The sequence below is a fragment of the Pseudoliparis swirei genome, chromosome 22 (genome assembly GCF_029220125.1).
Source record: "Pseudoliparis swirei isolate HS2019 ecotype Mariana Trench chromosome 22, NWPU_hadal_v1, whole genome shotgun sequence".
In the NCBI taxonomy this organism is placed as follows: Eukaryota; Metazoa; Chordata; class Actinopteri; order Perciformes; family Liparidae; genus Pseudoliparis; species Pseudoliparis swirei.
This window is the reverse complement of record NC_079409.1, coordinates 847471-902470: the sequence shown is the minus strand read 5'-3', so window position 1 is coordinate 902470 and position 55000 is coordinate 847471. Positions and strand designations below refer to the sequence as shown.

Sequence of the window (55000 nt, the reverse complement as noted above, 5' to 3'; positions counted from 1 at the left end):
AATGCATCATTACGACACCTGAACGCATTATTACGACACCTGAATGCATCATTACAACACCTGAATGCATCATTATGACACCTGAACGCATCATTATGACACCTGAATGCATCATTATGACACCTGAACGCATCATTATGACACCTGAACGCATCATTACGACACCTGAATGCATCATTATGACACCTAAACGCATCATTATGACACCTGAACGCATCATTTTGACACCTGAACGCATCATTACGACACATGAACGCATCATTACGACACCTGAACGCATCATTACGACACCTGAACGCATCATTATGACACCTGAAGACGACATCTAGAGACATTTAATGACATTTAAAGACATCGAGACATTTAAAGACATCTAAAGACATCGAGACATTTAAAGACATCTAAAGACATCTAGAGATGACGTAAATATTGATTTGATCTTCGTAGTGATCGGAACACAAACACAATGGATAAAAATAAAAAATAAAAGTGTGTGTGTATTTTATTTATTTTTAAATGTATTTATATATAAATAAATAATAAAAGGTGACAAACTTGATGGACAGTAGGACCCTGGGGACACCGGGACGCTTCCTGGTGCTTTGCTTCCGATTGGTTCAGAGTGAAGCTGCCTCACCTGCGCACAGAGCAGGTGAGTGTCGGCCAATCGGATGGGAGGACTCTGCTGGGAAATGCAGCCAAACCTGTCGGGGGGGAAAGAGAGAGAGAGACGGAGAGAAAGAGACACAGAGAGAGACGGAGAGAAAGAGACACAGAGAGAGAGAGGAAGGAAGAGAGAGAGACACAGAGAGACGGAGAGAAAGAGACACAGAGAGGAAGGAAGAGAGAGACACACAGAGAGAGAGGGTGAGGGGCGAGACACATTGAGTCTGAGAGGGAACTCCCCCAGAGAGAGAGAGGACGACGGAGACGCTGGTCAGCACGCCGTGACATCACTGTGACATCACCGTGACATCATGAGCTCCCCCAGAGCCCACACACACGGGTAGGTCCAGAGAGAGAGAGAGAGAGCGTCTGTGTATGTGTGTGACTTTGTGTGTGTGTGTGTGTGTGTGTTTCCTGTTCCTGTAGAAAGAGGAAGTTGAGTTTCAGTTTGGTGTGTGTTTTTGTTTTGGAGCCGGCGGTCGCGTTCAGAACCAACACTACCACTTTAGTCCACAGGGGGCGTCAGAACCAACACTACCACTTTAGTCCACAGGGGGCGTCAGAACCAACACTACCACTTTAGTCCACAGGGGGCGTCAGAACCAACACTACCACTTTAGTCCACAGGGGGCGTCAGAACCAACACTACCACTTTAGTCCACAGGGGGCAGAACCAACACTACCACTTTAGTCCACAGGGGGCACCAGAACCAACACTACCACTTTAGTCCACAGGGGGCGTCAGAACCAACACTACCACTTTAGTCCACAGGGGGCACCAGAACCAACACTACCACTTTAGTCCACAGGGGGCCAGAACCAACACTACCACTTTAGTCCACAGGGGGCAGAACCAACACTACCACTTTAGTCCACAGGGGGCACCAGAACCAACACTACCACTTTAGTCCACAGGGGGCCAGAACCAACACTACCACTTTAGTCCACAGGGGGCAGCAGAACCAACACTACCACTTTAGTCCACAGGGGGCAGCAGAACCAACACTACCACTTTAGTCCACAGGGGGGCACCAGAACCAACACTACCATTTTAGTCCACATGGGGCGCCAGAACCAACACTACCACTTTAGTCCACAGGGGCAGAACCAACACTACCACTTTAGTCCACATGGGGCAGAACCAACACTACCACTTTAGTCCACAGGGGCAGAACCAACACTACCACTTTAGTCCACAGGGGCAGAACCAACACTACCACTTTAGTCCACAGGGAGCACCAGAACCAACACTACCACTTTAGTCCACAGGGAGCACCAGAACCAACACTACCACTTTAGTCCACAGGGGGCAGCAGAACCAACACTACCACTTTAGTCCACAGGGGGCAGAACCAACACTACCACTTTAGTCCACAGGGGGCAGAACCAACACTACCACTTTAGACCACAGGCGACACCAGAACCAACACTACCACTTTAGTCCACAGGGGGCATCAGAACCAACACTACCACTTTAGTCCACAGGGGGCAGAACCAACACTACCACTTTAGTCCACAGGGGGCACCAGAACCAACACTACCACTTTAGTCCACAGGGGGCACCAGAACCAACACTACCACTTTAGTCCACAGGGGGCAGAACCAACACTACCACTTTAGTCCACAGAGGGCATCAGAACCACCACTACCACTTTAGTCCACAGGGGGCACCAGAACCAACACTACCACTTTAGTCCACAGGGGGCAGCAGAACCAACACTACCACTTTAGTCCACAGGGGGCAGAACCAACACTACCACTTTAGTCCACAGGGGGCAGAACCAACACTACCACTTTAGTCCACAGGGGGTACCAGAACCAACACTACCACTTTAGTCCACAGGGGGCAGAACCAACACTACCACTTTAGTCCACAGGGGGCAGAACCAACACTACCACTTTAGTCCACAGGGGGCAGCAGAACCAAACTACCACTTTAGTCCACAGGGGGAACCAGAACCAACATTACCACTTTAGTCCACAGGGGGCAGAACCAACACTACCACTTTAGTCCACAGGGGGCACCAGAACCACCACCACATGAAACAGCTAGTCATCGTTCCCTGTGACCTGAGCAAACATCGCCGTGGTTACCTGCAGGTGGGCGTGTCAGGAACAGTGGAACAACAAACAAATGGGCCACAGACGCACCCCTGCACAGGTGTGTCTACTGACACAACCTGATCAGAAACCGTCGGGCGGTTCTGACCACATGAAACAGCTCACCACCACCTGAAAGACCTGAGCAAATCGCGCTGGTTACCTGCGGGCGCCGTGTTTGGAGCAACAAACAGAGGAACAATAGAGCCACGCCCAGACCCCTGCCCTACCTGCTCAGTGTATTCAACTGAATCAGAGCCGTCGGGCCGGTTCTGATTCAGGTTGTAACGGCTGCTCCCTGAAGTCACCTGACCACAGGTAATTCAATTCAGTTTATTTGTATAGCCCAATTTCACAAATTACAAATTTGTCTCGGAGTGCTTTACAATCTGTACACATAGACATCCCTGCCCCAAAACCTCACATCGGACCAGGAAAAACTCCCAAATAACCCTTCAGGGGGAAAAAAAAGGGAAGAAACCTGCAGGAGAGAACAGAGGAGGATCCCTCTCCAGGATGGACAGAACAATAGATGTCATGTGTACAGAAGGACAGATTTAGAGTTAAAATACATTCAATGAATATGACAGAGTGGATGAATAGTTCATAGTAGGCATATTCCACGATGGAGACCTCCACGATCCATCAGGCAGATGGCGGTGGGGAGGAGTGGGCGGAGTGCGGAGTCTCAACAGTGGGCGGAGTCTCAACAGGACAGTGGCGTAGTTGGTGGCAGGAATTCCACGACCCAGACCTCGATGATCCATCAGGCAGATAGGATCTATGCCGTCTCATAGGGTCCGATGACCCCATGAGACGTGAAGTCACAAGGACCCGGGAGAAAGCAGAGTTAGTAACGTGTGATTGAGAGATGAAAATTCATCCTTAAGGAGAGAAAAAGAGGAGATAGGTACTAGTGCATCCTAACGTCCCGGCAGCTATAAGCCTATAGCAGCATATCAAGGGGCTGGACCAGGTGAACCTGATTCAGCCTAACTATAAGCTCTGTCAAGAGGAAGGTCTTAAGTCTACTCTTAAACGAGGTGACTGTGTCTGCCTCCCGGACTGAAGGTGGAAGCTGGTTCCATAAAGAGGAGCTTGATAACTAAAGGCTCTGGCTCCCATTCTACTTTTTAAGACTCTAGGAACTACAAGTAGTCCCGCATTTAGTAGCGTAGCTCTCTAGTGGGCAATATGGTACGACAAGCTCCTTGAGATATGATGGAGCATCACCAATCAAGGCTTTGTAGGTTAAGAGAATAATTTAAAAGTGATTCTTGATTTTACTGGAGCCAGTGCAGAGCAGCTAGTGCAGGAGTGATGTGATCTCTTTTCTTAGTTTTAGTGAGAACACGAGCTGCAGCATTCTGGATCAACTGGAGGGACCTAAGAGATTTATTAGAGCAGCCTGCTAATAAGGAGTTGCAGTAATCCAGTCTCAAATTTTTCTGCATCTTTTGAGACAAGATGTGCCTGATTTTGAAATATTACGTAGATGAAAGAATGCAGTCCTTGAGATTTGCTTTACGTGGGAGTTAAAGGACAAGTCCCGATCAAAGATAACGCCAAGATTCTTTACAAGATTCAAGATTCAAGATTCAAGATGTTTTATTTGTCACATACACACACAGGGTGTGCAGTGAAATGAAAGTGGCAATGCTCAGCAGGAATGTAAGGGCAACAAGTACACACTATTTACAATAAAAACAACACAATATTTACAGTAAGTGTGTGTGTGTGTGTGTGTGTGTGTGTGTGTGTGTGGTTCACAGTCCTGATGGCCTGCGGAATGAAACTCCGTCTCAGGCTCTCTGGTCTTGCAGCGTGACTACGGGCGCCTGCCTGACCGCAGCTGAAACAGTCTGTTGCTGGGGTGGTGTGGATCATTCATGTTCCTGCCGTCTCCGGCTCTGCACCTCCTGGTGTACAAGTCCTGCAGGGTGGGAGCCTTCCTGTCCTGAGCGGAGCAGTTGCCAAACCAGGCTGTGATGCTTCCTGTCAGGCTCTACAGCTCCAGAGTAGAAGGACTGAAGGATCCTCTGGGAAACTTTAAATTTCCTCAGCTGCCTGAGGTGGTGCCTTTCTCACCAGAGTGTCTGTGTTTGTTGACCATGTCAGATCCTCGTGATGTGGACTTTATACCTCACCCTCTCCACAGTAGTCCAGTGGTGAGTCGTCCTCTGTTGTTGTACCTCCTAAAGTCCACAATCAGCTCCTTAGTTTTGGTGACATTCATGATGAGGCTGTTGTCCTGGCACCAGAGTGACAGATCAGCAACTTCCTCCAGGTAGGCCTTCTCGGAGATCAGGCCCACCACCACTGTGTCATCCGCAAACTTGATGATGGTGTTGAGCTGAACCTGGCCACACAGTCATGTGTGTACAGGGAGTACAGTAGGGGCTGAGGACGCAACCCTGGGGGATCCTGTGTTCAGGGTGAGGATTTGGAGGAGTGTCTGCCCACCCTGACCACCTGTGGCCTGGCGGTCAGGAAGTCCAGGATCCAAGCACACAGGCGGGTGTTCAGTCCCAGCTCAATCAGCCTGCCCGCCAGTCTGGAGGGACGCTGAACTATAATCAATGAACAGCAGTCTCACATAGCCCCCTCTGGCTATCCAGATGAGAGGTGCAGTACCTGGGAGACAGCATCATCTGTGGATCTGTTTGGGCGATAAGCAAACTGCAGCGGGTCCATGGAGGAAGGGAGGAAGGCGCAGATGTAGTCCTTTATCAGCCTCTCAAAGCATTTCATGACCACCGAGGTGAGGGGTAGTCATTCATACATGCTGGAGAAGCATTCTTGGGCACAGGGACAATAGTGGATCTCTTGAAGCAGGCGGGGACCACGGACTCAGCCAGGAGAGGTTGAATATTGTGGTGAACACTGGAGCTAGCTGGTTAGCACAGGTCTTCAGTACTCGCCCAGATATGCCATCTGGACCTGCAGCTTTCCTGGTGTTCACCCTCAACAGAGCCCTCCTCACACTGTGCTCGGTCACAGAGTGTGTGTGTTCATCCAGCGGTAGAACTCACCTTTCACGCTTAACGGTGTTGTTGTTAGCGAAGCTAGCTGTTGTTGCTAGCCTCAAACCGTGCATAAATGAGTTCAGGTCGTCCGCGCACTCACCATTGGTCTGCTCTGGTAGTCTGTGATAGTCCGTAGCCCCTGCCATAGGCGCCTGGTGTCGCGCTGCTCCATCTGTGATTCCACTCTGTCTGCGCACTCCTCTTGGCCTTCTTCACCTCCTCAGTCCATAGACCGCTGCCTTGTACCGTCCATGTTGCGGATACAAGACCGGAGTTATAGGCAGCACACAGCTTCACGGATGGATCTATCAACCCACGGCTTTTGGTTAGGAAAGACCCTAACTTTACCGTGGGGCGATGGTGTCCGTTTTGCTATGAGGCTCATTGCTACTTCCATCTTCGCTGACGTCACTGGAACTGGATTGGATCATGTCCCAGTCGACGACACGCAGAGCGTCCTGTAGCTCAGCCTCTGATTGGTCAGACCACCGCGCTCGTCACTACCGCTTCGCGATCTTTGGTACTCGGAAGCAGAAAAACGCGGCATGGTCCGATCGGAGGGAGAGACAGCCTTGTAGCCTCTCTTGAATGGCGTATAGCAGTGGTCCAACGTTCTTTCCTCTGGTAGCACAATGTGCTGGTGAAAGTTCGGCATGACTTTTTAGGTTAGCCTATTAAAGTCCCCAGCCACCACCACAGCCGTCGGGATACTTGTTCTGATGCCGACATAACACATCATGTAGGTCCGATATTACGTCGGTGTCCGCTTGTGGTGGTATGTAGACGGCTGTGGTGATGACCGAGCTGAACTCCCGGGGAAGGTAGAATGGACGGCATGAGATCGTCAGATGTTCCAGGTTCGGCAGGAGCGAGAAAGAGTCTTAATGTTCTTGGGGTCGCACCACATGTTGTTTGTCATGAAGCAGACCCCTCCACCCTTAGATTTACCAGACTCTTCCGTTCTGTCTGCACGGAAAACAGAGAAGGACTCGGTTGGGCATATGACTCGATCCGGCACCAGCGGGTCAGCCATGCAGACAAAAGATATTACAGTCCCTCATGTCCCGTTGAATCTGATCCTTGCCTAACATCATCCATCTTATTTTCCAGAGACTGGACGTTAGGGCTGGACCAGGGCAAACCTGATTCAGCCCTAACTATAAGTCTGTAGCTCCCATTCTACTTTAAGACTCGAACTACAAGTAGTCCCGCATTTAGTGAGCGAGCTCCAGTCAATATGGTACTACAAGCTCCTTAAGATATGATGGAGCATCACCAATCAAGGCTTTGTAGGTTAAGAGAAGAATTTTAAAAGTGATTCTTGATTTTACTGGGAGCCAGTGCAGAGCAGCTAGTGCAGGAGTGATGTGATCTCTTTCTTAGTTTTAGTGAGAACACGAGCTGCAGCATTCTGGATCAACTGGAGGGACCTAAGAGATTTATTAGAGCAGCCTGCTAATAAGGAGTTGCAGTAATCCAGTCTCGAAGTAACGAACGTGAACCAATTTTCTGCATCTTTTGAGACAAGATGTGCCTGATTTTTGAAATATTACGTAGATGAAAGAATGCAGTCCTTGAGATTTGCTTTACGTGGAGTTAAAGGACAAGTCCCGATCAAAGATAACGCCAAGATTCTTTACAGTGGTGTTGGATGCTAGAGCAATGCCTCTACAGAAACCACATCACCAGATAACTGATCTCTGAGGTGCTCAGGGCCGATTAAAATTACTTCGGTTTTGTCTGAGTTTAACATCAAGAAGTTGCAGGTCATCCATGTTTTATGTCTTTAAGACATGCTTGAATTTTACCGAGTTGGTTGCTCCTCTGGTTTTATCAATAAATATAGTTGAGTGTCATCTGCATAACAATGAAAGTTTATGGAGTGTTTCCTGATAATATTGCCCAAAGGAAGCATGTATAAGGTAAATAAAATTGGTCCAAGCACAGAACCTTGTGGAACTCCGTGATTAACGTTGGTGGTTATCGAGGCGTCATCGTTTACAAATACAAACTGAGATCGATCTGATAAATAGGATTTAAACCAAATTAGTGCCGTGCCTGAAATGCCAATCGACTGCTCCAGTCTCTGTAACAGGATGTCATGGTCAATGGTGTCGAATGCAGCACTAAGGTCTAACAAGACCAGGACAGAGAGGAGTCCTTTATCTGCTGCCATTAAGAGGTCATTTGTAATTTTCACCAGTGCCGTCTCGGTGCTGTGGTGTTTTCTAAATCCTGATTGAAATTTCTCAAATAAACTATTATGATGTAGAAAGTCGCACAACTGGGGTCACGTTGTGTTTACCTGCTTGTTTACCTGCTTGTTTACCTGCTTGTACCGTTTACGAGGCGTTGACCGTAGACCTGGTTCTGGTCCTGCAGGTCTCCTGTCGGGGCCTCGGTTCCCCCAAACATCCAGGACATGGAGCTGAGGGAGGAGTGGCAGGACGACGGCTTCCCCCGGTCAGAACACGCATACATTCATATTATTCATATATGTGTGTATCTGTAGCGTGACCTTTGACCTCTGGTCCAGGCCCCTCCCAGAGGACTGTGGGAGTCCCGAGGAATCCGGAGACGAGCAGCCAGGTGACCAGTTGAGACATGAAGAGGAAACGGGCACCAGGACACGTGCATATTTACAGGCCGCTTTGCCCCGCCCCTTCCTCTCCCCTCAGCTCCGCCCACCAGCCTCGCCCTATCGGCGGCCATTGAGGGCGGGGCTAAGAAGCGCCTGGTGGCCCCGTCCCTCAGCCTCACTCTGAGCCGCAGAGACTCTCACGACGGCTTCTCGGCCGCCGCGCTGTCGGAGACGCCGTCGCTGGACATCAACCTGGAGGCCCTGGAGACGCCGTCGGGCAGCGAGACCGGCACGCTGCCCGACGGCGTGCACGAGCTGGAGTGGTACGGTGAGACGCCACCTGACCTCTCGCTGACCTCTCCTTCATAGAAGACCTCCCCCTGACCCTTGACCTCTCATTAATAGAAGACCTCCCCCTGACCCCTGACCTCTCCTTCATAGAAGACCTCCCCCTGACCTCTCCTTCATAGAAGACCTGACCCTTGACCTCTCCCTGAACAGACGACCTCCCCCGGATGGCGGGGGCCGGTTCTGGGCCCGTGCCCCGGAGCCCGTTGGAGCAGAATGAGGGCCTGATGGACCTGGACCAGGTGGACACCAGGGGGCGCCGCTGGAGGAGGTTCTCCTTCTCTGGACACGAGTACCACGTCAACATGAGCGTCCTGGAGCCGTACCTGCAGGTCCTGTCCCACGGAGGTCAGAGGTCACACACCCGTACGCATCTGGCTCTGTAACATCCCATGTGACTCCTCCCTCTGTGTCCGATTGGCTGTCAGGTTACTATGGAGACGAGATGAACGCTGTGGTCCTGTTCACCGCCTGCTACCTGCCGCCCAACACGGTGGAGAACTACGAGTACGTCATGGACCACCTGTTCAGGTGAGACATCGCGTCACATGACCCGCCGCGTCAACAGGAAGCCGGATAACGAGGGTGTGTGTGTGTGTGTGTGTGTGTGTGTGTGTGTGTGTGTGTGTGTGTGTGTGTGTGTGTGTGTGTGTGTGTGTGTGTGTGTGTGTGTGTGTGTGTGTGTGTGTGTGTGTGTGTGTGTGTGTGTGTGTGTGTGTGTGTGTGTGTGTGTGTGTGTGTGTCAGGTACATCGTGGGGACCCTGGACCTGATGGTCTCAGAGAACTACCTGCTGGTCTGCCTCTGTGCCGTGGCCCCCAGGAACAAGCTGCCCTCCATGAAGTGGCTCCACCAGTGCTACGCCTCCATCGACAGGAGGTACGCTGGGTTCCCCCTCTGGGGCAGCCCTGAGGGGTGGAGCTTAACACCTCTGTACTCCTCCTTCAATGCCTGGAGGGGGTCTCAGGGCTTCTGTGTTGTGTGTGCAGGCTGAAGAAGGACCTGAAGGGGCTGCTGGTGGTCCACCCGGCCTGGTCCATCAGAGCCCTGCTCACTGTGATCAAGCCCTTCATTAGGTCTGGAGCAGCATCGATAACATCAACATCATCAATAACATCAATAACAACCTCATCAATAACATCAATAATAACATCAGCAATAACAACATCAATAACATCATCAATAACATCAATAATAACCTCATCAATAACATCAACAATAACAACATCAATAACATCATCAATAACATCAATAATAACATCAACCATAACATCATCCATAACATCAATAATAACATCAATAATAATATCAATAACATCAATAATATAATTAATAACATCAATAACATCATCAATAACATCAATAATAACATCATCAATAACATCATCAATAACATCAATAATAACATCATCAATAACAACATCAATAATAACATCAATAACATCAACAATAACATCATCAATAATAATATCATCAATAACATCAATAATATAATTAATAACAAAAATAATAACATCATCAATAACAACATCAATAACATCAACAATAACATAATCAATAATAATATCATCAATAACATCAATAATATCATCAATAACATCATCAATAACTTCATCAATAACATAAATAATAACATCAACAACATCATCAATAACATCAATAATAATATAATCAATAACATCAATAATAACATCATCAATAACATCAATAATAATATAATCAATAACATCAATAATAACAAATAATAATATAATAAATAACATCAATAATAATATAATCAATATCAATAATAACATCAATAATAACAAATAATAATATAATCAATAACATCAATAATAATATAATTAATAACATCAATAATAATATAATCAATAACATCAATAATAACATCATCAATAACATCAATAATAATATAATCAATAACATCAATAATAATATAATCAATAACATCAATAATAACATCAATAATATCAATAATAACATAAATAACATCAATAATAATATCATCAATAATAACATCAACAATAACAATAATAACATCAATAATAATATCATCAATAACATCAATAACAACATAAATAATAACATTAATAACATCAATAATAACATCATCATATCCTAATCAATACCCCCCCCCCCCCCAGTGAGAAGTTCAGCACTAAGATCCGGTTCGTGAGGAGTCTCCATGAGTTGTCTCAGATCATCCCCACGGCAACGCTGCAGGTCCCTGACGTCATCCGGCAGTAAGGACTCTATTGTAGTTCTGTTACTCTATTGTAGTTCTGTTACTCTATTGTAGTTCTGGTGTTACTCTATTGTAGTTCTGTTACTCTATTGTAGTTCTGGTGTTACTCTATTGTAGTTATGTTACTCTATTGTAGTTCTGTTGTTACTCTATTGTAGTTCTGGTGTTACTCTATTGTAGTTCTGTTACTCTATTGTAGTTCTGTTACTCTATTGTAGTTCTGGTGTTACTCTATTGTAGTTCTGTTACTCTATTGTAGTTCTGTTGTTACTCTATTGTAGTTCTGTTACTCTATTGTAGTTCTGTTACTCTATTGTAGTTCTGTTGTTACTCTAGTGTAGTTCTGTTGTTACTCTAGTGTAGTTCTGGTGTTACTCTAGTGTAGTTCTGTTGTTACTCCATTGCAGTTCTGTTGTTACTCTAGTGTAGTTCTGTTGTTACTCTATTGTAGTTCTGTTGTTACTCTATTGTAGTTCTGTTGTTACTCTATTGTAGTTCTGTTGTTACTCTATTGTAGTTCTGTTACTCTATTGTAGTTCTGTTGTTACTCTAGTGTAGTTCTGTTGTTACTCTAGTGTAGTTCTGTTGTTACTCTATTGTAGTTCTGTTACTCTAGTGTAGTTCTGTTGTTACTCTAGTGTAGTTCTGTTGTTACTCTATTGTAGTTCTGTTACTCTAGTGTAGTTCTGTTGTTACTCTAGTGTAGTTCTGGTGTTACTCCATTGCAGTTCTGTTGTTACTCTATTGTAGTTCTGGTGTTACTCTGTTGTAGTTCTGTTGTTACTCCATTGTAGTTCTGTTGTTACTCCATTGCAGTTCTGTTGTTACTCTATTGTAGTTCTGTTACTCTATTGTAGTTCTGGTGTTACTCTATTGTAGTTCTGGTGTTACTCTATTGTAGTTCTGTTACTCTATTGTAGTTCTGTTGTTACTCTAGTGTAGTTCTGTTGTTACTCTAGTGTAGTTCTGGTGTTACTCTATTGTAGTTCTGGTGTTACTCTGTTGTAGTTCTGTTGTTACTCCATTGTAGTTCTGTTGTTACTCCATTGCAGTTCTGTTGTTACTCTATTGTAGTTCTGTTACTCTATTGTAGTTCTGGTGTTACTCTATTGTAGTTCTGGTGTTACTCTATTGTAGTTCTGTTACTCTATTGTAGTTCTGTTGTTACTCTAGTGTAGTTCTGGTGTTACTCCATTGCAGTTCTGTTGTTACTCTATTGTAGTTCTGGTGTTACTCCGTTGTAGTTCTGTTGTTACTCCATTGTAGTTCTGGTGTTACTCCATTGCAGTTCTGTTGTTACTCTATTGTAGTTCTGTTACTCTATTGTAGTTCTGGTGTTACTCTATTGTAGTTCTGTTACTCTATTGTAGTTCTGGTGTTACTCTATTGTAGTTCTGTTACTCTATTGTAGTTCTGTTGTTACTCTAGTGTAGTTCTGTTGTTACTCTATTGTAGTTCTGTTGTTACTCTAGTGTAGTTCTGTTGTTACTCTAGTGTAGTTCTGTTGTTGCTCTATTGTAGTTCTGTTACTCTAGTGTAGTTCTGTTGTTACTCCATTGCAGTTCTGTTGTTACTCTAGTGTAGTTCTGGTGTTACTCTATTGTAGTTCTGTTGTTACTCTATTGTAGTTCTGTTGTTACTCTATTGTAGTTCTGTTACTCTATTGTAGTTCTGGTGTTACTCTATTGTAGTTCTGTTGTTACTCTATTGTAGTTCTGTTACTCTATTGTAGTTCTGTTACTCTATTGTAGTTCTGGTGTTACTCTATTGTAGTTCTGGTGTTACTCTATTGTAGTTCTGTTGTTACTCTAGTGTAGTTCTGTTGTTACTCTATTGTAGTTCTGTTACTCTAGTGTAGTTCTGTTGTTACTCTAGTGTAGTTCTGTTGTTACTCTATTGTAGTTCTGTTACTCTAGTGTAGTTCTGTTGTTACTCTAGTGTAGTTCTGTTGTTACTCTAGTGTAGTTCTGGTGTTACTCCATTGCAGTTCTGTTGTTACTCTATTGTAGTTCTGGTGTTACTCTGTTGTAGTTCTGTTGTTACTCCATTGTAGTTCTGTTGTTACTCCATTGCATTTCTGTTGTTACTCCATTGTAGTTCTGTTGTTACTCCATTGTAGTTCTGTTGTTACTCCATTGCAGTTCTGTTGTTACTCTAGTGTAGTTCTGTTGTTACTCCATTGTAGTTCTGTTGTTACTCTAGTGTAGTTCTTTTGTTACTCTAGTGTAGTTCTGTTGTTGCTCTATTGTAGTTCTGTTGTTACTCGTGTAGTTCAGTTGTAGTTCTGTTGTTGCTCTATTGTAGTTCTGTTGTTACCCTATTGTAGTTCAGTTGTTGCTCTATTGTAGTTCTAATGGCTCTATTGTGGTTCTGCTGACTGAAGATCTGTCTTTCTTCCTGCAGGTTTGATAAGAAGTTGAACAGATGACACAGCGGTGGACAGACCGGATGGTTCCTCAGAGGTCAAAGGTCATCTCATCCCAGTGACCTTTGACCTCCTGCCTGTTCAGAGCCGACTGGGTTCATTGATGGTGACCCGGAGGTAACCAATCACGGATCAATAGAATGCTGCAGGAGAACAAAAGAACGGAGTTTGTATTTGTGGACTTGAATACTGAAGACCCCTGAGGACCCCTGAAGCACCCTCAAGACCCCTGAAGCACCTTCAAGACCCCTGAAGACCCTGAAACACCCTGAGGACCCCTGAAGACCCTGAGGACCCCTGAAGACCCCTCAAGACCCCTGAAGACCCTGAGGACCCCTGAAGACCCCTGAAACACCCCTGAAGAACGTTAGCGCTGCAGACGGACTGGAGGTCAAAGGTCACAGCATGCTTTTAACCAGTGTCAGTGAACACACCACCAACCAAACAAAGGCATTGTAGTTTGTTTTAAGCCCAATTCTCCGACAGGAAGTAGATTTCCAAACTTAAGTGTAAATGTAGATTGAAGCCGTCAGCAGGAAGTGACTGAAGAGGAAACGGCTTTAATGAAGCTGTGTATATATATATATATTAGGGCTGTCAGCGTTAACGCGTTAATCTATGCGATTAATTTGGCCGCGTTAACGCACTAAAATATTTTAACGCAATTAACGCAACTTTGTTTACTTCCAGTGTTCGTTGAAGTTTTTACACTCAAACCGAGTGTCAAACCGCGGCAGTACGGTTTGACACTGTTTCCGTTTTTAAAACAATTATTTCTCCACGAAAATAAGGAGCATAAATGAGTTTAACTCGTGGATGAATCAGTCGGGTTTCCTCCTGCTCCTCCTTCCTCCCGTCTCCCCCTCTGATACACAGAGGAACCGAGGGGCGACGTGTCGGGGGACGCGGCGCGGAAAGAACTCGTCACACGAAACCTTCACCGTGATTGGTCAATCCGTTTGTCTGTCAACATTTTGGGTAAGAAACAACCAATGAACACTCAGTAAATCACAAAGGACCTCCCACCTCACAGGTGAGGCTCATTAACAGCCTGACAGTCAGAGAGCAGAGAACACGGCACCAGGACAACTGAGCCTCATTGAATAGAGCTGAGATTGTTCTGGAATGTTTGATGTATAACACGTGGGGGTGTGTCACATGCAAAAGACTTTAAACAGTGAATTTTTGTTGTTGTTGTAAAATGTATAAAATGCCCCCAGCCTCCAGAGGTTGAACAGGACATATGTGAATGTCAGTCAGTTACCAAGGCCACTGGTTCTGCTGTTCAGTGGTAAAGATGACAGGACCAATGGGGTCTCAATATACTTTTTTTTTTTTACTAATCTGATGTTTCACTGAAGAAACAATTTATCATCCACAATATTAAATACCTCGCTGGCCCTTTATAGGTAGGAGCCTCTTTGAAAACAGCTCTGTGGGAAGTTTGGTCTTTAAAAAGAAGAAAACATTTTTTTTAATCGCGATTAATTAGCTAATTTTTTGTAATCGATTGACAGCCCTAATATATATACATATATGTTTATATATATGTATATATATGTGTATATATGTATGTATACACTACCGTTCAAAAGTTTGGGATCACTTAGAAATGTCTTTATTTTTCAAAGAAAAGCATTGTTTTTTCAATGAAGATAACATTAAATCAATCATAAATACCCTCTCTACATTGTTAATGTGGTAAATGACTCTTCTAGGTGGAACGTCTGGTTTCTAATGACATATCTCCAGAGGTGTATAGAGGCCCATTTCATCATCACTCCAGTGTTCTAATGGTACATTGTGTTATCGCCTTAGAAGACTAATGGATGATTAGAAAACCCTTGAAAACCCTTGTGCAATTATGTTAGCATAGCTGAAAACTGTTTTGCTGATGAGAGAAGCTATAAAACTTAATAAATGTGCAAAAAACAGTTTTCACTTTGTCATTATGGGTTTTTGTGTGTAGAATGTTGAGGAAAATAATGAATTTAATCCATTTTGGAATAAGGCTGTAACATAACAACATGTGGGAAAAGTGAAGCGCTGTGAATACTTTCCAGATGCACTGTATATATATACATATATATCTATAAATAAATTATAAAATAAACACTTTGATATATAACATGAACTCGTCAGTTTATTTTAACACATAAAACATTGATATAAAATCTTTAAAAACTTTTCAATTAACTCTAAAACTTGAGTCGTTATTGATCCGTCTGTTTATAAAACTGTTGACGTTCACCTGTAGAGACGCAACGCTGCTGATGACAGTGTGTGTGTGTTCAGTATGTGTGTGTTTGTGTTTCAGTATATAGCCTCGTCCGGGTTCTCGTCGCTGTCTCCTCCGAACTCCTCTCCGTTGTCAAAGTAGGACATGATGTAATCCGTCTCCTGCAGACACAGGGAGACACGAGACTTAAGGTGGACGCCTGAGATGATGCAGACTTGTTAAGGTGGACGCCTGAGATGATGAAGACTTGTTAAGGTGGACGCCTGAGATGATGAAGACTTGTTAAGGTGGATGCCTGAGATGATGAAGACGTGTTAAGGGGGGCGCCTGAGATGATGAAGACTTGTTAAGGTGGACGCCTGAGATGATGCAGACTTGTTAAGGTGGACACCTGAGATGATGACTTGTTAAGGTGGACGCCTGAGATGATGAAGACTTGTTAAGGTGGACGCCTGAGATGATGAAGATGTGTTAAGGGGGATGCCTGAGATGATGAAGACTTGTTAAGGTGGACGCCTGAGATGATGCACTTGTTAAAGTGGACACCTGAGATGATGAAGATGTGTTAAGGGGGACGCCTGAGATGATGCTGACTTGTTAAGGTGGACGCCTGAGATGATGAAGACTTGTTAAGGTGGACACCTGAGATGATGAAGACGTGTTAAGGGGGACGCCTGAGATGATACAGACTTGTTAAGGTGGACTGCGTAGCTTCATGAAATGTCTCACCTCCTCAAACTCTTCCTCGTCGTACTCCTCCTCTCCGTCAGCCTCCTCTTCTTCCTGCTTCTTCTTCTTCTCCTCCTCTCCCTCTGCCTCCTCCTCTGAGCTCTGCTGCTCCTCCTTCTTCTGCAGAGTCTAACACAGAACAGAGGGTTAGTGCCGAGTTCTGGTTGGTTGTTGAGCTCTGCTCTCTGATTGGAGGATAAGTCACCTCCAGCTTGAGGAGCACCTCCTCTTTCTCCTTCTTCTTCTGCCCCGACTGCAGTTTGTCAGAGCGGCAGGCAGCTGAGACACCTGAAGACGAGGAGCAGGGCAAAGACTAATTACTGTGTGTACTGTGTGTACTTTGTACTGTGTGTACTACTACTTACCATCTCTAGGAGGTTTTTTCACTCTGAGTTCTTTGGGGAATATTTTCCAGTCTGAAACAAAATATTTTATTTCATATTTTATATTGATAGATTGTGATCATATAGATGCTGGTTATTGATGAGGGGTCTGACCTGGACTCCAGTCCGTCAGTCCGTCCGTCTGCTCACTGTTGTGATATTTATCAGAGTATCTCTCCACATCTGGACAGGAAACACAGGATGAAGACCTTCACAATAAAGCTCACATTCAGCTAAAGATGTGTTGAGCTTATAGTTAGGGCTGAATCAGGTTTGCCCTGGTCCAGCCCCTTGATATGCTGCTATAGGCTTATAGCTGCCGGGGGACGTTTTAGGATGCACTGAGTACCTATCTCCTCTTTTTTCTCTCCTTAAGGATGAATTTTCATCTCTCAATCACACGTTACTAACTCTGCTTTCTCCCCGGAAGTCCTTTTGACTTTACGTCTCATGGGGTCATCGGACCCTATGAGACGGCATAGATCCTATCTGCCTGATGGATCGTCTGGGTCGTGGAATTCCTGCTCATGACTACGCCACTGTCCTGTTGAGACTCCGCCCACTCCTCCTCCCCACCGCCATCTGCCTGATGGATCGTGGAGGTCTCCATCGTGGAATATGCCTACTATGAACTATTCATACACTCTGTCATATTCATTGAATGTATTTTAACTCTAAATCTGTCCTTCTGTACACATTACATCTATTGCATCTGTCCATCCTAGGAGAGGGATCCTCCTCTGTTGCTCTCCTGCAGGTTTCTTCCCTTTTTTTCCCCCCTGAAGGGTTATTTGGGAGTTTTTCCTGGTCCGATGTGAGGTTTTGGGGCAGGGATGTCTATGTGTACAGATTGTAAAGCACTCCGAGACAAATTTGTAATTTGTGAAATTGGGCTATACAAATAAACTGAATTGAATTGAATTGAATTGAGCTGATCCAGGACCTGCTGTGTGCGTGACCTCTGACCTCTGTGTGACCTCTGACCTCTTTGTGTGTGACCTCTCGGTGTGTGACCTCTGACATCTGTGTGTGTGACCTCTGACCTCTCTTTGCAGCAGCTGGCTGGATGAAGAAGGGCAGAGTCTTCATGGCTCCTCTGAACTCCTGTTTGAGAGCCAACAGATACTCCGCCTCCTCTCCACCCATCAGGGGGAGGGGCTTCTGCTCCATCACCTGAACACACACACAGAGGTCAGATGTCACACACACAGTCAGGTGATGGAAGTGACTGATCTGTTCATGTGATGAAGAGGTCTGAGGGCTCTGTGTGTGTGTGTGTGTGGTCTCACAGGGAACAGGTCTGAGGGCTGGTGGGTACTTGGGGGTAAACTTTCTCCTCTGTTGATGCCGACGGCCTCGACGCTGAAGCTCATCATCCTGCGCCCACGCCCCCCCCCTCCACCCGCCATCACGGGACCAGGTTCACGGGGTCGGACCGGGTCTAGTGGACCAGCAGCCGGTTGGAGGTGATCTGGTTCCTGAAAAAACGGAACAGGTGACATCAGTTCATTTAAATGAAACAAGAAAACTCTTTAAACAAATTAACATTTAATCTCCATAAAGCACTGATCTTCATCAGGTGAGTTCACACCAGGACCAAGGCCAGGGCCTGGACCTGGACCAAGGCCTGGACCTGGACCAAGGCCAGGGCCTAATGTCCAGACTTCCTGTGCGATCACTTTTGACATTTGATGACATCACATCTTCATTACCGGGTTCGATCTCCATCGTAAGCTACATGTTGAAGTGCCCTTGAGCAAGGCGCTGAACCCCCAGTTGCTCCTGAATAACGGGATGGTCCATGAGTTCCCCACTGTGGGCTCAACGTGTGGTTGTTATTATTCTCATAACCGCAGCGGACTGCAGGCTCCTCCCTCTTCCTCTTGAGTTTATCGTGATGATGAAACTCAGAATACAAACACAATTAAAGCTGCAAGCAGCGATGAACGGGTCCTCTTCCTGCTTCGCACGTCGGGGGTGCCGGCCGGACGCCGGCCCCCCCCTCGGCCGAGCGCATGCACGGCGTTCGGGCGTTTGACCGTTCGTCACGCGACACTGATTTTACTTTGCTAGTCGGTGGCGCTTTGACTGAGTGAAAAAAGGCTTGTTGATATCCTCAGGCCGTGAATTCTACGAAGCATGAGAAGTTTGGAGCAGATTTGAGCGCCCAGGGTTGCCAGCAGGGGCGCTGTGACAATTTGAACACATACATGCATCATGTGTATCCATGTGAAGTCTAGACCTTGTCATGTAAATTACATGTGAATGTGATTCAACGTGGCGCTACGAGCTCCACAGGGAAGCATCATCAAGGTCTTTGGTCTATTCTGGTATATTTTGAGAGGATCTGAATAATCTGAGGAGCAGTGTATAAAAGTAAAAAACATGTAACTTCCTAGTGCCACTAGTTGGTGCTAAGACCAGAATCAAAAATTAGCATATGGATGTCTTCAGGGTCAGTATGTCATGAGGTATGAGAAATATGGAGCAGATTCCATAATGTATGGCGAGTTACAACAACGTCAATTTTCATGGCGAATGGCGTTTTTGCGGTCCGGCAAACGCACATAGTTTAATATTTTTGAAATCTTTCAAAGATTTTTCAAGACAAAGGTCTCAAGACAATACTGGCCAAATTTGGAATGAATCGGGTTTAAGCTCTAGGAGGAGTTAACTGTTTTATAACCCCTAAAAACATGAAAAAAGCATATTTTGAGGGATTGATTGTAGCGCCCCCTAATGTTCAAATATTATGAAAAAATCTAGGTAGGTTAAGGGTGTCTTTGTGGACATAGGCTACAAATTTGGTGAGGATAGTCCAAGTGATTTGGAAGTTAGGTGTCTTTACATATTAGGCCACACCCCTTGGATGTTCATTGGTCCATATCTTCTGAAAACAATGACATATCAACAATCTTTCAAACATGATTTCTGATGGCATTGAACCAATAATGAACCACAACAAGTTGTGTATGATTCGGACGAAGCGTTTAGGAGGAGTTAAACAAAAAGTGTTTAAACAAAATTCAAAATGGCGGAAAATCTAAGTTGCCGTAGCTTATGGTCATAATAATATTTTTTGTAGAGCAGGTCCAACCGGAGATGTATGCTGAATTACGAGTCAATTCGTCATTGGAGGCAAATAACTTGGGCTTTTGAACGAAAATTCATTCTAGGGGGCGCTATCGAGCCATATTGTCAATCCGAAGGATTCAAATCATATCAGGTAACTACATATTTGACTCTAAATGTGTGTGCCAAGTTTAGTCACGTTTCGAGCATATTACATTGTTTATTTGTTCACAGCGAAGGATCAAAGTTTGCTGATGCTACGACTCGCCACACTTCAACGTGTCATTACGACCTTCACAGGGAAGCATTATCAAGGTCTTACATCTATTCTGGTATATTTTGAGAGGGATCTGAATAATCTGTGAGGAGCAGTGTATAAAAGTAGAAAACATGTAACTTCCTGTTGCCATTAGGTGGCGCTAAGACCATAGTTAAAAATTAGCATATGGATGTGTTAAGGCTCAGTATGTCATGATATATGAGAAATATGGAGCACATTACATAATGTATGGGCGAGTTCCATCAACTTGGATTTTTATGGCGAATGGTGTTTTTTGATGTTCGACCCACCGCACAAAGTTTAATATTTTTTAAATCTTTCAAAGATTTTTCACGGCAAATGTCTCAAGATCATACTGGGCAAGTTTGGAATGAATCGGGTGTAAGCTCTAGGAGGAGTTAACAGTTTTACAACTGCCCAAAACATGAAAAAAGGCTAAAAAAAGGGTAAAAATGCAGATATTGAGGGATTTATTGCAGCGCCCCCTAATGTTCAAATATTCTGAAAAAAATCAAGTAGTTTAAGGGATGCGATATGGACATAGGCTAGCAATTTGGTGAGGATAGGCCAAATAATGTAGAAGTTGTGTGACTTCAAATATCAGGCCACACCCCTTGAATGTTCATTGGTCTATATTCTCTGAATGCAATACAATATCAACAAGATTTTCAGTACTTATGATGACATTGAACCAATAATGGACCCCAGAAATTTTCGGATGAATCGGACAAAGCGTTTTGGAAAAAAGTGAAAAAAATATTTTTTTACAAAATTCAAAATGGCGGAAAATCTAAGTAGGCGCATTTGATGGCCACCATTAACTTATTTGTAGAGCAGGTCCAGGTGAACCTGTATACCAAATTTCAAGTCAATCGGTCATTGTTGAAAAAAAGTATAAGCTTTCTACCTCAAGGGAGCGCTAGAGAGAGTTTTTTATAAACAAATACGAAAACTAAAAAATCATAAATTTTTCACGAGTTCTGATATGCGTGTGAAATTTCACTTGGGTGCGGTCTGAGGTGTGCGGCCAGTCGAGGTTTCCGTGGAGAGAAAAATAATAACTCTTAGAAAAACAATAGGTTCCTCTACGACGAAGTCTAAGAGGACCCTAATAAACCGCGTAATGTTTGACCGATGTCATAAAACCAGTAACTTCAAGATTCATAGCAGCAGAGAACCTGTGATCCGGACTCTCTAAACCCAGACCTGGACCTGGTCTTTGAAACGGACCAGGATCCGGGTCCGATCCGCAAACCCTGAAATGTCCGTGCACGTTTAAACCGACATTCAAACAGCCACACCGGAAGCGAAGGAGGTGAAGTTAGCATAGAGATCCACGTGATACAACATCCGGTCGTCAAAATAAGATGTCGACCAATATTATGGAAATTACATCAAATAAATGATATTCACATTAAGTATAAAACATGCTTCTCGTGATGAAAATACAACTAAAGATAATACGTGTAATATCATCTGAATGACTATACAAGTATACGCTTTGTCGACATCTTATTTTGAAGACCGGATGTTGTGTCACGTGTGTCCGCTAACTTCACCTCCCTCGCGCGCTCCCGGTGTGGGGTTTGAATGCGTTTACCGTGAATGTCGGTATAAAGGTGCAGGAACATTTCAGGGTCTACAGTCGGACTCTGGAGAAACCTGGTCCCCGAGCCTACGGGTCCGGTACAAACAGACCTTCAGTCTTTATATTCCGGAAGTGAACGCTGTTTCTTGTTCTTCTTCTTCGTGTTGGACTCCGCAGAATTCAAACGGCTCATTCTGACGGGCCGACATCTTTGTTTACATCCAGCAGCGCGCCATTTCCTCCTCCTCCTCCTTCTTCTTCTGCTAATTCTGCTTCTTCTTCTGTGGTGTTTGGTTTCGGCGCCTCATCGCCACCTGTCGTCCGACGTGTGTTACACAGGGTGGACAAAAAAACAAGAACAGCCCAACAGCAAAACAGATTAGATATCAGTTCATGACGTCATGTTCTTTACTGCTTTCTGATTCCGATGAAGTACGAGGTACTTGTACACGTTAAAGTACTACTTATAATGTATTACATCTACTGTACTAACTCTCAGAGGTACAGTATATATATACAGAGCTGCCAACTTTTCAAAAAACCTTGGAGTGAGATTTTGTCGGGGGTGACCAAAATGTTGCCGCTCACTCAGCCACACACGCTGGTGGCTATAATATCAGGAAATTTGAATAAATGTGGCGTTGTACCCATGTTGTACTCGGCATTCTGGCCTGGCAAAGGTCTTTTACGAGACATCTTTGCTACCTTAAAGAATTAAAATGTTTTTTAATAACTCTACTCTCATTTACAAAAACATGCCTAATTCTATTGCACAAATGTCCTGTCTTTATGTTAAATTCTTTATAATACATCTTACTTGTTCAAAGTGCTGTTTGGAATTTTTTTGAGAGGTTCCTTTTCCTAGGCCTGTAAATAAAGAGATAAAACACTTAAACAAACAATGCTCTGATGTGTTGAGCATGCAGGATACCAAGAGGTTATACCAAGAGGTTATACCAAGAGGTTAACAAGGTGCTCTCCTGCTGCTCCTTATGACAGCTGACTTTACATCACCACACAAAATCACACGCACAAACACAACACATTATTTCAAGATTTAAAGTTTAAGAGAGTGAGTACTTAATTGAATCATTAACAGGGCTCTTAAGTTTTGAAGACAGGCAAGAGTGACATATCTATCCAGGATGCTTTATTTTCATTGGTTGCTGGATTAAATCTTACCCAGATACGGGTTGTTTTCTGATTGGCTATTGTGTAGCCCATTTCTTCTTTTTGATTGGCTGATAAGTGGCTCACAGCAGAACTCCAGGGGAGCGCTTGATTCCTCCACGGTGAGGGCAGCGCGGCTCATGTTTGCGTGCTGCGGCACATTCAAACATTAAATAGCCGAGTTTTTTCAGCGTGAGAAATACGATGTGTGGCGGGAGTGCGTGACTTAAGACCGAAATGCGTGAGTGTCACGCTCAATGCGTGACACTTGAGAGCCCTGCATTCACACACCGTAGTCTCTGCTCGTTGTGTCTGTTTGAAAATCTTCTTCTGTTGCTGACTTCGGGACTCTTTGGGGTGAATAGGATGTCTATGCAGCGAACAGGTTTATAGATGCGCTCCTTAGCGCCATCTATCGTCGCAGAGTTTGAAAAGAAACCAACGCGCCTCGGCCCAAAATCAGAATTTCTTTTGCCGTGAGAAATTGGGTGTGTGGCGTGAGAGCGTGAAAACATGCAAAAGCGTGTGTCACACGGCGAAACCGTGAGAGTTGGTAGCTCTGTATATATATCTCCATCATCTCATTGGGATTCAGCAGCTCCTCAGCTGTGGCCCCTCCCCCATCACGTGACCTAAGGGTCAATTCCGCCTATCTCTCTGACCCCTCCCGCTGGCCCCTCCCCTCGCACATCCCAAGGAGGTCAGTTTGAATCAGACCTTCAGGACTTCAGGTCCTCCAGGAGTTCTTCTTCTTCGATTGAAATACGAGCAGAAGCAGCAGAAGAAGAGTTTTGTTTTCATGTTTCTGTTGAAGCTGCTCATGTTTCTGATGATTTGGATTTAACCTGATGATGATGGTGATGAAGATCACCATCATAACTAATAATAACAATTTGATGATAATGTTGTTAATTTCATGTCCCTGTTCGGACATCAAGTTTGTTGTCTCTTCTTGTTGATCAGCAAATAGTGATGAGATGATGATGGAGAAGAAGTTTTGAGCGACTCCAAAGTTTATTCTACAAGATACAGGTCAAAGACAGACGCCTATAGAACGACTGGAGACTTTCAGGATCCGAATTGAGAAAGTCCAATGATCTAGCACTTTGATACGGGTTATATAGACAAAGAAAAGAGGCGTTCATGTTCGAATCTATGGACTGGCAATGGTTTCGAGCGGGCTTATAGCCCCCACCCCACATGATCTCATTCTACACGAAGGCTCCTCACCACAGAAACCTTGCGAGCCTTTGGGCCCATATCTATATTTATGCTGTACCTTTAATAGCTGTAATGCAAAATACACGACAATAACAATAATAAGAATATAATATAAGTATTCATGATCATTGTTTGAATAAAGAGTCAAAAACATGAAACTATATTTATTATATTTGTCAGTTTCCCAGTGACTTAATATATTAAGTTCTGATGAACCTTCAGAACGGAGTTATCATTGGTGAGATATATAAATATCTATATATCTACAGGACTGTCTCAGAAAATTAGAATATTGTGATAAAGTTCTTTATTTTCTGTAATGCAATTAAAAAAACAAAAATGTCATGCATTCTGGATTCATTACAAATCAACTGAAATATTGCAAGCCTTTTATTCTTTTAATATTGCTGATTATGGCTTACAGTTTAAGAAAACTCTAAAATCCTATCTCATAAAATTTTAATATTTCCTCAGACCAAGTAAAAAAAAAGATTTATAACAGCTGAGTGTTTGTCAAGGCTCAGGAAACCCTTGCAGGTGTTTCGAGTTAATTAGACAATTCAAGTGATTTGTTTAATACCCTACTAGTATACTTTTTCATGATATTCTAATATTTAGAGATAGGATATTTGAGTTTTCTTAAGCTGTAAGCCATAATCACCAATATTAAAAGAATAAAAGGCTTGCAATATTTCAGTTGATTTGTAATGAATCCAGAATGCATGACATTTTTGTTTTTTTAATTGCATTACAGAAAATAAAGAACTTCATCACAATATTCTAATTTTCTGAGACAGTCCTGTATATGTATAAATATATATATAATTATAAATATATATATATTAGGTCTGTCAGCGTTAACGCGTTAATCTATGCGATTAATTTGGCCGCGATTAACGCACTAAAATATTTTAATGCAATGAACGCAACTTTGTTTCCTTCCGGTGTCGTTGAAGTTGTTGCTCTCCTGTGAGTGTCGAGCCGCGGCAGTCCGCCTCCTTCCTCCCGTCTGCTCCTCCATATTCACAGAGAAGCAGAGGGCGACGTGTCGGTGACGCGGGGCGGAAGGTGAAGGGGACTTTGTTGTTGCTCCGCCCCGATGCGCGCGCAGACACGCCGGCATGGAGCTCTGCGGCGAGACGGAGAGAAGAGTGACCGACACTAGAGACAGAATGACACGCTGCTGGAGAGACGACCAACAACAGACGTTTAGTTTAATAAGGAACAACAGGGTGTCCGCGGGTCCTTAAAAAGTCTTAAATTGCTTTTCCTAAAAATAAGGCCTTAAAAAGTCTTAAATTGTCTTAAATTCAGATTGGATTGGTCTTAAATTTTTTGGGTGTCATGTCCAGGGGTTTTCCTGGGTCAAAATGGGTCTTCGGTGCTCCCAAAAAATATGTTGGCGCGCTGCGCGCGCACCGTCTATTTATACAGGTCGGGCTGTTGAGTGATCAGCAGCTGTCCGCTCGGTCCATTCGCGCACCTCACAGTTGCGTATTGATCAGACAAGAAGACACGCTTATCAACTCCAGTGTTTCCCCTATAACAGGGTGAAATCCCCCCCCCCGCAAACAATTCTCGGCTCGCGCGACAGAGCGATGTGCGCGCCGGTGTTCCACCCCGACTGGTTTTCAGACCTACTGGTTTCCCTGCGCGTGCGTTGTGTTCTCTTCACATCTGCAGCGGGGCTCTGTCTCGCTCACCAGATTCGTCACACATTCACAAACATATTGCTGGAGATCTTCAAGCCTCCGTTCATATCCATTTCGGCGATTACGATTGTATAAGTGAGCAGCGCATCACAGCCACGGAGGAAGAAATACATTAAATACAAAATAAAAATAAAAAGATCGCCCGACCTGGTTTCGATCTCTGTCACGCAAAATGAGACTGCACTCTAAGCCGCGCAGTCTGTGTTTCTTCATGTGTGATGTGTAGTGCTCACTTGTACAATCGTAAATAGATGTGACATGTGGCTTCAAGAGCTCCAGCAATATGTTCTACATTGTTTTGTAGATGGAACATTACTAGTATTCCATTCTTCCTGTTGTTCAGTGTTCGCAATGTTTCTAATCTCTGTTCACAGTACCATCGTCATTATATACTCGTCACGAAAGTCAATTAGTTGTTGTCGGTATTGTGTGGCTGTTGCGTTGCGAACAAGCATCGCTAAACATGTTTCAAAGTGTAAATATCCGAACAAGGAAACCAGTTGTTTCAGATCCCCTCCGCCAAACTGTTCCCATGAAACAAAAGATGTGATGTAATGGTTGAATATATAAATTACTTGAATTGAAATTAATATCTGGTGGCGCAGCGCACAGACTGCATGTCTTTGAGTGCAGCTTCATTTTGCGTGACAGAGATCGAAACCAGGTCGGGCGATCTTTTTTTTATTTTTAAAAAAAAATGTATTTCTTCCTCCGTGGCTGTGATGCGCTGCTCACTTATACAATCGTAATCGCCAAAATGGATATGAACGGAGGCTTGAAGATCTCCAGCAATATGTTTGTGAATGTGTGACAAAGCTGGTGAGCGGACAGAGCCCCGCTGCAGACGTGAAGAGAACACAACGCACGCGCAGGGAAACCAGTAGGTCTGAAAACCAGTCGGGGTGGAACACCGGCATCGAAGCTCTGCCGTGATGCGCGCACACGGGTGAGCACCGCGTATTCGGTCCTATCAATCCCCGACAACGTGAAGCATCGGCTACTTTAGAAAACATGGCAGGATGCAAGTTCAACAACGGCTTGAAAAGAACGAGTGTTTCTGGTCACGGTCGGTGAAATGCTTCTGAATCTGCGTTATGTGTCGCGAGACTTTCCAGCGGTGGAATCTCACGAGCAGAGCAAGAAGCACAGAGACTAGCGAAGGCCGCCCGCGGGGCTAGCTGCTGCTCCGCCGCTAGCTCCTGCTCCGCCGCTAGCTCCTGCTCCGCCGCTAGCTCCTGCTCCGCCACTAGCTCCTGCTCCGCCGCCAGCAACGACGTCAACTACAACGCTGGAGGTCACCGGAGGAAATCCAGCGCCTTGCAACAAAGAGCTCATCACCGAAGTCCAACAGGGCGGCGCGTTCTTCATTCTATTCCACGAAACTGGACCAGACCACCGCGAGCAGACAGCTGGACTTCATGTGCTCTTGGTGACATGACCCGGTCCAGTCAGGATCCTGTGGAGCTCATGGGCCATGACACCAGGACCTACTTCAGCACCTCAAAGTAAGTCTAACATATATATATGTATTAACTATCCTCTTGTATATGAGTATGTGTTTCATATAGTGAAGCTTTACTCATGTGTCAAGTTAATAACAGCTAAGGATAGGCGCACTACACATTAATTAGACTAATTAAAAATAGTTTTAGAATGGTAGTAGAGTGGTGTTTACCTGTCAATATGTCTCCATAGTGTTCACTAGGCTCAAGGGATGGCTCACGTTGCTTAATTTGTAAAAATAGTTTTCATTCATATTGATCCAGTCTGACATTAATCTGAAGTGGTGGTGTCATGAAGAGATGTGGTGACTGTTGGCTAATGTCTGCCTTTTTTCTTTTTTCCAGGAGAATGGACCAAATGTCAACTGGAAGTTTTTATATTAATACAGTTTGAAAAGGATTGTTTTCCTAGTATATTCACAAAAGCTCAGGAGTAGACATGAACCTGTGCACAAACATCCATCACATAGAGACATCAGAACTCACACTCACTCACCCACACACACATACATTCTATTATGTAAATGAATTTGCATTTTAAAAGCAGCTGGAAATGTTATTTGTTATTTTATGGATTTTTTTTGTTCAAAAGGAACTATGTTGCATGTATTTTTAAATATATTTACTTAATTTTAGAGACATTTGTTCATGGGACTTAAATGTTCTGAAAATGTATTAATAAATATAATTTACAACAGCAATGACATTTGTGTTATCCTTTTGCATTACACCATACTGTTAATTTTGAACAGACATCAGTGTGTTTACTTTGAATTAATTAATTTAGATTAATGTATATTTCCATCGTAAATTAGGTCTTAAATTTTATTTAGACGTGGTCTTAAAAAGTCTTAAAAAGTCTTAAATTTCACTAGTTTATTCCTGTAGACACCCTGAACAAAGACGTCTTGAAGGAAAGAACCGTACATTACTTCTGCTGGAGAGACGACCAACAACAGACGTTTAGTTTAATAAAGAACAAAGACGTCTCTAAGGAAAGAACCGTACATTACTTCTGCTGGAGAGACGACCAACAACAGACGTTTAGTTTAATAAAGAACAAAGACGTCTCTAAGGAAAGAACCGTACATTACTTCTGCTGGAGAGACGACCAACAACAGACGTTTAGTTTAATAAAGAACAAAGACGTCTCTAAGGAAAGAACCGTACATTACTTCTGCTGGAGCCGACGAACAACAGACGTTTAGTTTAATAAAGAACAAAGACGTCTCTAAGGAAAGAACCGTACATTACTTCTGCTGGAGGCGACCAACAACAGACGTTTAGTTTAATAAAGAACAAAGGCGTCTCTAAGGAAAGAACCGTACATTACTTCTGCTGGAGACGACCAACAACAGACGTTTAGTTTAATAAAGAACAAAGGCGTCTCAAGGGAAAGAACCGTACATTACTTCTGCTGGAGGCGACCAACAACAGGCGTTTAGTTTAATAAAGAACAAAGACGTCTCTAAGGAAAGAACCGTACATTACTTCTGCTGGAGAGCGACCAACAACAGGCGTTTAGTTTAATAAAGAACAAAGGCGTCTCTAAGGAAAGAACCGTACATTACTTCTGCTGGAGGCGACCAACAACAGACGTTTAGTTTAATAAAGAACAAAGACGCTCTAAGGAAAGAACCGTACATTACTTCTGCTGGAGGCGACCAACAACAGACGTTTAGTTTAATAAAGAACAAAGACGTCTTGAAGGAAAGAACCGTACATTACTTCTGCTGGAGGCGACCAACAACAGACGTTTAGTTTAATAAAGAACAAAGGCGTCTTGAAGGAAAGAACCGTACATTACTTCTGCTGGAGGCGACCAACAACAGACGTTTAGTTTAATAAAGAACAAAGACGTCTCTAAGGAAAGAACCGTACATTACTTCTGCTGGAGGCGACCAACAACAGATGTTTAGTTTAATAAAGAACAAAGACGTCTCTAAGGAAAGAACCGTACATTACTTCTGCTGGAGGCGACCAACAACAGACGTTTAGTTTAATAAAGAACAAAGACGTCTCTAAGGAAAGAACCGTACATTACTTCTGCTGGAGGCGACCAACAACAGGCGTTTAGTTTAATAAAGAACAAAGACGTCTCTAAGGAAAGAACCGTACATTACTTCTGCTGGAGGCGACCAACAACAGACGTTTAGTTTAATAAAGAACAAAGGCGTCTCTAAGGAAAGAACCGTACATTACTTCTGCTGGAGGACCAACAACAGACGTTTAGTTTAATAAAGAACAAAGACGTCTCTAAGGAAAGAACCGTACATTACTTCTGCTGGAGGCGACCAACAACAGACGTTTAGTTTAATAAAGAACAAAGCGTCTCTAAGGAAAGAACCGTACATTACTTCTGCTGGAGGCGACCAACAACAGGCGTTTAGTTTAATAAAGAACAAAGACGTCTCTAAGGAAAGAACCGTACATTACTTCTGCTGGAGAGCGACCAACAACAGGCGTTTAGTTTAATAAAGAACAAAGCGTCTCTAAGGAAAGAACCGTACATTACTTCTGCTGGAGAGACCAACAACAGACGTTTAGTTTAATAAAGAACAAAGACGTCTAAGGAAAGAACCGTACATTACTTCTGCTGGAGAGCGACCAACAACAGACGTTTAGTTTAATAAAGAACAAAGGCGTCTCTAAGGAAAGAACCGTACATTACTTCTGCTGGAGGCGACCAACAACAGACGTTTAGTTTAATAAAGAACAAAGACGTCTCTAAGGAAAGAACCGTACATTACTTCTGCTGGAGAGCGACCAACAACAGACGTTTAGTTTAATAAAGAACAAAGCGTCTCTAAGGAAAGAACCGTACATTACTTCTGCTGGAGGGCGACCAACAACAGGCGTTTAGTTTAATAAAGAACAAAGACGTCTCTAAGGAAAGAACCGTACATTACTTCTGCTGGAGACGACCAACAACAGACGTTTAGTTTAATAAAGAACAAAGGCGTCTCTAAGGAAAGAACCGTACATTACTTCTGCTGGAGGCGACCAACAACAGACGTTTAGTTTAATAAAGAACAAAGGCGTCTTGAAGGAAAGAACCGTACATTACTTCTGCTGGAGGCGACCAACAACAGGCGTTTAGTTTAATAAAGAACAAAGACGTCTCTAAGGAAAGAACCGTACATTACTTCTGCTGGAGGCGACCAACAACAGACGTTTAGTTTAATAAAGAACAAAGACGTCTCTAAGGAAAGAACCGTACATTACTTCTGCTGGAGGCGACCAACAACAGGCGTTTAGTTTAATAAAGAACAAAGACGTCTCTAAGGAAAGAACCGTACATTACTTCTGCTGGAGGCGACCAACAACAGACGTTTAGTTTAATAAAGAACAAAGCGTCTAAGGAAAGAACCGTACATTACTTCTGCTGGAGGCGACCAACAACAGACGTTTAGTTTAATAAAGAACAAAGACGTCTCTAAGGAAAGAACCGTACATTACTTCTGCTGGAGGGCGACCAACAACAGGCGTTTAGTTTAATAAAGAACAAAGCGTCTCTAAGGAAAGAACCGTACATTACTTCTGCTGGAGGCGACCAACAACAGGCGTTTAGTTTAATAAAGAACAAAGGCGTCTCTAAGGAAAGAACCGTACATTACTTCTGCTGGAGGCGACCAACAACAGGCGTTTAGTTTAATAAAGAACAAAGCGTCTCTAAGGAAAGAACCGTACATTACTTCTGCTGGAGGCGACCAACAACAGGCGTTTAGTTTAATAAAGAACAAAAGGCGTCTAAGGAAAGAACCGTACATTACTTCTGCTGGAGGCGACCAACAACAGGCGTTTAGTTTAATAAAGAACAAAGGCGTCTCTAAGGAAAGAACCGTACATTACTTCTGCTGGAGGCGACCAACAACAGGCGTTTAGTTTAATAAAGAACAAAGACGTCTCTAAGGAAAGAACCGTACATTACTTCTGCTGGAGAGCGACCAACAACAGGCGTTTAGTTTAATAAAGAACAAAGCGTCTCTAAGGAAAGAACCGTACATTACTTCTGCTGGAGGCGACCAACAACAGGCGTTTAGTTTAATAAAGAACAAAGCGCCTCCTAAGGAAAGAACCGTACATTACTTCTGCTGGAGGCGACCAACAACAGGCGTTTAGTTTAATAAAGAACAAAGCGTCTCTAAGGAAAGAACCGTACATTACTTCTGCTGGAGACGACCAACAACAGACGTTTAGTTTAATAAAGAACAAAGACGTCTCTAAGGAAAGAACCGTACATTACTTCTGCTGGAGAGCGACCAACAACAGACGTTTAGTTTAATAAAGAACAAAAGGCGTCTCTAAGGAAAGAACCGTACATTACTTCTGCTGGAGACGACCAACAACAGGCGTTTAGTTTAATAAAGAACAAAGCGTCTCTAAGGAAAGAACCGTACATTACTTCTGCTGGAGGCGACCAACAACAGACGTTTAGTTTAATAAAGAACAAAGCGTCTCTAAGGAAAGAACCGTACATTACTTCTGCTGGAGAGACCAACAACAGGCGTTTAGTTTAATAAAGAACAAAGGCGTCTCTAAGGAAAGAACCGTACATTACTTCTGCTGGAGGCGACCAACAACAGGCGTTTAGTTTAATAAAGAACAAAGCGTCTCTAAGGAAAGAACCGTATTACTTCTGCTGGAGAGACCAACAACAGGCGTTTAGTTTAATAAAGAACAAAGCGTCTCTAAGGAAAGAACCGTACATTACTTCTGCTGGAGGCGACCAACAACAGACGTTTAGTTTAATAAAGAACAAAGGCGTCTCTAAGGAAAGAACCGTACATTACTTCTGCTGGAGGCGACCAACAACAGACGTTTAGTTTAATAAAGAACAAAGACGTCTCTAAGGAAAGAACCGTACATTACTTCTGCTGGAGCGACCAACAACAGGCGTTTAGTTTAATAAAGAACAAAGCGTCTCTAAGGAAAGAACCGTACATTACTTCTGCTGGAGGCGACCAACAACAGACGTTTAGTTTAATAAAGAACAAAGGCGTCTAAGGAAAGAACCGTACACTACTTCTGCTGGAGAGACCACCAATAACAGGCGTTTAGTTTAATAAAGAACAAAGCGTCTCTAAGGAAAGAACCGTACATTACTTCTGCTGGAGGCGACCAACAACAGACGTTTAGTTTAATAAAGAACAAAAGGCGTCTCTAAGGAAAGAACCGTACATTACTTCTGCTGGAGGCGACCAACAACAGACGTTTAGTTTAATAAAGAACAAAAGGCGTCTCTAAGGAAAGAACCGTACATTACTTCTGCTGGAGGCGACCAACAACAGGCGTTTAGTTTAATAAAGAACAAAGACGTCTCTAAGGAAAGAACCGTACATTACTTCTGCTGGAGGGCGACCAACAACAGGCGTTTAGTTTAATAAAGAACAAAAGGCGTCTCTAAGGAAAGAACCGTACATTACTTCTGCTGGAGGCGACCAACAACAGGCGTTTAGTTTAATAAAGAACAAAGACGTCTCTAAGGAAAGAACCGTACATTACTTCTGCTGGAGACGACCAACAACAGACGTTTAGTTTAATAAAGAACAAAGCGTCTCTAAGCACAGAACCGTACATTACTTCTGCTGGAGGCGACCAACAACAGGCGTTTAGTTTAATAAAGAACAAAAGGCGTCTCTAAGGAAAGAACCGTACATTACTTCTGCTGGAGGCGACCAACAACAGACGTTTAGTTTAATAAAGAACAAAGACGTCTCTAAGGAAAGAACCGTACATTACTTCTGCTGGAGACGACCAACAACAGGCGTTTAGTTTAATAAAGAACAAAGCGTCTTGAAGGAAAGAACCGTACATTACTTCTGCTGTAGAGGCGACCAACAACAGGCGTTTAGTTTAATAAAGAACAAAGGCGTCTCTAAGGAAAGAACCGTACATTACTTCTGCTGGAGGCGACCAACAACAGGCGTTTAGTTTAATAAAGAACAAAAGGCGTCTCTAAGGAAAGAACCGTACATTACTTCTGCTGGAGAGGCGACCAACAACAGGCGTTTAGTTTAATAAAGAACAAAGCGTCTCTAAGGAAAGAACCGTACATTACTTCTGCTGGAGAGACGACCAACAACAGGCGTTTAGTTTAATAAAGAACAAAGACGTCTCTAAGGAAAGAACCGTACATTACTTCTGCTGGAGGCGACCAACAACAGACGTTTAGTTTAATAAAGAACAAAGCGTCTCTAAGGAAAGAACCGTACATTACTTCTGCTGGAGGCGACCAACAACAGACGTTTAGTTTAATAAAGAACAAAGCGTCTCTAAGGAAAGAACCGTACATTACTTCTGCTGGAGGCGACCAACAACAGGCGTTTAGTTTAATAAAGAACAAAGCGTCTAAGGAAAGAACCGTACATTACTTCTGCTGGAGGCGACCAACAACAGGCGTTTAGTTTAATAAAGAACAAAACGTCTCTAAGGAAAGAACCGTACATTACTTCTGCTGGAGGCGACCAACAACAGGCGTTTAGTTTAATAAAGAACAAAGCGTCTCTAAGGAAAGAACCGTACATTACTTCTGCTGGAGGCGACCAACAACAGGCGTTTAGTTTAATAAAGAACAAAGACGTCTCTAAGGAAAGAACCGTACATTACTTCTGCTGTAGAGGCGACCAACAACAGGCGTTTAGTTTAATAAAGAACAAAGCGTCTCTAAGGAAAGAACCGTACATTACTTCTGCTGGAGGCGACCAACAACAGACGTTTAGTTTAATAAAGAACAAAGACGTCTCTAAGGAAAGAACCGTACATTACTTCTGCTGGAGGCGACCAACAACAGACGTTTAGTTTAATAAAGAACAAAGCGTCTCTAAGGAAAGAACCGTACATTACTTCTGCTGGAGAGCGACCAACAACAGGCGTTTAGTTTAATAAAGAACAAAGCGTCTCTAAGGAAAGAACCGTACATTACTTCTGCTGGAGGCGACCAACAACAGACGTTTAGTTTAATAAAGAACAAAGCGTCTCTAAGGAAAGAACCGTACATTACTTCTGCTGGAGGGCGACCAACAACAGGCGTTTAGTTTAATAAAGAACAAAGCGTCTCTAAGGAAAGAACCGTACATTACTTCTGCTGGAGACGACCAACAACAGGCGTTTAGTTTAATAAAGAACAAAGCGTCTCTAAGGAAAGAACCGTACATTACTTCTGCTGGAGAGGCGACCAACAACAGGCGTTTAGTTTAATAAAGAACAAAGGCGTCTCTAAGGAAAGAACCGTACATTACTTCTGCTGGAGGCGACCAACAACAGACGTTTAGTTTAATAAAGAACAAAGACGTCTCTAAGGAAAGAACCGTACATTACTTCTGCTGGAGGCGACCAACAACAGACGTTTAGTTTAATAAAGAACAAAGCGTCTCTAAGGAAAGAACCGTACATTACTTCTGCTGGAGGCGACCAACAACAGGCGTTTAGTTTAATAAAGAACAAAAGGCGTCTCTAAGGAAAGAACCGTACATTACTTCTGCTGGAGGCGACCAACAACAGGCGTTTAGTTTAATAAAGAACAAAGGCGTCTCTAAGGAAAGAACCGTACATTACTTCTGCTGGAGGCGACCAACAACAGACGTTTAGTTTAATAAAGAACAAAGGCGTCTCTAAGGAAAGAACCGTACATTACTTCTGCTGGAGGCGACCAACAGACGTTTAGTTTAATAAAGAACAAAGCGTCTCTAAGGAAAGAACCGTACATTACTTCTGCTGGAGGCGACCAACAACAGACGTTTAGTTTAATAAAGAACAAAGCGTCTAAGGAAAGAACCGTACATTACTTCTGCTGGAGGCGACCAACAACAGGCGTTTAGTTTAATAAAGAACAAAAGGCGTCTCTAAGGAAAGAACCGTACATTACTTCTGCTGGAGGCGACCAACAACAGACGTTTAGTTTAATAAAGAACAAAGGCGTCTCTAAGGAAAGAACCGTACATTACTTCTGCTGGAGAGCGACCAACAACAGGCGTTTAGTTTAATAAAGAACAAAGACGTCTCTAAGGAAAGAACCGTACATTACTTCTGCTGGAGGCGACCAACAACAGACGTTTAGTTTAATAAAGAACAAAGCGTCTCTAAGGAAAGAACCGTACATTACTTCTGCTGGAGCGACCAACAACAGGCGTTTAGTTTAATAAAGAACAAAGACGTCTCTAAGGAAAGAACCGTACATTACTTCTGCTGGAGGCGACCAACAACAGGCGTTTAGTTTAATAAAGAACAAAAGGTCTCTAAGGAAAGAACCGTATTACTTCTGCTGGAGGCGACCAACAACAGGCGTTTAGTTTAATAAAGAACAAAGCGTCTCTAAGGAAAGAACCGTACATTACTTCTGCTGGAGAGACGACCAACAACAGACGTGTAGTTTAATAAAGAACAAAGCGTCTCTAAGGAAAGAACCGTACATTACTTCTGCTGGAGGCGACCAACAACAGGCGTTTAGTTTAATAAAGAACAAAGCGTCTCTAAGGAAAGAACCGTACATTACTTCTGCTGGAGGGCGACCAACAACAGGCGTTTAGTTTAATAAGAACAAAGCGTCTCTAAGGAAAGAACCGTACATTACTTCTGCTGGAGGCGACCAACAACAGACGTTTAGTTTAATAAAGAACAAAGCGTCTCTAAGGAAAGAACCGTACATTACTTCTGCTGGAGAGCGACCAACAACAGGCGTTTAGTTTAATAAAGAACAAAGCGTCTCTAAGGAAAGAACCGTACATTACTTCTGCTGGAGGCGACCAACAACAGACGTTTAGTTTAATAAAGAACAAAAGGCGTCTCTAAGGAAAGAACCGTACATTACTTCTGCTGTAGAGGCGACCAACAACAGACGTTTAGTTTAATAAAGAACAAAGCGTCTCTAAGGAAAGAACCGTACATTACTTCTGCTGGAGACGACCAACAACAGACGTTTAGTTTAATAAAGAACAAAGGCGTCTCTAAGGAAAGAACCGTACATTACTTCTGCTGGAGAGCGACCAACAACAGACGTTTAGTTTAATAAAGAACAAAGGCGTCTAAGGAAAGAACCGTACATTACTTCTGCTGGAGGCGACCAACAACAGACGTTTAGCTGATTAAAGAACAAAGGCGTCTCTAAGGAAAGAACCGTACATTACTTCTGCTGGAGAGACGACCAACAACAGGCGTTTAGTTTAATAAAGAACAAAGGCGTCTAAGGAAAGAACCGTACATTACTTCTGCTGGAGGCGACCAACAACAGGCGTTTAGTTTAATAAAGAACAAAGACGTCTCTAAGGAAAGAACCGTACATTACTTCTGCTGGAGAGACGACCAACAACAGACGTTTAGTTTAATAAAGAACAAAGGCGTCTTTAAGGAAAGAACCGTACATTACTTCTGCTGGAGAGCGACCAACAACAGACGTTTAGTTTAATAAAGAACAAAGGCGTCTCTAAGGAAAGAACCGTACATTACTTCTGCTGTAGAGGCGTCCAACAACAGACGTTTAGTTTAATAAAGAACAAAGGCGTCTCTAAGGAAAGAACCGTACATTACTTCTGCTGGAGGGCGACCAACAACAGGCGTTTAGTTTAATAAAGAACAAAGACGTCTCTAAGGAAAGAACCGTACATTACTTCTGCTGGAGGCGACCAACAACAGGCGTTTAGTTTAATAAAGAACAAAGGCGTCTCTAAGGAAAGAACCGTACATTACTTCTGCTGGAGAGACGACCAGCAACAGACGTTTAGTTTAATAAAGAACAAAGACGTCTCTAAGGAAAGAACCGTACATTACTTCTGCTGTAGAGACGACCAACAACTTAATCCATGCGCGTCCAGAAGCCTGTTTTCCATCATCTGCGAAGTGCCCAGTTTCAGAATACTCTACAATTTGGAAACCACGAAAGGCGAAACTGTTTTGGCCACCGTCGTTACGGCTTCGGACGCGTTCCTGCGGTGAGTCGCCCGCGCTAAGGAATCAAACTATTCATGCCGTCAGAACACGACAGAGGGCACAAGCCCGCGGGAGGAGTATAACAAACGTTTGACGCTGTTTGTGTTTTATGTGTGTTTGTTCCAGTCGCGTTTGCATGTTCTGCACGTCTTGTGGCACATTTACGGGTGCACGTCTCCCATGTGTGGCCCGCGTGGTCGGTCACACGTTGTTAGTGTCGCTGATGTGTAGTCGTGTGTGCGCGATTGTGTGTGTTTGTTTGTGTCTTTCTGTAGTGCGTTTGCATGGATCGTTTGTCTCACGCCTTCTACGTGATTTTTCTAGTTGTCTCTTTTCCATTGTTCATTGTGTTATTTTGTAGAGACTTTTTCCACGTCCAGTCTCTTTCCACGTGTGTGTGCAGGCCTTGTTGGTGGGTGTGTTGCCACGTGCGTGTGTGTGTGTAGCCTGTGTGTACTCCCAACACCAGGTGTGTCGCTGTTGCAACAGCGTTGTGTTATTTATTTGCATGTTTTTGTCATATTGTGCGTTCCTCGTTGTTCGATTTGTTTTGTGCGTAGCACGTTTTTGTATCAAGACTTGTGGCTAATTGATGTGCATGGGAGCTAGTACTACAGGCAGGACCACTATCGTGGCTATCAAACTGCCAGTGTAGATGTTCGGGTCTTTCGCTGACAATTTTGATAAGTGTACAGTTGCTTGGCAGTTCGTGGAAAAGGATCATCACCCCCATTGTGGCCAATAAGGGTGACTGTACATTAGCTTGGTATAAAATTTACGCGGGGTCTCACTAAGAGCACGCTAGACAACTAATATAATATCCTAAATTAGCGCGTGAACGTTGCTATTGACGAGATTAAAATTACATAACGTAAGCTGGTGTACGTTGGCGCACTGCACAGTTACAAGATCATTAGTCCACATAAATCAGTTGGGTTGCCCGTGTCTGTGGTTTTAGCCAATTCACTAAGGGGACCCTCTGAATACACTTGGATGCAAGAAGTACAGCGTGTTTTGTTTTTTGTTTGTCCTGTTTTAAATCCACCATTTTGAGTAAGCACTTTTGTTCGCCCACATGGTCTGGGGGTTGTAAGACATTTACAAAAGTTAGGACGCCATTACACATTCGAGGTGGCGCCTACTAGTGGTTGTGGACGAGGCATGCTAGGGATTAACCTAACCATATTGAAAAGAGAGTTTTTTGGTTTTTGATTAATATTGCCATTTTTGGATTACAGTGGATTGTTTGATTTGTCATTATTGCCTGTTTGTGGGGTGGTTCGTGGTTTATCAGTTGTTGACAGATTGTCGATTTTTGAGTTCCAATTATTGACGTTGCCTTATGTTATTGATTTATCATTTGCTTTTCCGCAGATTGGCGTCTTTGGATTTCTGCGGTCGGCTTATTCATAATTGACCGTGTTGGTTAAATTAACAGCTTCTCCCATTTCACAGAAAAAATAACATTTGTTTCATTGGTTAGAATAACACCTTTTTCCCATTTGTTGATTGTTAACATTTTCATGCTGTTCAATTTCACTGTATAACTGTATTGTTTACCTAATTTGCATTTTTTTCCCCAACTGCACCGCACCCACAATTAGACACAGTGTAGAATACATTTTCTTTAAATTTATTGAGTGATTTTGATCTAACATTTTTTAGGATATTTTCTGTGCTCTACATTTAAATTTCCTTACATATATTAAGCCTATCAGATCAGATCCCTTTAACAATGTCAGAATCGACGTACATCAAGACCCCTGTCGCTTGAATCAAGGACGTTCTCTACGCTGCCATGGCTATGGTAGAGAAAGCCGACAGACTGCACCACTACAAGAAGCTGAGGAAGCACGTGCAGGAATGGCATGCAGAGGGTTTACTGGATGTAACAACCCTGGATGGGCCCACATAAGAACAGAAACTTATGCTAATAAGAGTGCTCAAACTTCGCGTCAAAGCAGCAGAAGAACAGAAGCAAGGGAAGAAGTGGTTCCGATCCCGACCAGGCCCAGAACGCTCCCAAAGAAAAAGCTCCCCCGACTGGAACCCCACATAAAGAGGCAGCCCCATCCCATCAAGATGTTTCGACGGCTAGAGCTCCCCATCCTCCGGCCCATCAAGATGTTTCGACGGCTAGAGCTCCCCATCCCCCGGCCCATCAAGCGACGCCTAGAGGCCCCATCTCCCGGCCCATCAACATGCTTTGACACCCCGCCCCCATGTCCATGAGGACCCATCAGTCCTGCCCCCCAGCAGTCAACAATGGAGCAGCGTGCATGAGTCTGCACCCCAACACCCGACGAAAGACTCATCCCAAGAATTGGACTTCAAGGGCACATTGAACGTGCCTACAAGCTGGACCAGAGAACTAGGTCCCCACGGAGAGCCAAGCAGACTCCGCCAACAGATGACTTCCAGCATCAACTACAGACAGAGTGCCCCCAAGACAAAGCGGAACAACAACATATCCAAGCCCCACTCATAGCACCGGGGTCACCCAGTACAAGCTGTACAGCCCAAGGAATATACTTCATCACGGACCAGCTGCCCCCATATCAGGAGGAGGAGTCCCCTGGATAAAGGCACTTGATGCTGCCACCACCGGGATTCCCTTGGCAGTAGGAGACATGAGGGCAATCCTGGCAAAATGCTCCTCGCTGAGAGAGCTAGACAACCTAGAGAGAGAAGCTGGCTGCTCATCTGCCCATAACAGCCAAGATGTGGACACTGTCAATATTCACCTGTTTGCTGCCATCAGAACACGGTGGCCCTTTACCCCTGACATGGCCAACCTGTCTGGCATCAAGTTAAGACCAGATGAAGATGCTGAGGCCTACTTGTCACGAGCGGCAAAAGTCTGGCAATCAGCTACAGGCACCAGACAAGAAGAGGAGGACTTCCGTATAGACGACCAAGAAGAGGAGGACAAAACGGCCCAAACAGTCAAATAATGCCACATGACCAAGAGTCTGAGGAGGACCTGTCATCACAGCCATCGATGGAGCAGCACCTCAGGATTGTGCATTGCTAAATTGCACCATGAAGTACCACCACTCTCCACTTGAACACTGTCAGTGTGGAATATCCAGAGACATCACAAGAACGTCGATCCAAGCAAGGATTTGGCCAAACATCAAAAGCCGACTGCAACATGCGTCCACCTTGAGTTTTCTGAATCAAATGTTTCAGAAAAAGGAGGGATAGAGGAGATAGCTAATGTACTACAGCTCAAGCAAGACCATAGAGAGGGGCGAGCAGGTTGCACAAAGCAACTGGGAACCCTGTAATGTGTCAACACAGAACAAGGCGTTCACACATTTTTTACCTCAAGTACATTCTCCATGACAGCAAGAAAAGATCTCAAGGTCAGAATGGACTTGAGAAAGAACCACTGGACAGTCCTGACTCAACACTGTTCACTGATGGACACTGCCACAGAGGAAAAGAGAGCAACATCGCTGCACACGCTGTAGTGCAACAACAAGGGAATAGACATTCAACCATTGCAGCTGAAATCATCCCACAACCAGCATCTTCACAGCTCACAGAATTAGTGGCTTTGACAAAAGCACTGGAACACGCCAAAGGGAAATCGGTCAACATTTACACCGATTCAGCTTATGCATATGGAGCCGTGTTGAGTCCCCAGTAGTTGAGAAGAGGATTCTTAACGACAGCAAATGCACCAGTAAAGCACAGAAGCCAGTTGGAGCAACTACCAGCTGTCATCCTGCTACCACACAAAGTAGCAGTAATGAAATGCAAAGGACATCAGAACTTGACAACGACGCAGCCGACCTAGCAGCTAAGCGAGCAGCAGGTTATGCCAAACAGATGACAGCCAGTGACACACCGGAACTCCTGAAACTTGGATTAGAGGACATTAAGCTCATGCAGAAAGAAGCAGGAGTTTATGTGCAGAATCAGTGGGCACACAAAGGAGCCAGCCAGAAAGAGGGTCTCTGGAGATCACATGATGGACGCATAGTGGCACCTGCAAAGCAGGCACATGGTCCTTCTCATGTGAATCCCAGAAGAACAGAGGTAGATGTCTCCATCCTCTGGTGGCATCCCTACATGACAGAGATCGTGAAACTTCATCAACATGAATGCCCAACCTGCAATGACTTCAGTATGAAAAGACCATACAAATGTCCCCAAGGAGAGTTCCCAGTGCCAGACGCACCGTTCAAAGACATTTGCACTGATCAAAGAAGATGCAAAGTCGGTCGTAAAATGGCTGGAAAATGAATTGATACCGAGATATGGCGTTCGAGGAGTGATCAGGTCTGACTGGCACACAGCTTGCAACCAAACACGTAACGCATTTAGAAACAAGCACCTACATGAAGAAAAATATCTAGAGAACACATTCACACAGGAGCAGACTATCGCCCAGGGAGGGGGTAGCAGAGTTCATGGCGTGGCTTTGGAGAATGTTTGAGGAATGAACTAACCACAGTTAAGTTTTTCTCTGAGCAGGTTACCGGAGCCCACCAGGAGCCAGTGGACTAAGTCCAGGCGAATGGGGTGCTCTGAAGTCATTGCAAGGACCTCGGAGCGCCCTCGATGTGAGTGGTCTCACACAGTGACACCATTTCACATTTTAGTAAATATGTTCATATTTGTATTATACTGAGACATTAGAGCGAGAGTTAGGACTGCAAAATAGGAAGATGTGTGCAGACAACATTGACTCTCACTGCTCACTGTCTCCTGTCATTAATGGCACCATCAGTTGCAAATGTTTTGTTTTTCCCCATAAGCTGTTTTAGGGTTCAAGCACGAGAGAGGAGGGTGCTGGACGAATACCTGCCTGCTATCAGATCCTAGTAGGATTTGAATATTTCTATGCCCTAGTCAAGGGCCATAGATAGGATCAATTACATTTATCATAACTAGAGATGCGGCGATCAGGTTTTTGGTGCCGATCACCGATCACTGAAATCAGTACCTGCCGATAACTGAAATCAGTACCTGCCGATCCGATAATACCGATCACCGATCACCGAGTCGATTGAAGCATTCTATTTATTGTGTAGCATTATTGCTATGAGGACTATGAGGAAATACATATATAAAGCAACTCAAACATTAAAGAAATTACAGATTTCTTTAAACATTTAGGACTTTTACTTTGAAAGATGTCCTAATTGATACATTAAAATTGTTTGATTGCCAGTGTAGGGGATTTCAGATATGTATGGAACACATCTGCATCATTCATTTCCTGGAACTCTTGGGGAAATCTATATACAGGACTTTTCTTAACATACAAAAGTCAGACTTATTTTTATAAACTCTTCCTTGGTCCAGTAACAATGTTTTAATGTGAGCACAATTTAAGCTAAATCTCAGAAACGATCTCTAAAGATACAAAATCAGTTCATTGTTTACTTTTATATGTTCGTGTATGATTTGTTGACATCTTATTTTGAAAAACGGATGTTGTTTCACGTGGTTCTTTCTGCTAACTTTGCAAAACCGGATGTTGTCACATAAATCCTTCCGCTAACTTGATCAAACCCCTCTTTGCTCCCGATGGAATGTGTTTAGCGTGAGCATCTCTAGGGGCAAACATGTGAGAGTCGGCTGAGTCGACCCAGAGATTCAACTCGGGGGACGGGGACGCCGCTCGGTGGTGAGGATCCCCTCTGACCTCTGACCTCTCACTCTGACCTCATCCCTAATATATACACATATATATATATATACATATCAGTGTTTCCCCTACCATTATAACAGGGTGGCGGCCCACGCACTCACTAGATTAACATAACCCAGGCTAACATAACCCAGGCTAACATAACCCAGGTTAACATAACCCAGGCTAACATAACCCAGGCTAAAATAACCCAGGCTAACATAACCCAGGTTAACATGACCCAGATTAACATACCCCAGGTTAACATAACCCAGGCTAACATAACCCAGGCTAACATAACCCAGGTTAACATGACCCAGGTTAACATGACCCAGGTGAACATAACCCAGGTTAACATAACCCAGGCTAACATAACCCAGGTTAACATGACCCAGGCTAACATAACCCAGGTTAACATGACCAGGCTAACATAACCCAGGCTAACATAACCCAGGTTAACATAATCCAGGTTAACATAACCCAGGCTAACATGACCCAGGTTAACATAACCCAGGCCCAGATAACCCAGGCTAACATAACCCAGGTTAACATAATCCAGGTTAACATAACCCAGGCCAACATGACCCAGGCTAACATAACCCAGGCTAACATAACCCAGGCTAACATAACCCAGGTTAACATAACTCAGGTTAACATAATCCAGGTTAACATAACCCAGGCCAACATGACCCAGGCTAACATAACCCAGGCTAACATAACCCAGGCTAACATAACCCAGGTTAACATAACCCAGGCCAACATGACCCAGGCTAACATGACCCAGGCTAACATGACCCAGGCTAACATGACCCAGGTTAACATAACTCAGGTTAACATAACCCAGGTTAACATAACCCAGGACAACATGACCCAGGCTAACATAACCCAGGCCAACATGACCCAGGCTAACATAATCCAGGTTAACATAACCCAGGCCAACATGACCCAGGCTAACATAACCCAGGCTAACATAACCCAGGTTAACATGACCCAGGCTAACATGACCCAGGCTAACATGACCCAGGTTAACATAACTCAGGTTAACATAACCCAGGTTAACATGACCCAGGCTAACATGACCCAGGCTAACATAACCCAGGCCAACATAACCCAGGTTAACATAACCCAGGCCAACATGACCCAGGCTAACATAACCCAGGCCAACATGACCCAGGCTAACATAACCCAGGTTAACATAACCCAGGCTAACATAACCCAGGTTAACATGACCCAGGTTAACATGACCCAGGTGAACATAACCCAGGTTAACATAACCCAGGCTAACATAACCCAGGTTAACATAACTCAGGTTAACATAATCCAGGTTAACATAACCCAGGCCAACATGACCCAGGCTAACATAACCCAGGCCAACATGACCCAGGCTAACATAACCCAGGCCAACATGACCCAGGCTAACATAATCCAGGTTAACATAACCCAGGCCAACATGACCCAGGCTAACATAACCCAGGTTAACATGACCCAGGCTAACATAACCCAGGCCAACATGACCCAGGCTAACATAACCCAGGCCAACATGACCCAGGCTAACATAATCCAGGTTAACATAACCCAGGACAACATGACCCAGGCTAACATAACCCAGGCCAACATGACCCAGGCTAACATAATCCAGGTTAACATAACCCAGGCCAACATGACCCAGGCTAACATAACCCAGGCCAACATGACCCAGGCTAACATAACCCAGGCCAACATAACCCAGGTTAACATAACCCAGGCCAACATGACCCAGGCTAACATAATCCAGGTTAACATAACCCAGGCCAACATGACCCAGGCTAACATAACCCAGGCCAACATGACCCAGGCTAACATAACCCAGGCCAACATTAACATGACCCAGGCTAACATAACCCAGGCCAACATGACCCAGGCTAACATAATCCAGGTTAACATTCCAGGGTTAACATAACCCAGGCCAACATGACCCAGGTTAACATAACCCAGGCCAACATGACCCAGGCTAACATAACCCAGGTTAACATAACCCAGGCCAACATGACCCAGGCTAACATAACCCAGGCCAACATGACCCAGGCTAACATAACCCAGGCCAACATGACCCAGGCTAACATAATCCAGGCCAACATGACCCAGGCTAACATAATCCAGGTTAACATAACCCAGGCCAACATGACCCAGGCCAACATGACCCAGGCTAACATAACCCAGGCCAACATGACCCAGGCTAACATAATCCAGGTTAACATAACCCAGGCCAACATGACCCAGGCTAACATAACCCAGGTTAACATGACCCAGGCTAACATAACCCAGGCCAACATGACCCAGGCTAACATAACCCAGGCCAACATGACCCAGGCTAACATAACCCAGGCCAACATAACCCAGGTTAACATAACCCAGGCCAACATGACCCAGGCTAACATAACCCAGGCCAACATGACCCAGGCTAACATAACCCAGGCCAACATGACCCAGGCTAACATAATCCAGGCCAACATGACCCAGGCTAACATGACCCAGGCCAACATGACCCAGGCCAACATGACCCAGGCTAACATAACCCAGGCCAACATGACCCAGGCTAACATAATCCAGGTTAACATAACCCAGGCCAACATGACCCAGGCTAACATGACCCAGGCTAACATAACCCAGGCCAACATGACCCAGGCTAACATAACCCAGGCCAACATGACCCAGGCTAACATAATCCAGGTTAACATAACCCAGGACAACATGACCCAGGCTAACATAACCCAGGCCAACATGACCCAGGCTAACATAATCCAGGTTAACATAACCCAGGCCAACATGACCCAGGCTAACATAACCCAGGCCAACATGACCCAGGCTAACATAACCCAGGCCAACATAACCCAGGTTAACATAACCCAGGCCAACATGACCCAGGCTAACATAACCCAGGTTAACATAACTCAGGCGAACCCGCTCCCAGGCTAACATAACCCAGGCCCAACTCAGGTGAACCCGGTGCTGCTTAACAGCTCACAGCAGCTCACCGGGAGCTGAACTCACGGCAGTGACGCGGCTTCAGCTCCAGAACCCAACCGGGACCTCGAGACTCAGTCACCGTTTCACCGTTAAACCGTTAAACCGCTCAACTCACCAGCAGCTCCCGGTTCTTCTTCTTCTTAAGTTTTTAGGCGGATGGCATCCAGTGAACGGTGCATTTCCGCCACCTCCTGTAGTGGAGTGTGGACCAGAGACCCTATCCCCTTACAAAACCAAACAAACAAAACCAAACCCAACACAATACCCACAAAACAAAATCAATAAAACAAACAAAACAAAAGGGAGATTCAAAAATGTCAGTGCTTTAAATTCTATTGCTTAATCCTGTTTCTTTCACATATTGTAATACCTGTCCTGCCCCCAATTGTAACGCATCTGTTAGATTTAGTTCCTCCACTCCCAGCTTCCTCTTCAACATGTGTCTCTCAAGTGTGTATTTCTGACAATGACAGATTATATGTTCTACAGATTCTGGTCCTTGACAGCGCTCACGTCGTCCTGTTGGGTGTTTATTTACGAGATGCATTGCTTTGTTCAGCCTTGTGTGCCCGATCCTCAGCCTGGTTCCTCTGTGTTCTTCTAGCTGGCCTCCCTTTGCCAACTTCCCTCTGCACAGCATACAGATGTCTTCCTGTTTCCCCTACATCCCAACTATGCTGCCATTCCTTCATAATGTTTCTTTTGATAATTGTTTTAACTTCTGCTTTGCTGTGTAAAATGTCCATCTTGTGCTGCCTTTCTAACGCTTGTGTTGCTCGTGTATCTGCTCTTTCGTTTCCTTGCACCCCCCTGTGTGCTGGTACCCACATAAAGGCTACGACAATACCCATATTCTTTAGACGGAACAGTGTTTCATATATTTCATTAATTAAATCCTGCCTGCTATGTGAAGTGAATGATTGTAATGAGGATAGTGCTGAACTAGAGTCTGAACAGACAATGACCTTTCGACCCGAACCTCCTCTCCCCACTGCAGTGCTGTTAAGATGGCCAACGTCTCCACTGTATACACAGACAGATGCTCTGAGGTTCTCTTTTTAACTTCATATCTTAAGGACGGTGACTGCAAACCCAGTCCTCCCTGTATCAGGGTCTTTTGATCCGTCTGTAAATGCTGGAATAAATGATAAGTATGTCGTCTCCAGTCTATCCTCCACCATTCCTGCCACGTTATTATTGTCTTTAAATGCTTGGGCTTTGTCTAAAAAATAAAGATCAACTGACACTGAGGGAAATAGCCATGGTGGTGTAATTGATAGCGGTATTGCAGGGGTGAATGTGATCTGATCCAATGACATATCTTTGGCTAGTTTCTCACTGCTCCATGCGAAACACTCCTGTTTGGCCCCGTCTCTTTCCCAACATGGCAGAAGCACTTTTTTTGTTGGATGATTTTCTCTAGAATGCCCTTGCAGGTTGGCCCAGTAATTCATAGTTAGGAGCTTGCGTCTCAAATGCAGCGGCTTCTCACCCATCTCCACCTGCAGAGCAGCCACAGGGCTGGTCTTAAAGCACCACAACAGTCTCAGAGCTCGGGATCGCAACACTTCCAGCTTCTTTAGTGAAGTTTTTGCCGCTGATCCAAATACGACACAGCCATAGTCAAGGACTGACCTCATCAGAGCGATATATATATTTTTAATCGCAGCCCTGCTGGCTCCCCATTCTGACCCTGTTAGACACCTCATTACATTTAGAATCGTTTTACATTTCCTTACTATCCTCTGAATATGCTCATTCCATGTTAATTCATCATCGAGCCACACACCAAGGAACCTAAAAACTCTCACTTGTTCAATTATTTGTCCGTACATCTTTATCTGAGCATCAACTCCTCTTTTCCTAGTAAACATGATTGTTTTAGTTTTCCCCACAGAAAATTTGAATCTCCATGAATAAGACCATCTTTCTCCCACTTTCACAGCCTCTTGTACTTTACCTTTAATGTGATTTATGTTCTTCCCCCTCTTCCACAGTGCACCATCATCGGCAAATAGAGATCGGCCAATATCACCCTGGACTTGAAGGAACACATCATTTATCATGATCAGGGTGTCTACAGGAATAAACCAGTGAAATTTAAGACTTTTTAAGACTTTTTAAGACCACGTCGAAATAAAATTTAAGACCTAATTTACGATGGAAATATACATTAATCTAAATTAATTAATTCAAAGTAAACACACTGATGTCTGTTCAAAATTAACAGTATGGTGTAATGCAAAAGGATAACACAAATGTCATTGCTGTTGTAAATTATATTTATTAATACATTTTCAGAACATTTAAGTCCCATGAACAAATGTCTCTAAAATTAAGTAAATATATTTAAAAAATACATGCAACATAGTTCCTTTTGAACAAAAAAAATCCATTAAATAACAAATGTTTTCAGCTGCTTTTAAAATGCAAATTCATTTACATAATAGAATGTATGTGTGTGGGTGAGTGGTGTGTGTTCTTATGTCTCTATATGATGGATGTTTGTGCACAGGTTCATGTCTACTCCTGAGCTTTTGTGAATATACTAGGAAAACAATCCTTTTCAAACTGTATTAATATAAAAACTTCCAGTTGACATTTGGTCCATTCTCCTGGAAAAAAAGAAAGAAAAAAGGCAGACATTAGCCAAACATCTTATGACACCACCACTTCAGATTAATGTCAGACTGGATAAATAGGAATGAATACTATTTTTACAAATTAAGCAACGTGAGCCATCCCTTGAGCCTAGTGAACACTATGTAGACATATTGACAGGTAAACACCACTCTTACTACCATTCTAAAACTATTGTTAATTATAATGTGTGTAGCCTATGCATAGCTGTTATTAACTTGACACATGAGTAAAGCTTAACTATATGAAACACATACTCATATACAAGAGGATAGTTAATACATATATTTATAGACTTACTTTGAGGTGCTGAAGTAGGTCCTGAAATCGGCCATGAGCTCCACAGGATCCTGACTGGACGGTCATTTCACTAGCGAAGTCCAGCTGTCTGCTCGCTGGTCTGGTCCAGAGTCTCGTGGAACAGAATGAAGAACGCACTGCAGCGTTGGACCGTGTGATGAGCTCTTTGTTGCAAGGCGCTGGGTTTCCTCCGGTGACCTCCAGCGTTGTAGCGTTGACGTCGTTGCTGGCGGCGGAGCAGGAGCTCGCGGCGGAGCAGCAGCTAGCGGCGGAGCAGGAGCTAGCGGCGGAGCAGCGCAAGCAGCAGCTAACGGCAACTAGCCCAGCGTGCTGCTGGCTTCGCTAGTCTCTGTGCTTCTTGCTCTGCATTGAGATTCCGCTGGAAGCCACTTAACGCAGATTCAAGCATTTCACCCACCAGAAACACTCGTTCTTTTCAAGCCGTTGTTGAACTTGCATCTGTTTTCTAAAGGCGATACTTCACGTTGTAGAGGATTGATAGGACCGAATACGCGGTGCTCACCGTGTGCCATCATCGGCGGCTTCGATGCCGGCGCGCATCGCTCTGTCAGCGAAATTGTTTGCGGGGGATTTCACCCTGTTATAGAAACACTGGAGTTGATAAGCGTCTCTTCTTGTCTGATCAATACGCAACTGTGAGGTGCCGAATGGACGAGCGGACGGCTGCTGATCACTCCAACAGCCCGACCTGCATAAATAGGCGGTGCGCGCGCATATTTTTGGGGCACGAAGACCCATTTTGACCCAGGAAAACCCCTGGACATGACACCCAAAAAATTTAAGACCAATCCAATCTGAATTTAAGACAATTTAAGACTTTTTAAGGCCTTATTTTTAGGAAAAGCAATTTAAGACTTTTTAAGACTTTTTAAGGACCCGCGGACACCCTGATGATGGAGAACAGTATGGGACTAATGACACGACCCTGTGGAGTACCATTCTCTACCAGGTATCGTCTAGATAGTGCTGCCCCAATTCTGACTTGAATAAACCTGTTCATTCAAAAATCTTTAATCCAATTATATGTTCTCCCCCCTATTCCTATCATATTTAATTTGATCAATAACCCTTCCCTCCAAACCATATCATAAGCCTTTTCCACATCAAAGAACACTGCCATCACTGACTCCTTGTTCACCTGGGCCTTCCTGACTTCTGTTTCTAAGCCAATCATTGGGTCCATAGTTCCTCTACCTTTCCGAAATCCACTTTGATGAGGTGATATCATTCCCCTGGACTCCATATAAAATCCTAATCTATCTGTAATCATTCTTTCCATTATTTTACCTATATGGGATGTTAATGCTCTGGGTCTGTAATCCATTGGGTTTGATGAGTCTTTACCTGGTTTCCTGATTGGGATAATCACAGCTTCTTTCCAAGACCTAAGTAGTGTCCCCACTTGCCAAACCTTATTATAAAAAAATAACAATTTCATCATTGCTATCCTACCTAAATGCTTAAGCATTGTATAACAAATGTCATCCGTTCCTGGTGATGTAAGTCCTCCTCTTTCTATTGCTCTTTTCAGTTCCTCTAAGGTAAATGGGGCATCACTTGGACTATTAGTATCATCTCTCTTTCCAAGAACATCGGGGTGAGCTGATTGCGTCCTTTTCCGTCCTCTCTTACCTTCTATCGTCAGGTTGTCAGAGCTGTGGATTTCTGTTGGTGCTTTTGCCATCATCTCTGCCCTCTCCCCATCTGACGCTGCTGTTTCCTCCCCCCTCTTCAACACTGGATACTGCCACACTTTCCTCATTCCTCTCATGCTTCTAATCATCCCCCAAATCTCTCCCACAGGTGTTGCTCTTCCAATTCTGCTACAATAATTCTGCCAGCTTTCCCTTTTTGCTTTACGAATGATTCTACGAACCTTTGCTTGTGCTGCTTGTATTCTATTAAAGTTTGGAAATTATGCGATCTTCTTAATACCTTCAGAGCTTTGTTCCTTTCTTTTACTGCTCTCCCACACTCCTCAGTCCACCAGGGGACTGCCTTTCTTTTCATCCTTCCTTTACTTTTAGAAATTGTTTGATTCGCTGCTTCCAGTATTGTAAATGTCATTTTTGTATCAATCTCCTCAATATCTTCATTGATTTCAATTGTATCCATTTCTCGCTCACATATATATTCAAAAAGTTCCCACTTTGCCCGACTAAATACCCACTTAACTATTGTGTCTCTCTGTTCTTTACTCTTTTGTATTGACACTTTACAATTTATTGGGAAGTGATCACTCCCCACTGATGTTTCATCCACTATATCACACTCACATATCGCTGCTAAATTTCTTGATACAATAGTTAAATCTAGTGCAGATGTGTTCCCCGTGTGGACATCTAATCTCTCTGCCATCATTTAAACACACTAGATTATTTTCTTCACGTAACTCTTCTCTTGCCTCTCCGTTTGCATCTGTTCTTACTCCACCCCACAGTGTGCTATGTGCATTAAAATCTCCACACAGCACCACCTTGTTGCCACCCATCCCTTCAATTTGTGCCACTCTATTCGCCTCTAATTTTTTACAAGGATTATAAAAATGTATTACTATTATCTTTTCTTCTCTGGCCCAGATCTCCACTGTTACATACTCTAGCTCAGTTCCTATCTTCACTTCTCTAAATGTAATGTCTTCACTAATGAATGTGGCACCTCCTCCTCCTACACCACCCTCCCTATCACCCCTAACACATGTGTATCCAAATATTCTGAAATCCAAATTTGGCCTTAACCATGTTTCCTGTATGCATGTGACATCTGGTTTAATATACATTTTCAACATATTTTGAATTCTTGTCCATTAGCCAACAAACTCCGAGCATTCCATTGTAGTAGGTAAAGCATTGTGTTTTAAACCTATCCATCCCCTACTTGCTCTTGACTTGCTTGAATACTGAGATCATTTCTTACTTCCTCCCACGTTAATCCTCTGATATCTAAATGGTTAACTGCTGTTTTAACAATGATCTGGATTCTCTCCGTGTTGGATTTGACCTCCATTGTAGCATTCACTACCCCTGCTATGAAAGTGACTAGCTTTTTAAAATCTATCATTATTTCCCCCTCACTTGGCTGCTCTAGGACTGCTGCGGGTTGTTTGACTGCCTTAGTGTTCCCCTCCATCCCTCCACTCTGGCCCACTCTCTTCACTGCCTCTGCATAGGTGATTTTATTCTGCACCCTCCCCTGCTGTACTTCCCTCTCCCTTTTCATCACCTCACACCCAGAGTCAGCCACGCTGTGCTCTCCCCCGCAGTTACAACCCTTTGGTTGCTCATGTCTCCATGGCCCGTACTCGTGATCTTCTCCACACCTTGCACACCTCCTTCTGCCTTTACATGCTTTAGCTGTATGTCCCAACCTTTGACAGTTGTAACACCTCATAGGCTTTGGTATAAACTCCTTCACTGTGTACCTTATGTAGCCTAATGATACTTTCTGTGGAAGTTCTTCCTCCTCAAAATCCAGCACAACGTAATCACTGGCTGTGTCTACTACCGCGCACTTGAGCACTTGAGCACTTGGAGCTGACTTTCAGTGTTCGAAGTGCGCCACTGAAAAAACCAGCAGAATTCAGTGCACTGAAAGTACCCGGATGGTGCACTGCAAACGGGCAAAACATGTAAAACGATGGACACTACTCGCCCTAAACGGCCGCCATCTTGGCCACGTACCGGAAGAGGAGGAGCCCTTTCGCCAGCTTTTCATTTTATTTCTAAAACAATGGCGGACAGCACAAGCGGTAGACCACGAAGCTACAGACCGTAAATGTAAGTATCAGCGGTAGTTACACATTGTACTGGTATTACAATGTACTACTAACATGCCATTCTCAGATTAGTGAGCATACCTAGGTAGCATTAGATGCCATTGGATCTGCATGGCAGTTATGATAAACTAGCTGGCTAATCCACCACCCGGCCAGTCCGACCAAGGTGCACTTTTATCGGACACTTTCCGCTTGACGAGCCGGGGCAGGTGGCGGGCTCCAGGCGCTTCTCCAGCGGCAAGTCCGACGACAGATAGCTGTCAGTCATCGGACAGTGTTAAACAACGGCTGTTCTGTTAAACAATCGAAATAGCAATTTTAATAATGGATTAACAATGGATATGCTCAGTTTAATAACGGGTTAACATGACACCGCGAGCGTTTGCATACACGCCGCCCGATAATTAATACCGTTACGATAGCTATCTAAGCTTGTCCTTCTCGAAATAATTGTAGCTTTCAATCATCGTTGTGTGTTTTTTTAATGTCGTGTATGTATTAATTTAAATGTAATCGTGGTCTGGGACAGAGCACTGAATGGCTATCCTCTTTCTGTTTCCTGCCCCAGAGACGTTTCCTGGAGGTGCTGGTGCTGGTCCTCTGCTGCCCTCCCGACATCTGGCTCCAATGACCTCTGGCACCTCACATCCACCTCCAGGGCCTTTAAGAAGATGGACCGCCATCGCGTCTTCAGTATCTCGAAGGACCTCTCCACAACACACCTCGCCTTTGACAGGCAGCAGTTGTAGCTTGGAGGTGGACAGGCTGCCTGAAGGGGGTCATGAGGCAGATGGGTTGGGACAGGCAGGGAGCCACCATCCCCAAGGATACAGTATCCTGGTGGAGGATGACTGCTCATAGAAGATGGGGCTGTTATTCAGGACCCTGGCATCATGCACTGAGCCGGGGCCTGTCCTGAAGGCCCTGGCCACCACCCAAGATGGAGGTGGCGCTGGCAAAAAATAAAAACTAGACAGGAGATCTCGGGGCCCCAACCGTGGTCAGTCAGTGCCCAGCACAGCCATGAGGGCGTTGAATGACTCTCGGTGAGCCTGAAGTCCACCCTCATGTCACTGTGGCCATCACAATACAACGCCAGCAGTGGCATTGCAGCATTGATACGGCAGCGCCGCCTGGGACTGGGTGGCTGCTGTAGAGTGTGGGGAGGGGAAGGGAAGATTATATTAATATGCAAGTCATTTTATCAATAAAATGTTGTCATTCTATTTTGTAGTCTTTTATTGCGTTTTCTGATTTATATTAGAATTGATGCATGTTTGTAACTAATTAATATGCCTGTGTGTTCAATTGCTAATTGATTCCTGTATCAGGGTGAACTTCACTACAACAGATGTGTATAAAAGTACAGTCAGTCAAAGTAGGCCTATTACTGTGTGAATTCAAGCAGATGATGCCTATCATTTCAGTGGATAATTCTTAAAACTAAATGGAATCTAGGGACAAACATGTACAGATTTGTCATGTTTTATTTCCATATGGTGTGTATGTGGATTGCAAAGAAGAAGGCTACTTCTGACAAAGATAATTGAGAATTTAGCATACCTAGCGAGGAGAATTTAATTGCAACTACTACATGAAGCTATGCTGTGAAGGTAAGGCAAAATCACAATTAAATGTACATATACCATCTCGACTTCAGCCAGAAGGCGGGCTCCTGCCGCGATGGTGGAGGTATCGCAGTTTCCACATGGGTGGAGAAAGGTAAACAAGGGACAACAAGAGGGCAAGAAGTGCTTCATTTGGTCACTTTAAGGGTTTGGGTATCGCAAGCAGATTTGCATACGTCACTCCCGGCTTAATTTCGCGGGTGCCGTGAACAGATTTGCGTCCGTCACTTCCGCCAAGTGGCTAACGGTTAAGTGTTCCATTTGAGACGGACTCATCAGCGACGCAGTGCACTGCAATGCAGTGCACTTCGTTAAGTGCGCGGTAGTAGACACAGCCACTGTCTTTCCTTACGCAGCTCCCGGTTCTCAAGCATCTTCCTTCAAATCACAACGCGGAGCCACTTCCTCTTACAAGTCGCGTCACCGTGACGCGTTTCCGCCAACCTGTCAGAATAAGAGCCGTTTGTTTAGATACAGGTGTTTCGAAATAATCGCGTTTTCTTTTCTCCTTGTTCTTCTCCTCCTCCTCCTTCTTCATATCCTTCTTCTCTTTCTCCTATTACTTTTCCTTCTCCTTCTCCATATTCTTGTTATTGTTGTTCTTTTTCTTGTTGTTGTTCTACTTCTCCATCTGCCGGATCCAAACCGCCAGGTTTTAAAGACAATGCCAACGATTTTACTTTGAAGGCCAACCAATCCGACTTCCTGTGAAGTTCCCCTCTCAGTGCCAGAAAGTTCCTTTTGCTCCAAACAAAGATGTTATTTTCTATACA

At 44.0% G+C, this 55000-nt stretch overlaps 2 protein-coding genes and 1 long non-coding RNA gene across 6 annotated transcripts; 2 read left to right on the top strand and 1 right to left on the bottom strand.

Moving 5' to 3' along the window:
- The first annotated feature begins 825 nt into the window (after positions 1-825).
- bnipl (BCL2 interacting protein like) lies at positions 826-15518 on the top strand. 3 transcript variants are annotated; one of them, XM_056406053.1, is made up of 10 exons: positions 826-1006; positions 8175-8255; positions 8329-8381; positions 8471-8701; positions 8875-9069; positions 9150-9252; positions 9468-9599; positions 9710-9796; positions 10865-10963; positions 13369-15518. In XM_056406053.1, exons 1-10 carry the CDS (start codon positions 978-980, stop codon positions 13391-13393), a joined length of 1035 nt encoding a protein of 344 aa, XP_056262028.1. In that variant the 5' UTR covers positions 826-977; the 3' UTR covers positions 13394-15518. The 3 variants fall into 3 exon arrangements, with proteins under 3 accessions (XP_056262028.1, XP_056262029.1, XP_056262030.1); XM_056406054.1 differs by lacking the exon at positions 10865-10963; XM_056406055.1 differs by lacking the exons at positions 9710-9796; positions 10865-10963.
- polr3glb (RNA polymerase III subunit GL b) lies at positions 12923-22544 on the bottom strand. 2 transcript variants are annotated; one of them, XR_008830546.1, is made up of 9 exons: positions 21792-22544; positions 18031-18219; positions 17785-17914; positions 16856-16924; positions 16724-16774; positions 16564-16646; positions 16359-16487; positions 15642-15790; positions 12923-13533 (listed from the first exon to the last, which is right to left on the bottom strand). XR_008830546.1 is itself a non-coding variant. In XM_056406056.1 (8 exons), the coding sequence occupies exons 2-8, from the start codon at positions 18148-18150 to the stop codon at positions 15704-15706; spliced, it is 669 nt and encodes a 222-aa protein (XP_056262031.1). In that variant the 5' UTR covers positions 18151-18219; positions 21792-22544; the 3' UTR covers positions 15507-15703. The 2 variants fall into 2 exon arrangements, 1 of the variants encoding a protein (XP_056262031.1); XM_056406056.1 differs by lacking the exon at positions 12923-13533 and having other exon boundaries at positions 15507-15790.
- A 4156-nt stretch (positions 22545-26700) lies between these two features.
- Positions 26701-27992, top strand: LOC130188022 (uncharacterized). The gene is made up of 2 exons (XR_008830547.1): positions 26701-27289; positions 27632-27992. It is a non-coding gene; the product is annotated as an uncharacterized LOC130188022 (long non-coding RNA).
- The last annotated feature ends 27008 nt before the right edge of the window (positions 27993-55000 follow it).

Coding starts and splice junctions, on each gene's coding strand:
- bnipl (XM_056406053.1), top strand. CDS start 978: ATGAGCTCCCCCAGAGCCCACACACACGG. Junction 9,070..9,149: donor GCAGGTCCTGTCCCACGGAG/GTCAGAGGTCAC, acceptor ATTGGCTGTCAG/GTTACTATGGAGACGAGATG. Junction 10,964..13,368: donor GTCCCTGACGTCATCCGGCA/GTAAGGACTCTA, acceptor TTCTTCCTGCAG/GTTTGATAAGAAGTTGAACA.
- polr3glb (XM_056406056.1), bottom strand. CDS start 18,150: ATGGCGGGTGGAGGGGGGGGGCGTGGGCGCAGGATGATGAGCTTCAGC. Junction 16,488..16,563: donor AGGTGCTCCTCAAGCTGGAG/GTGACTTATCCT, acceptor GTTCTGTGTTAG/ACTCTGCAGAAGAAGGAGGA. Junction 15,791..16,358: donor ACGAGGAAGAGTTTGAGGAG/GTGAGACATTTC, acceptor CTGTGTCTGCAG/GAGACGGATTACATCATGTC.